The following is a 63,911-nucleotide window of genomic DNA, read 5'->3' on the forward strand; positions in this document are numbered from 1 at the left end:
GAGCACAACGTCCCCGGGGTTGACCCATGTTGTAGCAGGTGTCAGGATCTCAAGACTGAGTGTTGCGTCAGGCCCACGGGCTACCTTTGGCTTCTCCGTTCATTAGCAGATAGACACTCGGGTTGTTCCCCACGCTTGGGTGCTGCGACTACTGCTTATGAACGGGGGTGTGCAAATGTCTCACGAAGAGCCTGCTTTCAAACCTTTCGGGTAAAGACCCAGGACTGGAACCGCTGGGTCTTAGGGCGCTTTACTTTTACACGTCGAGGACCCTCCACACCGCTTTCCGGAGCGGCTGCACCGGTTGACATTCCCACCGGCGGTGCACGAGGGGTCGTTTCTCTACCTCCTGGTTTTTCTTTTTTTTTGACACCAGCCGTCCTGATGGGTGGGAGGTGGTGGTTCACTGTGGCTGTGATCTCCGTTTCCCTGACGATGAGGATACTGAGCACCTTACTGGCCATTCACCTTCTTTGGAGACACAGCTGTGAAGTCCTTTGCCCATTTTGAAACCAGGCTTTTTTTCTTGTGGTGGAGTTGGAGTCTTTATATGCTCTAGACCTGAGCTCCTTATGTGATACAGGATTGGCAAATGTTTTCTCTCATTCAGTAGCTTGTCTTTTCACTGCTGGTGGTGTCTGTTGATACGGAACAGGCTTGAATTTTGATGCCCGATTTACCTGTTTTCGCTCTGTTACTTGTGCAGACAAGTAAGCGCATGCCTCAGAGGCGTTTTTTACACAGGATTGGAGGGAAGCAGGAAAAGCTTTCCGGGGCAGTGAGCAGGAGGGGCTGCCGGACGGAGCGGCAGGAAGCGGTGCGTGTGGCTGACGGGACCGAGGGCCTGGGTGGGGACATCCCGAGGCATTGGGACTTCAGGCCGCACAGCCTGGGTACCTTCTTCTTAGCAGGACCGTGGGACAGTATGGAGGGCAGCTGGGAGGGGAAGAGACAGGAGGCAAGATGAGCCTGGCGGGAACGGGGACGGACAGACGCAACCATCTGTGCAGGTGAGCTGACGGAGCGAGGGGACGTGTGGACAGGCGGTGAGGCGGGGGACAGCCGGGGGACGTGCCAGCCGCGGCAGCTCGGAGGCGGCCATCGGGTGTGACGAGAACGGGGGCGGGGCGATGGGGCCTGCCGGGTGCGCGGCGGCTGATGGAACAGACGTGGGAGTGCAGTCACCGGTGGGTGTGCAGAGGCAGCTAGGTTCCCGCGGATGCAGAGCTTCCTTAACTGCACACTTGCTTTTTAATCGAGCAGACATCGGGGACTCGGGAGGGCTCCCCGAGAGCGCGGGTGCCTGGGTTGAGGGGCTTTGCCTCCTGCCTGCGGGCCATCTTCGGGGCCTTGCTCGCTCGCCACAGGGTTTGAAGAACGTGGCGTCGTGTGGCCGGTCCCACTCAACCGTTCCTTCTGCAGTCCCCAGAGGTGGATTACAACACGTCCAACCCTTCCCGGTGACCACGAGGACACGCAGGATTTCTCCCACTCTCCTCTCGACACGACGCACCTCCTGCTGCAAATGGACACCCCTTTTGCCACCCGTCTGTGGCAGGGAGCAGAATTCCGGGGACTACGGTCTTGGAGCTTCTCAGATGGACCGTCCACCTGCTCACCGGCACTCGCGGTGCCAAAGGGAGCCCGCACGGGTGGCCGCCGGCCCTCCAGACACGACACGGCCACACCGGGTCCCCGAGCATGGAAATGAGCCTCGTGCAGGTAAGGAGCTGGTTTTCATCTTATTTAGGATTAGCTTTAACTTAAAAACGGCCACGAACTTTGTTGCTGGGAAACAGTCCTGCTTAGAATAGCTTGGGCACATACACCTTTTTAAACTGTAAGTGGCATTAAATCTAAATACAGAGAAACCATTTCTAATGAAAATTTATTGTCAGAATCGAGATGCGCTCTAAGCGTAAAATACACAACAGATTATTTAAAGACGGCACCGAGAAAACCACCACCGTCGCGGTAATCTAATATTGATGACCTGTCACTGGGACGGTATTTTAGATACGCTGGCGTGGCGTTAAATAAAATTGCGAACACTTAAAAGTTGTTTAAATTTTCGTGTGGCTACTAGGAATTTTTAAATCGCGCACGTAGTGCCTACTTCTGCTGAACAACCCTGAGCCAGACAACACGGGATGAAGACTTCGTTTTCTTAAGAGAAAAGAACTCCTCTCATCAACTTCCGTGAGAAGCGTTTACCTGAAGTCTCTATTCTTACGTGTTCCTCTGGAGCTTCCCCGGAGCCGCCAAATCCGTGCTCGACAGCTGCGTGAGCCAGCTGGCTGCAGACAGCTCCTGGAGTGCTTAAGGATGATTTCTTGGCAGCTTTTGGAAAAAAACACTAATTGAAAGGTTAATCAAATCAGTCATCCTCGCGTGTTGGTTAAGCAGACGCCCCGTCTCCGCCGCAGACTGAACAGATGCGGGGCTCTGCGTCCGCGCCTTCGCTTTTGAGCGCGGAAGCAGTGGGGTGGCACTCTGAATCGAAATCGTGCTCTCGGTTGGGAAACTGCTTCCCTTTCAGGCTCTTGCGGGATCTACGTTGGTAGCAACACGAATTCCAATTCTACAGGGGATTTTTTTGTTTGTTTATTCTGAGAGGGGGAGAGAGAGAATCCCAAGCAGCCTCCACACTGTCGGCACAGAGTCCAAGGCGGGGCTTGAGTCCCTGAACCGACGTGAGACGAAGTCAAGTCAGACACTTGACCAACTGGGCCACCCAGGCGCCTCTGCAGGTGAGTGTTCCTAAGTCTGCGTAGGTGCAAAATTATTAGCTTCTAAGCAGGCATTTTGTTAAAAATACAAGTAAATGCCAGACTATGCACTGTTCGTAGCACATACTCAAAGAGCTCAAGATAAATACTCCCAGTAGCCGACAACAATAAATACGTGTCAGTCACGCTGACTGAGGATGTGCCCACACGGTAATCGGGCAGGTCACTGGGAAACACACAGAAGGTCAAGGGTTAGACAGGGGAGAATCACTTGAAGACGCTGACCCGTACCTTAAAATTACGAAGTGTGTGGTGATGTCCCTTCCGCCTGTAGAAAGAACTCCACGTGGTCCCACCCCAGCAGAGCTGAACACCCGAAGAAACAGTGTCCTGAGCGTGTGATCGTCACCGCAGCCCTACAGGAACACTAAGAATTCCCAACATGGAATTCAATTCCTTCTGTGTTCATGTTTTTAATGCAGGTGTTCCGCCTAAACCAAGTTCAAGAGTTAAACTGTAGAGGCTGTGCGGTTAAAGAATAAGCCATCAAGTGGGTCACAACTGTTTCAAGGAAGACGTCTGTTTCTAGGAAGGCATTTCGGGAATCGTTATGGATGCAAACTCTGAACACGCCAGATGAGCACGGTAAGAGCACCTCTGTGGCGGTATCGCTTAAACACGCTCCTGTACTGAACAGGACAGCGTAAGAAACGTGTCAGGACTGACCTACCTGCTGAGACAGTGGTCTCTCGTTATTTGATGGTACCCACGATCCAACAGGAAGTGTGTGAGAGCCACGTGTGGGGCGGGAGCAGGATGGGTATGCGGTGTCCGAGGTTCCGACTGGTCTGTGTCCGCATCGCAGGGGTTGCTGAACGTTCCGGGCACCCCTCTGCTTGGGAACTTATTACATTGGCAGAGAATGGCTGCCTTCCGGAAATGATTTCTTTGGGAAAAACTTAGAATGTATTTTGTCTTGGAATGACTTAAAATGTGATCCAGTTTGATGCACGTCATATAAATGATGCCAAAAAAAAAAAATACAGAATAAATTCTAAGTTCAAAAGTACATTTATTTAAAATGTGGGCAAGATATCAATATAAAAGAAAGGAGTATAAGAAATAAAAATAATCAAAGTACAAAACATTTCAAATCTTTAACATCATAATTTAGAGATAGCAAGGTCTTTATTTACACCATTTTATTTGTAGTTGAAGTTCTGTTAACAGTGTTGTCAAAACATTTAAAAACCTGGCAAATGAATCATAAAACCTAATGTGGGCTCATAAATTCATATAATACAAAACATAATTTATGTTTCCTCAGAATAAAATTACACATCTTAAAAAGATGCAGCATATGTATCCTATTGGTTTTCCTGCTCTAGAGCGCCTGCCTCCCAAAGCAGCTGGCAAACGCGAGCCTCTGCAGGAAGCGGGTCCGTCCACCCGACGGCGGCCGGGCCCGTGCCCAGGACTCCAGTCGCGGTGCGGATGCCATCAGTTAAATTTATACGTAGGTTTGTTGAGGAAAACACGCTTCGAACACGAGGCAAGCTTACATCCCTAAGGGACCCCAAGTCTAGTTAGCCAGCATCAGGGCCTAAGACCCTGGACCGCGTTCCTCGTACCCACTCAAACCAGGCAACCTGGATCAGGGGCAGCTTTCCACGTGCCCCGCACGGACTGCCACGGCCCCACCCTCTCTGCGGCAGGGCCTGGGACCAGCGCCCGTGAAGAAGCCGAGGCCGCATCTCGGCGGATGCCCCTTTCGGCCACAAGGCACAGCCCAGGCAGCCGTCCCTGGGGCCCCGCACAGGACCCCCCGCCCCCCGCCCCGGCAGCTCTCCACAAAGGCTCTGTTCCGTCTCTAGACAGGACACGAGGCCCCTGCGAGGACACCCCCACATCACCCAGATGACTTCTAAAGCAGTTCTTTCTGAAAGTCAAGGTGGCACAGACTAGACATTCACAAACGTCTAAAAATCCGGAAAAGACGTAAGAGTACGAATCGTATGAAGACAGATGCTTCTAGCTTACGGCAGGGCACCTGCAGTGATGCAGCCGGCCTCTTACCGCCCGCGCCACACGGATGCGTGCGGTTCTGATCCTAGTGGGGACGGGGGGCCCTGCACCGAGCCGCCTTCAGAAAAAGGATATGATTCATAGTCCAGTGTCTGCGTGAGCACCCCGGTGAGCACGAACTCTGCGTTATGGACGTCTGAAAGAGAGGGGCGGACCGTGAGGACAGACACGCTGCTGTGCGCTCGCGCCCACAAACACAGCAACACACCGTACCTATGCCCCGTGCGAAATACTCCCGACATAAGTGAAGGTCGTTCTCGCAGGATATTAAGATGATCTCTGATAAGCTCTAAGGAAAAGAAAGGGAGTTTATCGGTCACCGAACAGTGAATCTCGTCTGGGACGGCGAGGAGTCGGCTGTTTCCCTTCTATCCACCTTATTTTGCTTGTGCTCCACAAGTTTCCGGAAAGACGGCTGTTTAGACAATACTCGTCCCCCTGCACATTCCACGATCGCCTTCATGGTTGACAGGCTTGGGCAGATTCCAGGCGTGATGTAAAAATATTTTGCCTAAAAATGAAACGAAAATACGTGCACTTTGAATCGTTAGGGTACGTCAGTCTTCATAAACCCTACCCTGAGAGTTTCGACAAAATGTGTCGTCTCGGGAAGTTCCGGATGGAAGTACCACCCTGCCGCGAGTCCCCAGCCTGAGACGGGCCTGGAGGAAGCCGGGAGGTAACTGTGGAAAAAACAAGCCTGTCCTTATGTCAGGTGTGAGCTGTGAGGAGTACAAGTGACTGGAACTGACATTCCTAAAAGACACGAAGAATTCTGTGGGATCGGGAGGAACAGTGTGAACATTTTTCACAATTTCCATAGAATTCTAAATGGGCATCAGATCATACCCCTCCGTCTGTCAAGCGCGAGGCAGGCACAGCGCCTGTGTTCTCTTCGTTACCCAGGCCTGGTTGGCGCTCCGACTAGGAAATGATTCTGATGGTTAAGATTCAGTTTCCTAACACCTTTGTTTTCAAGTGTTCCATAAAGCACGGTGTTAAACTGCTTGCAGGAAAAGAACTAACGTTTGGAAAACTCTGCTGTTTCGAGGGAGATACACCCTAACGGCATTCTCGTGCCTCAGCTGGTTCCTTAGGTGTAAAAACAGAGCAGCCTGAACGTTTTTTTGTGTGTGTCCAAGGAGCTTCTCTAACAAATGTTTAAACATCTTCAGCCTTGAGTTACTCAGGCATACATTCAATTCACGTTTTGCCAAGAATCTTCTTTCTCCAGCTGCGTGTGCGTTTAATGAGAAGAGCGTTAAGTAGCAAAGATTTGTTAAAAGCAGAAAAACCAACTTAAATGCCTCGCACCGATTAAGTTATCCCTGGCCACGCGCTCTGAAGGCCCAGGTACACCGCGCGCTCCCGACAGCCAGCAGGGCGCGGGGCTCCGGAGGCGCACTGGGTCTCCCCGGCCAAGACCTCCAGTAACATGTCCCGGGAGGAGCACCAGGCTCCCCCCCCACCCGCCCCCCCCGGGCGCGTGTCACCTCCAACCGTGCCATCTGTAACTCCGTGGGGACCTTTCCCTTTAAAGTGTACCTTGAAGAGTGGAGAAGCGTGTGCCCTCTTCAAGGACTCTTCCAGACTGAAAGAGAAGAGCACTTCGGCCTCAGCGTCTCGGAGGAGGTAGTTCTGCTCATCTGGAAGACAAGAGCCGCCCGCTCAACGAAGTGCAGACTCAGGGGACACGGGCCGTGCACCCCGGAGGTCGTGCCGCCGGTCAAGTGCACGCCGCCGCTCGAGGCTCACGCTTCCCTGGGAAAGCTCTGAATCCTGAAATGTCAGCTGCATGTCTGACAGTGTCACTCACTCTGCCCCGGAAACAGAGCAGGTGAAGGACAGTGCGTCTTCACCTTCTGAGGCTATACGCTCGTGGGAGACAGTGGACTGAGAGGAAGGGCCCCTCCCGGCCGCCGCTTTGCACTGTTTCAGGGAGCTCATGGGGAGGTCAAGAACCCCAGGCCCCAAACGACCAGCTCGGAACGAGCATCACACCCAGCGTGTGTGTGAAATACCACAGGTCTCGGACTCCATGATCTGATGACCAACGAATCTTTACAGATCTGACAAAAACATATTCCGTTTAAATACCGGACGGCGTATAGCACCTTAGAAAGAATGGTTTCACCCGACTTAGAAGCCTTTGGGCACTTTTATTGGTTTTCAGAGTTACAAGAAAAGTTAAAGATCACAAAATGTCTTAAGCTTCTCATAAATGTCTCACGATCAGAGAAGCATTTCTTCCTTTCCTCATTTTCTAAGAGTAGCCCAGGAGCATCACAGCGCTCTAGCCCGACGGCACGCTGCTCCCCGACACGGTGGCTCAGGCTGGGGACACGTGCTCCTTCAGCCACACGTCCTTCTCTTACAGGGATGCTTTAAAAATGTAAAAACCAGTCCTAGCTCACGGGCCACAGTTTGCCGACCCGGAGCAAAGCAAGCCAATCAGTAAAGAGACCCTGAAATGACGAATGACGAATGACGAACTGCTAGAGATACGAGGTCAAGTGATCAGCCAATCCGAGAAAGCGGCTCCGCGGTTTTCGGTGGGAAAAGGTATGACTGTCCGAAAATGGGAGAAGTGAAAACAAGCAGTTCAGTCACACGGAAAATGTGCGACGTGTAAGTTCTAGGGCAAAACGCGAGGCTGATCTGCCTTCTCAGGAGCTGGTGAAGAGCCCCACGCAGTGGTCAGGGGCTTGGATGGAGAGAACGGTCCCCGGAGGAACAGCGGCTCTGACGACCCCATTACGGGGAGATTTCAGGCAGGAACAGAGCTGCGTCACCCTTGGGAGGAGTCAACCTGAAAGCTAAGCTTTTCACAGCCGCACAGCGGAAATGAGCACCCCAGAAAGAGACAGTCTGTAAAGCAGTGTCTCAATCTCTATAAATCAGAGACAAACACAAAATTACAAAACCACACCCCTAGCACACGATGAAAGCTATCGGGCCCACGTGGGGTGCCAGAACCCCAGCCGAGGGAGCCGGTGCAGGCAGAGAGGGGGCCCTGCACCCACAAGGCGGTGCTGGCGATGCTGGGACATGGGTCACGCGCGGGAACGAGGTAAGTAAACACGCGCAGCGTTCTGGAAGCCAGGCTGCTCGCCATGGGAGAACGGATTTACAAACGCAAGAGCAGAAAAGCCTAGAACTTTCTTGCGCGAAAGCCAGAAGTGTTCAAACACAGAGAGGACAGCCTGAGGGGCCCTGAAGCCAGAATGGCTCTCACTGTCCAAGTCGGGACAGTCTAGGCATCAAGGACAGCATGGTAACAACCCACGGAATGCAAGAGAAAAAGGGCTGCACACAAGGAGATAAACGAGTACGTCAAAGGAACGGTGGCAATGGCACACTTCCCAGTACTTCCCCACAGACTTACTACAGCGGAGGCGGCCAGCAGACATCGCCTGCACCCAGGGGTCCCCGTGACCCCCTCCAGTGACACGACAAGTCAGAACCGCACCACCCCGGCAGGAGCCGCGTGAGGGCACGGTGCCCACCGGAGTTCCCGCACTCCATCGGGGGAAGCGGCGGGCAAACCCACACGGAGACGTGACGACCACGTGTGCTTCTGAGCTACCCTGTGGCTTTCAAGGAAGGACATCACGGGGACAACCAGGCAGAGCCGAATGAGGTCTGCAAACGAGACAGTAGCAGCAGATCCTGATTTTGGCGGCTGTGCCGTGGCCGTCTGGCAAAGCATCCTCTTCTGTAGGTAACACACGACATCAGGGATGATGGCGTGTCATTTTGGGAACGTACTCGTTCACGGTTCAGGAGAATGCAGCGATCTGTACTGTTTGCTAACTGCAACTGTTTGGGGATTGTTTAAAAAAAGGTGAGAGAGATTTGATTTCAAAAGCCAAACGTGTTCTTTAAAAACCCATCAAATGCTAACAGATGAGTAAAAGACGTGAACCTGAAAGCAAGGATTCAGATATTAATGACTCCAGATAACCTAAGGTCCATATTCTTGAGAAACTTAAAGCTTTTGGCAAAACAAAAGGTCTTTAAATATGTATTAAAAACCAACCGTTTACACACACCAACAAACTGACCCTAAAGTTCACACGGAAAGCAAAGACGCAAAGCAGCCAGCTCGACACTGAAGGACAGGAACGAAGATGGGGGCCGCCACTGACGGATCTCAGTGCTCCAGCAGACAAGACCATGTGGCACTGGCCAAATAGAGCCAAGAAACAATCACCTTGGTTTTTAACAAAGGTGCAAAGGCAATCTGAGCAAAAATCATTTAACAACTGGACGTCCACACGCAAGAAACTGAATCCAGACACAGACTGTACATCCTTCTCAACTCAAAATGCATCACTGACCTAAGTGTAAAACACAAAACCATAAATCTTCTAGAACACAGAAGAAAAATCGAGATGACCCTGAATATGGCAATGACTTTAGCTATAACACCAAAGGCACGATCCACGGAAGAAATGTGATAATCTGGACTCCGTTAAAATTGAAAACTTCTGGGGCGCCTGGGTGGCTCAGTCGGTTGAGCATCCAACTTCGGCTCAGGTCATGATCTCACGGTTTGTGGGTTTGAGCCCTGCGTTGGGTTCTGTGCTGACAGCTCAGAGCCTGAAGGTTGCTTCGGATTCTGTGTGTGTCTCTCTCTCTCTGCCCCTCCCCTGCTCATGCTCTGTCTCTCTCTCTCAAAAATAAACGTTAGAAAAAATTTAAAAATAAAAACTTCTGCTCTGTGAAAGAAAATGTCAAAAAAATGAGAAGACAAGCCATGAACTCGGAGAAAATATTTGCAAAAAACACATTTGATAAAGGACTGCTATATAAAATACACCAAGACCTCTTAAGATTCAATAAGAAGACAACCCAGTTAAGAAATGGGCAAAACATCTGAACAGACATGGCATCACAGAAGAATCAGTGATAGCAAAGATACTCCACATCGTGTGTCATTACCGAAGCACAGATTAAACCAACCGTAAGATCGCCCTTCCACAGCTGTGAAAATGGTGGAAACTGCGAACACTGACAACAGCAAATGCAAGTAAGGATGTGGAGCAATGGCAACTCTCCCTGCTGGCAGGAGCGCAAGACGGGGCGGCCAGCTGGGAAGGCAGCTCGGTGGCTTCTTAACAGAACTAAACATACTTTTACCATACAATCCAGCAACCCCACCCCTTGGTATTGGCTCAAGGAGTTGAAAATTTATATCTGTGCACAAGCTATACACGAATGACGGCAGTGGCTCTATTCGTCATGGTCGGGACTTGAAAGTTCTGACGCCCTTCAGCAGGTGAACAGATTAACTGTGGTCCGTGCAGACAATGGACAACCGTTCGGCGCCAAACAGGAATGAGCTATGAAGTGAGGAGACAGGGAGGAGGCTTACGTGCATATCACAAAGTGAAAGAAGGCCACTCTGGAAAGGATACGTGCTGTAGGAGTCCAACTGCAGGACGTCTAGAGAAGGCAATGATTATAAAGTGGAAACACTCTCTTATGTCTGGAAATTTAGGGGATCAAATATGAAACGTCTGAACAGTTACTATTAAATAGTAAACATTTATACTACGACTAAACCACCTTCTAACCCGCAGACATCAACAGTTATACCAGAAACAAATGAGTCAATCAGAACTTCTGTGACACAGGAAATGCCGTAAACTTTATAAAAAGATAAAAGAATCACGTGTCACAAACTGGCAAACTTGGTAAACTAAGTCAAATTTCCATTAAGGAACAGCCCATCTCATTCTAAATTTTACAACTGTTACAAAAACTTGGGAGCTAATCTGTATGTTTATAGTAATTGTTTCTACAAATGTTTTCTTTTGCCTGCATTTATTTCATTAATAGCTTTTAAGAACAAAAACATTAATTTCAATCGAAAGAGTCTCTACAGTTATCCTCGTTACTTGCGGATTCTGCATTTGTGAGTCTGCCTACTTGCTACAATTTACTTGTAAACTTCTGCATCACTCGCGGAGACGCGCAGAGCAGTGACAAACCCGAGGACCAGACGCACACGTTCCCAGTGGGGGCTGAACAAGGCAATGCTGGGCCTTCATCCAGTTTATACCACAAACAGGTTTCCTTTCTGTGGTCTATTTAGTGCTAATTTTCCCACACGTTTATGCTTTCTGCTGGCGACTGGTCTCAAAAGTGCCAGCGCGGAGCGCGGCCGTGCTCCCAGGGAAGGGGCCACAGGAGACCCGGTGGCCTCCTTCGGTGTCGGTTACGTGCGGCTGGCCAGGCGTTCGGTGCGAGGGGGCCAAGAGCAGGTGTTAACACGGGCTCTTTGACACAGCGCGCACGTACGTGATGTTTTCCAGATACACACGAGGGTACGTATGGATTGGCTGATGAGGACAGGACCAGGGGCTCACAGGAGCCCAGCCCTGCTTCCTCTGGGAGCGATGGTTCAGCGCTCAGGAACCCGTGTCTGTGGCTACTCTGTAGGACGTAACACCAGGTATGACAGGGATCAACTATATTACTGTCGTTGAGAATTCAGGTTTTTTTGTTATTACTGATTTTCACGTAAATGATTCTTTCCTATGACTGACTTGGATAGAACATCACGGAATTTTAAGTTTGGTTTAGCTTTGCTATAAACAACAAACCTAAGTGTCTGCAAACAAGTTATTTTTCCGGACCATACTTTCTCATCTGTATGTTAGACTACATGAACTTCAAAATACGTGTGCTTTTTCTTAATTTTTTTACAGTAAAGACAATCAGATTTACACACGAGTGGCTGAGAGAACGACACGGATCTGCAATATGACATGTCCCCGTCAGGGAGAAGTCAGGTTAGAGCGTGAGGGCAGTGAGGACGGGAAGGTCTCTGCTGGCCTGGGGCATCCACGGCATCCCCCTGCCCCAGGGGTAGAACGAGCGGGCACAGCCGAGATAGTGGGAGGAGAGCCCTGGGCCCAGGGCAGGTGGCTGCGGAGAAATAGGAGAGTGGGGTGCGTCCTGACAGGGGGCCGGTCACTGCTGTCGATGCCACATGATGTGGGGGGGGGCGGGGGCGGGGCCCACAAGGGAGCTAAGACTCAGCACCACTGCGAGATCACAGTGACGCTTGTCCGGGCCACGCACCTGCTCTCCCGCTCCACCTGCACCAGTGGCCAGGTGAGGGCTCAGGATGTGTGGGTGGGGGGGGGGGGGGTCACACTGCTGCTGCTTCCACTGAAAGCACTTCGGTCCACTGATCCGTGTAACAAAACCTATGCTTTCTCTGCCGTCTCTAAGCACGACCACTTAGAAGGACTTCGCTCCTGGTGCCCTGAACGACGCGGGGCAGATGAGGAGGGGCGGACGACCAGGCCTCTGACGGAGCCTGCAATCAGAGCTGTGCCCGGACACCCCTGGACGCCATCCCCGTACCCTGTGCTGCACGCGAGATCGCACTGCACGGCCAGCATCCGAACCGAACACACGCATCAGGATCGGGGAGGATCAGGAGGCGGAGGCTGAGGCCTTATTCCCCCCAACATCCAAACGCCGAAGCCTCCTATTTCCCGGTACAAGGCAAAAGTATCAAGTGACTCACTGGGACGTGGGAGACATTTATGAATTTAATGGTGAGTTATCAAGAGTAAGAGAGCAAATGAGGCGTTTGCTGGGACGAAAGCAGAGATAAAGTCGAGAAAAACGCGTGTCGGTTTTCCACATCAGCAACGGAGCTGTGGACGCTACGTACCGATAAACGTCTGACACTTGAAACACTCTTCCAGCCAGTCCGGCGTCACGATGTGCTTCACCACGGAGATGGCCGTCAGGAACTTCACCGTGCGCGTCACTTTGCTGGCGATGAGGTGTGTGCATTTCTGCGCAGACTCGGCGACCTCGCCCCCAAGGATGTAGAGCTTCTGGAGGGAGGGGCACAGAGCGGAGGTGAGCGCGGGGCCGCACCTGAGCGCGGCACACTGCGCTGGCCTGGGAGACGGCGAGCACAGCAACGCACATGGACGTGTCCGGAGTCGACCCCGCGCCTTGAGCTAAAACCAGCGATTCCCCGAGGGCCCCAGTATCACACCCCACAGACACGATGCCCGGAGAACAAGGCGGCGCGTTTCATGAAAAGGAGCGAACATGCCCAGACTTTCTAAGCTGAAATGGGTGTTGATGAGGCACATTAACAGACCCTGTTCGTAAAAATTAGAGAAGTGACTGAGAAGACGTGAACATCCAGGAAAGATCTCCGTAACTAGGCTCAATTTTAAAAGTGAAAAAAATTGATACGGCACTTAGGACGGTTTCTTCTCCTTCAAAACCTGAGCGGTACGATGAACGAAGCCCACGTGATAACAGGCCGACTTACGCCCTCTGAACCGCCGCCCCCGAAACAACAGCCAAGCGAGATGCCCCCTCCCGTGTGCTGTTACTTCCGACAGCACGCTGAAGGCTGCGTTCCCACTTCCTGTCCAAGCACAAGCACGCGGCCGCCCTGGTCCCCACCCAGGAGAACCGGCCTCCGGTGGCCCGCGGCTTCCCCGACGCCTGGGGGTGGGGCGGCTTCTGGCACGAGCACGTTCGAGCAGGTTGCTCGCGTTCGCAGGACCATAAATGTGGGTCTCGTCGACTCACCCGAGTTATGTTTTCTACTATTAAGAGAGCAAGGGTCTAAGTATAAAACTATAAAAACCACAGAACAAGGTGAAACGTCACTTACGATTTAATGGCTACTTTTACTGTAAAAACGACTACAACTGATTTATAAGCCAAAGAGACTGTTGTAGCAGGACGTTCCCGATTAAATGTTACTTTAACACACTGCTAGCCTAAAGCCACGTGTACAAAAAGGAACGGTGCTAAAACTCCTCCCAGAAGGTAGAATGGAATTTCACCTTAATATACTGTTGAACTTGCACAGGCTCAAATCCAGTGAAAAGCACAAAAGGGGTCAATTCTGGTGTTAACTTTTTGGTGGGAGGGGGTAGATCTTCAATTCTGTGAAAGAAAATAAACATGTTTAGCAAACGACAGATTCTAACAGCTTGCACAAGCCTTCAGAGCTCCGAGTGTGCGGGGTTCCTCGGTAAGGGGCAAGCGTGAGGGCCTCCCCGCCTTGGACGCGGTCACCCCCAAGAGCGACGCGCTCCGGCTCAGGCGAACGCCGTCTCTTCCTCACCACCCTCCCCCCCCCCCCCCCCCCGCCCCCCCACACACACAAAGGTCTCCACGGGCTTTAAAAAGAAAGTGGGGGCTTTAGCCGGCTGTGCCGGTGGAAGCGTCCCTCACGGGCCAGGCAGTGGGGGGCGTCCACGCCGGCCAGGCAGTGACAGGGGCGTCCCCGGAGCCGCACCTCTGGCAGGCGCCAGGCCCCTGTCCGCTGCCCTTACACCAGAAGCACAAAGCAAGCGATCTGACTTAGGCACGCATTTTAAATGAAACCTCAGTCTCACGTAGCTGACAGTTGAGGCCATTTAGGTAAAATAATTTTGTAAGGTTTGTGGCATTTTGATGACAACTTAAAAAACGCGTCATCACACGACCGAGACGTTCCTGAACGCTTCTGGAACACGGACTGTGATGTGGGGGTGCAATGGGCCTGATGCAGAGCAGGGGAGAGGCGAGGGAAGCTGGTGACTGCGGAGGACAGCCTCATCGAGTCCGCCTTGGAAGTAACGGCTTTTCCACAGTCACGAAAGGAGAAAGGTCCCCGCTCACCCTGCACCTGCCCTGCCTTACGAATCACATGACCCGCACCGGCCAGCCAGGTCTTCGGCAGGCGAGACCACCGCCTCCGCACATGTCCTTCCACGGGGCTCTCGGCCCCTGCCCGCCTGGGCTGCGGGGCTCGCCTCGGGGACGCAATCCCACACTTGCCCCTGCAGCGCGGCCCGCCAGCCCTTCCCGCCTGCCGCTTTACCGACTGCGGTGGGACGCAGTTTTGCTTAAAAATAAAAAGATGCGGGGCGCCTGCGTGGCTCAGCCGGTTGGGTGTCCGACTTCGGCTCAGGGTCGAGCCCCGCGTCGGGCTCTGTGACGACAGCTCAGAGCCTGGAACCTGCTTCAGATTCTGTGTCTCCCTCTCGCTCTGTCCCTCCCCTGTTCACGCTCTGTCTCTCCCTCAAAAATGAATACACTTAAAAAATATAAAACTTATAAAACCGAAAAGATTCAACTTTTTTTTTTTAACAAAAGAGAAAGACAGATGTGTCTGTCCCCCTTCTGGGCCCGGCCACGAGACCCAGCACAATGAGGTTATAAACCAAGAGGAAGTCAGAAGATCCTGTTTTCTATGAAAACATCCCGGAATCTCCCCAACTGTGAGCGTTTCTAACACAGGCCTGCAGAGAACCCCAACCGTAGCGGCGGGAAGGGGCTGTCCGTACCTGGCTCTTTTGGAAGAAGGCTGGACGTTGGTCACTTCATTCTGCTTCAGTTTGGGAGGCAGCCTCACGCCCTGTAATCACACCGGTGTCCACGTCAGTCAGCTGCGCACAAAACACAGCAGCTGCCCACACACCCGCGTCAGAGAAGCGTCCCTCCGCCACACGGAAGCCAGCCGCGCCTGGATGGCAGCGAGGAGGACGCCGGCCAGGGGCCAGCGGGCTTTCTGGAGGGGCCCGCGTGCCTGGCACCTGCCCGCCGGCTGGCCCTTCCCGGCCCAGCTGCACGTGCGGTCCTCCGCCCCCGCTGCCACACGACAGCGTTCGTTCCCGCGTCGTCTGCTGTCCCGACATGGGATTTGGAAAACACACTCCCTGCAATCTCGCCCCTAAAACACGGCTGTTCCCGCAACAGAAATCTGGCGTGTGGCGGCTCACGAAAGCCGTCCCCGGACGGACCGCTGCGCTGCCAGGGGCTACGTGGGTCACTCGTTTTACTGCGTGAAGCCACTGCCTCTCCATCTCGGGCATTTACCTTCACGTTTTCTAAATACCCCGGCTGTATCCACACGACCGAAAGTCGGCGCATCTCCAGAAAACACGCGAGACCCGCTGGCCCGTCAGGCACGGGGCCAGGCTCTCCTTCTCTGACCTTTGCCCTGAGGACACAACCCTCGGCTCCTTAGTCTCCAAACTCCACACGTCGGGGGCAATGAGGAACAAGGTAAACTGGCCCCCGAGTCTCTGAGACCCGCGGCTCTGTGACCACCACACGAAGCCGCGGGACGAGCCGCCGTCCAGGCCCCTGGGGCTGAGCGGGGGAGAACATGACCGCGTTCCCACCTTCATCCCGAAGGCCACGGAACATCTCTGCCAGCCGGGCGAGTCAGGAGAATATTTGCTTTTGCTGGTGTGTCAGAGCCAGTCGTGTCTTATCAAATCATAACTACTAGTTTAAGCAAAGAAAGAACACAGGACCACATTATCATTAGCCTACGGGCTCCTTGACAGACTCTGGACGATTCTCAGCAGCTCCCAGGTTAGATTCGGAAAACAAGCAGGGCAGATCATCACAGAACACAGGCCGGGGTGTCACTGGGTGACCCTGACCGGAGGGTTCCCCTCAGTTCATTGTTTACGGGGACACAACCTCCCAATTAACTCTGTAGGATGTGCTGAAAATCAGCAGGCACGTGACTCAAGTCCTTTAATACGAACAGACAGGTGAATACACACGGTGACCCGGGCATAACCCTAACCCCTACATCACACGGCCACCCAGCATCCAGGGATCACACGGCGTGGTTACCGCAGTGTGACACAGAAAACAGGACCCGGCGTCCCAGCATCACACGAGGGAGATGTGGCTGCACGGCCCCTGCAGGAAGGCCGCCCGTCCCTGCTTCCGAGCCAACAGCCACCGGCATGTGACCGCCTCGCGTCCCGAGCCGGCAGCCTCACCCACCGGGGCCCGGCCCACAGTGAGGGGGTCCCCATCCTGTACCACGGGCAGCCCGACGCGAGTCAGAGCGGCCAGCGCTGTCCCAGGGCTCCTGCCCTGTGAGTGCTCGTGCCTCCCCTCTCGCTGCAGCTCCTCGAGCAGCGCTCCCCCGTGCACACATACGGGCAATGACAAAAGCACCGACTGAGGGGGAGCGAAGACCCCGGGTGTGCTGAACATTCTATGACGTCGTGCTGACAAATCACTTAAAGAGTTTTGAACGTACAAACACAGGTCTGTGCCTACCGCGTTCCTGTAAGACAGGGACAGCCCAAGTGACTGGGCCGCTGACTGGACGTACCATCAGCAGTTCTGCCGACACCTTCAGCGGGACCCTCCAGGCATCTAGAGAGAAACGAGTTACATTTATAACAACATACTGTTCAAGCAGAAAAGCCCGTCTGTAAAGCCCTTTTCTGGGGCCGGTAACGTTACGTCAGACGCGTCAGTGGCTCAGTGAACATTCATTAAGGATAAACGCAAGCACCACGCTTATGCTGAAAAACGTTTTCAGTACAACGTAAGGGGAGGGCAGCCGCGGGACGTGCTCGGGTGTCCCATACTGAGGGTTCTCCAGGTGAGGGACACGAAGAAACGCAGCACGGCACAGGTGTCCAGAGCGGAGCCACCCCCCAGCCCACCCTGGCGTCACTCCGGAAGCCGTTCCCGGGAACCACAACCACCCGTGACAACGGGAGGCCCACACGGAGGACCACGGCACGTCAGGGTGGCCGAGGGACCAGCACACCTCCCTACACGATGGCCATGCTGACTGCTTCAAGGACCGACCAAAGGTCTCGGTAAAGCTCCCAGAACTGAAGTCAAACGGGCAGATACATCCCAGGGAAGCAGACTGTGGCTTAAAACGAAGAGCCATCCAAACACCAAACTCAAGAGCCACGATTAAAGCCACCGGAAAACCAGACTTAATGAGCATTTTGAAAACGGAGCCTATCAAGGCAGAGCTTGAACGGGCATTTTCTGGAGCGCATTCAGCTGAGTGTCAGAGCATGTCCCGCAGGGCAGGGGTCCGTGTGGCCCAGGACAAGCAGCTGGCAAGGACAGAGGGGAGACCACAGGTGCTGGCCTACAGCCAACGGAGCGCAGGCAGGCACGGGAGACCAGCAGGGGCTGGCTGGGGAGACCAGACGGAAAAGCGGAGTGCTCCTTCTATCCCCGGCATCTACTAAAAAGGCAGACGAGAACACCAAACCGGCAAGAGCCCCTGGGCAGGGTGGGGGGAAGGGACTAAGAGGAAGCTGGCGCACAGCGGTGCCTCGGGCAAGCGAGAGGCGGTGGACGCACGTCTAGCACCCGCACTGATGAATCTGACCCGTGAAACTGCACTTACCCAGGAGACTGAAAACCAAGTGCGGGGTAGGGGCAAAGGGCTCCTGCAGACTGAACGTCGTGTAGCGGCCGCAGTGGGCCTGTCTCAGCGCTTCGAAGTTCCCCAGGAGAATGTCGCCAAGCCACTGGGCGTTCACGCACGGTATTCTCCACTCCTTGGCCTTTTCGTACTTCAAACCGGCAGGCCTTTTTGGTTTTGAGGAAAAACACACTTCGTTAAATGCTAGAAGCGTCTACTGTTCAAACCAGTGTTTCTTTTGCATCTGGTATCAGAGACCCAGCAGGGCTGCCTGAGCCAAGGCGACCAGAGCCCCTGGCTGGCGATCGCAATCCCAGGGTGCGTCCAGGCTCACGCCGTGGTCCCACATCGCCCGCGAGCCCCGCGTCTGCCTTACTCCCCGGACCCGACTCAGCTGACTCAAAGCCCGCGAATTTGAGATTCTAGTTCACCGCAGTGCTTTACGGACGCCTCTGCGAACGTCCAAACTTCACTGCTGTTACTCCCACAGACCGATTTTCGGGCTCCCACCACGGAACGCGACGCGGCGACCAACACCGAACTGCTGACACACCCGCCAAGTCGTAAGCGGACTTGGGAGCCCACGTGGCGTCAGAGGCGTGCTTACTCTTTACAGATGAGCACCGTGTTGCTGCGGCACAGGTAGCCCGTGTACTTGGCGCCTGCCAGGTAAGCCATGAGCTTCAGGTCGTCCCTGTCACTGTCGACAAATCCAGTCACAGAAATAATCTAAGCACAAAGAGAGCAAATAAGGCCAAGACGCAGTGACGATTTAACCCGTGGCCACTTCCTTCTCCGGGCCTGTTCTGTGCATGTGGCATTCCCGCAGGCAGCTGGGAACGCCGCTCCCGACAGTGTCGAAAGCAGCATCCTATTCACGGGACGCAGGCTACGTCTGTAGCCGACGGGGCAGACGACCGAGATACCAGACCCGGGGAAGTTCTTCTGTGTCGGGAGGACGCTGCTGACGTCACTTTAACAAAGCTGTCCTACTAAGCGTGTAAATACGAACGGGCGAGTTCTGCACCCTCCCCGCCCATCCCAGTTCTGAGGTCGTCGGAGTGAGAGAGCCCACAGGTACCGACAGGGGCCTGCCCGGCGGTGGCCACTCCGGCACAAGACCCCCGCTTTACTCTGGGGCCTTAAGTCGCGTCCGAGACGCTGGAGACCCGGTTAGACTCTCCCACGTGCAGGAGCCTGTGCCGCCAGGCACACGGGAGGGGAGGTGTCCGCCCCGCCCGGGCCCTCGGGCGCGGGGCCAGAGGGAGCCCGCGCGGGAGGCAGAAAGCAGCGCAGGACCTACTCTGCCGGAGGAGGACGAGCACAGAACAAAGCCGAGTCCCTTACGTGCTGAGAACACGGCTTCCCTCCGGGGGGGAAAGCCACCGGGAAGTGAAGTGCACGGTGGGGCGGCACCATCTTCCTCTTCTTCAGGACGGTGTTTAGCCAGTGCGCTGTGACACATCTCTTCCTCTCCCTGATCGCCTACCAAACACAGAATCACGGGTCTGTTGTGCTTGGGGCTTTGTGGCTGCAGGGTCACGCACAAAACCGCAAGGCTGGACAGCTATGACGACACCTTCCCGGGATCAGGAAGCCCTCGCGGGAATGTCACGACATCTAGCCCTCGATTTACCAAAGGGACAAACGTCACGATTGAGAACGTGACGACCCACACGCGAACGGGAGCCTGCAACCGGGGCAAAGGCAACACGCTTTGTAACCACCTTAAAAGTAATCACGGAATGAGAGCACATCGATGATCATCAAAATTCAATTAAAATGCCCCTGCAAGAACATGGAGGGCCCCCAAAAGAACAGGCTCCAAGAAGACGTCACCGCCTACCTAAAATCAGCCATGGAGGGAAAAAAAACCTCACAGGCATTTCTACAGTTTTAGTTGGAAAGTGGATCCAGAAAAAGGCTGCGGTGTTGAAGAGCGGTTTCGGGGGGGTTGTTTATCACACGCGTATTAACAGGGTTCTGTCCACAAGTAAGAACACTGTTAGAAGAGAAGACAAGGAACTTGAGGCCACAGACGAGGGGACACCACGCGAGCCCACGCCCTGCAGGAGTTTACGGAGGCTCCGTCCAGCCCCGCGCACGAAGGCCCCCAAGGGTGCAAGTCCCGCTTCCGCCCCCCACTTGGTCACGGGGCTGCCCTGGACTGAGAGAAGGGGCGCGTCCTTGGCACACCGCGCTCAAAGACGTAAAGGCCAGGCGTCCACAAGGTTATCTGTCCCAGCAAAGGCTGGTGAAAAGAAGGGACTCTGCTGTCTTCAGAGGCAGAAAAAGGTCCTTTCCAAACACAGCAATCACTAGAATCCTAAGATGGTCCACAAAACGGGCCAGACTTCATTCCAGTCACAGGGGACGCTGCCCTACTCACCTGTGCGTACATCCCGCTGACCTGACTCTCGCAGAGGAGATGTGTGCACCGGCTCGAGAACGTCGGGTCCACGGTGCCGCCGTGCGCCTGGATTATCTAGACACACAGGAGAGCCAAAGTCATAATCAACCTCATGTGCTCAGGAGGACAGGGTACGGTTTCCAATTAGACTATTAAGGAGCCCATCCTCTACTTATACAGTATATTTCACCAGAACATATACGATATACGTATGGGTTATATTTACAGGTTCTCCACTCAGCACCGTTAAGCGAAAATGAGCTCCAACGTTCACTTAACTTGAATTTCCAGAGGGAAAAACAAGAGAAACGAATGTTCTCTTTTTGTAACACGGTTCCCTCCACCTCTTACTGCTCACGTTCTAGACCAGCCAGCACTGCGTGGTGGAGGCTGTCCTACGCTCCCCTGACCTGCACCCACTACCCGCCCTGGTGTCATGACATTTCAGACATTGCCAAACGTCCCTGGGGGGCAGAGCCACCCTGGCTAAGAGCCATTATAATAAGTAAATAAATACCAGGAAGTTAGCAAACCCCGAAATTGATCTTTAACAACAGATCTGTCTTAGGGCTGAGGGAACTATTCTGTGTCATTGCATGGTGCTGGCAGCATTTGTGAAAGTCCAAAGAACCGCACACCAGAAGGGAGGGACTTTCGCGGTCTGTTAAAAAAAACATCTGCCCCACAAAACGGTTCTGCTTCATTTACTTTTTTTTAATGTTTATTTTTGAGAGACAGAGAGTGAGCAGGGGAGGGGCAGAGAGAGAGAGGGAGACACAGAGTCTGAAGCAGGCTCCAGGCTCCGAGCTGTCAGCACAGAGCTCAACGTGGGACTCGAGCTCACAAACTGCGAGATCGTGACCTGAGCTGAATTCGGACACTTAACCGACTGAACCACTCAGGCACTCCTTGCTTCATTAACATTAAAAAAAAATTTTTTTTTTAAATGTTTATTTATCCCTGAGTGAGACAGAGCATGAGCAGGGGAGGGGCAGAGAGAGAGAGAGGGAGACACAGAGTCTGAAGCAGGCTCCAGGCTCCGAGCTGTCAGCACAGAGCCCGACGCGGGGGGCACGAACCCACGGACCGCAGGATCGTGACCTGAGCCAAAGTTGGATGCTCAACTGACTGAGCCACCCAGGTGCCATTTACTTTTTAAATTTGATTTTGATCGGGGCGCCTGGGTGGCTCATTCGGTCGAGCATCCGACTCTTGATTTTGGATCAGGTCAGGAACTCAAGAGTCGTGAGATCGAGCCCTGGGTCAGGCTCCGTACTGATGGTGTGGAGCCTCCTGGGGATTCTCTCTCCCCTGCTGTCCTTCCCCCACTCACGCTCTTTCTCTGGAAAAAAACAAAAACAGAATTTACCGATTTTTGTTTCAGCACTTCACAAACATGGCTTACTAAGGCACGTGAGCAAACCAGTGGTTTCTACACCACTGGTTCTCATCCCCCTGCAGCAAACAGTCAGCTCTTCGCGTGTCTTCCTATAATTCCAGGTATGTTCTCACGAATCCACGCCTCCTGACCTCCTCCTGCGGGGCTCACCTTGGCTCGCATCTCCTGCAGTTGTTAAGAGCCGTATTCCCTCCCTCCCGCCTGCCTTTGTTAGTTTTCTATGCACCTTTCACTACGTCATTCCCAAACTCTTCAACACACAACTACCGTCCGTGGTGGTATCTGTGCCCACAAATCCCTGGATGCGCCTCCCTTCAGAGCAGAGCTCGGCCTCCTCGCTTGGTACGGGCTGGACAAACAGGATACGGTGCAGCGACCGCATGCGGCTTCCTAGACAGGAGACGCTGTGGCTTCCTCCCTGCTCCGCCTCAGGTCACCTGACCCGGCGGAGGCCAGCGCTGCCCCAGCCCCACGGAATGCCCCGTGGCTCCTGTCGCCCGGCTCCCCCCAACCACACGTGAGCAGAGCGCCTCGGCCACAGCCACCCTACTGAGCCACGGCAGGGTCTCCACTCACGAAGCACCCTCCAGGTGACACGTGTTCCCTGCTGGGAGTCACCATGTTGCGGAGGACTCGTTACACAGCAGAGGGCACGGTGTAGCTCTTCCCGCCCTGACAGATAAGGCACATCAGGTCACATCAGAGCGCGTGTCAGCTGCCCCTCGGGGACCGCTCCTCCCGCTCCAACTGAGGCCGGCGCCTCCCTCCACTCATCTCCACGACTGCCCTCCACGCTCACCCAGAGAATTCCTCTCCCATCTCCGTGGGAGGGGGCGCCCAACCGTGGCCACCTGAGGACGCTGTCACCACAGCGGTGCGTCACTGGCAGACAGGCCGCGACATTTGAAGCCAGGAGCCACTCTTCCTCGGGGCTCCAGAGATGCCGCCGGCTGCTCCGTGACGCCTCCCGACTGCTGCTTCTTAGAGCCGTCCCTGGGGCGCAGCTGCGGGCAGCCCTCCCTCTGTACCCCGAACTTGCGGCGACGGTGCCCATCCGTCCCTCTCCACGTGCTCCTGCCCGTGCTTCCTCTGCACTGGCACGCCTGTCCCTTGCTACGCGCCCTCCTGGACCAATCCCGGAGCTTCAAACAGAAGCAGACTTGTCTCTATCTTTTGTGTCTTTGAGTTACAAAGATATCTTTGTTTTGAGGCCAGTTTCTACACATCACCTTCCAACACTTCTGTGATTTTTAGAGAATTTCCTGCTGCCGTGATTCTCAGACGGGCCTCTCCCCTCCTCTCTCTGCCTCCTGCCCCAGGTCAGGTTACCAGCATCTCCCAACTGGCCTAGTCACCTGCCTGCACTCCCGTAACTCAACGTTTCATGGTTTGGAATGTACGTCTCTCCTTTTTCTACGTGCTTTAATAACTACAGGGAGAAAATCCGACTTCTGTAACGTGGCACAGGAAGAAGGTCTTCGAAGGGGTGGCCTGGCCGGGAGCCCGTGCCTTCCTGCCACCCCCTCCCCATCTACACCGAGGGTTTCTCACTGGGACACCCTCCATGCTCCCTCCTGTTTGTCCTAGGACTGAGTGCAGGAACCACCTGTCCCCACAGGCCTCTCTCAAGGCCCTCGCCCCCACCCAGCGGGCTGTGTTTTCTCACGGCTCTCGCTGCACCTGCCGTCCCGCCTCCTGCTCATCACAGGTGGCTGTTTCTCCGACTCACGGGCGGTTTTCTACCCCTCGTGCATTCCCAGTATTCTGTCTCACACGGAGAGTGTTTCAACAACGGGAATGCTTTCGGGGAAGCGCATTTAAGATCTGCCCGAAACATACTTACAGTCTTTTTTTTTTTTTTTTTTTTAAATTAGAGTCAGTTTTGATTTGCGGCACTAACGGGAAAAGCGTTTCCTTCTCCTTTTCCTTAAAGGCCAACATACAAAATAATAAATACGAGCACTACGGTTCCACTACAGACTAGAGACTCTGAGGTCCCTTCCCAGCTGGAGAGTCTAAGATTGTCCGGCACTCGCCTCTGGAGACAGAAAGGATTAAGGCACACAGAGGTTGATGGTCCCTATCCCAGGGCACCAAACACCTGATCTCATTCTCACATCCCCAGTTATACACAAATAACCTGTGGCCCTGAGAGTTTGAGAGCTGGAAGAATCTCAAGAATCACGAAGTCCAACATGCTTCCCTTACAGCGGGAAACACCGAAGCCCAGAAAAGTGATCTATCTGCCCAAGGTCACAGAGCGTCAAAATAAAATGCCCATAATACATTCCCAACACAACAACGTGTAGGTCACTGAGGGCAGCCAAACGGACGGAAGGCCAGTCTGCATTCCGCAAGTCCTCAAGACCGAGCTGTGTTTCTTCAGGCACAACTCACCCTTTTCCAGGTGGCCAGGAGCTGTTTATCAGACATCTGCTCAGGATAATCCGCAATCGCGAACACACAGCCCAGGAGGAACCCTTCTTCGGGAACTGGAACGGAATCACACGAGGAAAATAAAACCCCCTGAGTACGTGTGTGCAAAAAACGGAAGCGTTCACTTCGCTGCATTCATTCTGCATTTCTGAAGCCAGTCGCTCTCCACTGGGACGCTCGCGGCCTGAGCCGTACGTTCAAAACACAGGTCCGCAGGCTCGATGGTGCGCACGGACGAGTGTGTGGAGCCCCGTGAGGGGCCCCGGTGCTGCCTTCAGGGGCCAGGATGCCCCACCGTGACAAGTGGGGCCCGTTCCCCTCCGTGAGGACCCTCCCGATGGGAACCCTCAGCCCCTCACCCCACCCTCGCGCCTCCCGACAAGACTTTAGAGAAGAGAGAGACCGCGCGTTACTAACTCTCCACTGCCGGGTCGTGTCCAAACAGCTGGTGCGGGTGCTGGTGCGGGTGCTGGTGTGGGTGCGGGGGCGGCGGCGGCTGCGGCTGTGGCGGGGGCGGGGCCTGGGGCGGCGGGGCCTGGGGTGGCGGGGGCGGTGGGGGCGCGTGCATGTGCTGCTGCAGGTGCAGGCGCTGCAGCTGGGCCAGCTGCTGCTGCTGCTGCAGGTGCTGCTGTAGCTGCTGCTGCAGGTGCTGCGGCGGCTGCGGGTGCTGCGGCTGCGGGGGCGGCTGCGGGCGGGGCGGCGGCGGCTGCGGGAAGGGGTGTGGCTGCGGCTGGGCGTAGGGCTGCTGCGGGATCTGCGGCTGCGGCTGGAGCTGCAGGATCTGCTGGGGCGGAAGGTGCAGGACCGGGTGCGGCGGCGGGGGCGGGGGCGGCGGCTGCGGCAGGTGTGGCTCCGGGGCCACCTTCACTTGGCCGAACAGCACGGCACCGGCGTTCGCGTGGCCCTGCTGGCTGTGGTTCACCTGATGCTCTAAGGTTTTCGTGGGCGCTGAAAGGGACTGTAGGATCTAGAAAACAAAAATAAGGCGAAGTCATTAGCGACAGGGAAACGTACTAACGTCCTCGAAGTGGGAGAACGCGAGCGGACCCTGCCATCTCTTCAGCACCGCGCGACACGGAGGCACCAAACGGCCAGTGTCACCAACTTCGATAAAGCGAACGAATTCACCGGAATTCAGAATTTGGAAGTAAGTAACACGGAACGAGCTAATGCCTTAAAATTGACACACGTGTAAACTCACACGGCTGATGCGTTTGACAGAGCACAGTCACGGGGCTATAAAAAAAAAGGGGCGGGGGGGGGAGAAAAGAGAGGCGCCCTGCTTGCTCGCAGGGGTCTGTGTGCCCCCCCCCCGCAATGTGCTGCGGGCACAGCGCCTCACCGGCACCCCCCTGTCCCCCTGCCAAGCTCCAGACTTCTCCTAACCCAGGGGTGCTCCAGGGAAAAAGTGGACCCTGCAGCCAGTCGGCCTGGCCCGAGCTCCTCTCTGCACCTGCCCTTTTCCAACAAGGAAAGGGGCCCCGGAGGAGGCGGACGTGAAGACCACCCCCCAGTGAAAGCACCCCCACCCCCCCGTCTGTGGTTACCCTGCCCTGCGCCCTGGCAGCTCTGTAAACGGGGGCCGGAAAAGACACCAACGGTAGGTCTGTTTAATGGCAAACGGCCGCTCAACTGAGAAATCCTCAGCACAGCTGGTGAGTCAACCTTCCCCAAAAGGACGGGGGGCTCTTCAGAAGGAGCGAAGTGTTTCGAGCCAGAGAAAATCCAACTGCCCAGACCGTTCCCTTCTAGTTCCTCCTTCACGACGACAGGCATAAGCGGAGAGCCGCCCACAAGCTGAGGGGAGGGAGGGGACAGGGCCAGGAGTCGGGAGAGGCCGGAGCACCAGATGGCACGTTATTGTATCATCCTGCACAGCACTGAATGTTGTGTCCTACAATGAATTTTTTCCCGATTGAAAACACACTTGCCATTTAAACAAAACTCTAAAATCCAGTTGCAGCGTAAGCCATGACTAAATCGAAAACCTCAAGTACGTTCTTAAAATGTATCTTCCACTTAAACAGACTCCAGAACGTAAAGGCAACATAATTTGCAAGGGTGGCAGACTCTGGATTTCGTGGCCAAACAGCTGCCTCTGAAGCTGATGGAGGCCTGGCGCCCGGGGGGCTCAGTCAGGTGAGCATCCAACTTCGGCTCGGGTCATGATCTCAGGGATCATCAGATCAACTTCCACGTCGGGATCTGCTCTCAGCGTAGAGTTTGCTTGGGACTCTGTCTCCCTCTCTCTCTGCCCCTCCCCGGCTCGTGCTCGCCCTCTCAAAAATAGGCAAACATTAAAAAAAAAAAAACAAGCCAAAAAAAACGAAGGCCAAACTCGAGGCTTGCACGATCTGTCTTTGAAATCACTTACAGGTAAGACCGCTCTCTCCATAAGGAGTTCTCTCCACACTTCAGAAACTCCTCAGTAGAGCTCTAACCAGGAAATTTTAACAAACTCATAACCGGCAGGGTAACGATTTATTCTCTATGCTTAAAAGTACTGAAAAGTACCGTGTAAAGTGGAGGGAAATGGACCTCAGCGCGTACCACACCCAGACAGCAGGACAGCAACTGGGATGCTCACACGTCCACAAAAGCCGCGAGGGGCGGGTGGCGGACAGCTGCTAGGACTTCTGCGGATCAGTCCTGAGCCTGTCAGCGCAGCGGGCCAGTAACAGTGGCTGCTTCTGGAGAGGACACAGGAGTTAAGGGCAGGAGGGAGCTTACCACTTTGTACCCTTTGGTGCCACTTGAATTTTTTAAAGTTTTGTACACATGTATTTTTTTACTCTCAGAAGTCACAACCCACGTGAGCTTGACTGGGAATAAGGAATAAAGGCCTGTCCGCCACGATGGGCCGGGTCAAACCAGTGGTGTGCCTCAGGCTGCCTCCCCCGCCCCTGCACCCCAACCCCAGATCACAGGGCAGCTCCGGAAGGTCTGAAGGACCCTCCGTACAAAGGGTGAAAAGACCAGGAGTGGCTGAAGGTCTGGAGCCCGAGGCTGTTCCCCTTCCATCCGGTGGGGGGGGGGGGGGGGGTTGGTGCTCCAGGCCTGGAGCAAGGAGAAGCTGGGAGAGGGTGGGGTGGGTGCAGGCTGTGAGCACAGGGTGGCTTGGAGCAGACAGGGGTCAGGACGAGAGCCCTGGCCTGGGGTAAGACGGACACCGGGCTGGAAAGCCGGGCTTTTCAACCCTCTGACGTGCCTCTTGTGGAAAACACGCGCTACTCTCGAGCAATCAAACAAGCGGGATTCTTGGCTGCTTGGTCGCATAATCTGCCATTCCACAAACAACAATTCTTAACGAACGTCAAGTCTGGATTCTTCCTTCATGCGACGCTATTGCTTTCTTTATTTAAATTGCTTCCTACCAAGTGCCCCAATATATAAAGAATTTCAACACAAACAACATGGCTCTAGCCACTACCAATTCGCAACCTATACAAATTTTGATGATTGGCTGTGTTCTCCTCATCCCCAATCTATTTTTAAACTAAATCTGTCCTCTAGCTGTAACATTTCAAAACTTCATTTTCTTCACTTCTAGCAGCAAAATGTCCCTGCAAACCAAAACCACGCGCAACGCCTCTGGGCAGCCGCTCTCCCTGGGGCCCGGGCGGGGCTTCGCGGGGCCTCGCAGTGCACCAGAGCCTGGGGCCGGCTTCTCCTACGGCCCTCCTGTGGGGCGCACCCCACTCCCTGATGCAGGCACCCATTTCCACCCCACAGGAGCAGATTCCATCCAAATGTGAATTCAGGGAGCGTGGGATCGAAGTGGACATGGGAGAAGCACAGGGTGGCAGCAGGGGCAGGGGCAGCGGCGAGCTGATGGACGGACAGCAGGGGGGACAGCAGGGGGACCCCGGGCCCCAGACCATAGGAGGGGTCCGTGCACGCTCCAGCCGCACGCCCAGGGGCCGCCGGGCCTCCCTGCGCACGCCCCGGTCACACCACCGCTGCCTCCGGGCTGTCCTCCGGCTGCCTCCTCCACCGGCCTCAAGCTCCTGGCTTTCCGGTTGGTTCCTTCTGACCGTCGGCTCTGCTCCCCTCACGGCCCTCTGGTGCCGGGCCCAGGACCTCGTGGCTTTAGCACCCACTCCCCATCAGAGCCGTTCTCTGCGTTCCGTCCTCCCCCCACCCGCAGGGACCCCATGTGAGCGTGGGCCCCAACGGACAGAGCATTCCGTCCTCTCCCCCCACCTCTGCTCAGGGCCCCCCCCCTCCCCTCAGGTCCTCCTCACTCGCCACCACCCTCCAGAACGGTGTCCCGCCGACTCAAAGTCCTCCCGGCCCAGCAGGTACAGGACCGCGATGGGAAGTCCAAGTATGGTGGTGGGGGGGAGCCCACGGAAGGCGCCTCGCCGCAAAAGGGGAGTCTGCCGCTCGGCCACCATGCACTGTCACCATTCAGGCTGCAAAATACTGGCTCACCCACTTTGCGGGAAATGCCACAAATCCCGCTTTTGTGGACAATCCCACGATTTTGGCAAAAAACCCCACAATCTTCTTTGCCCCAAAATGAACACGCCAGGCAGAAGGTCGCACTGGTTGCTGGCGTGTAACCTGGGCCCCCTCCGTCTCTCATCTTCCCAAGCCACCGCCCCTCCGACATCGCTAACTCGGCTGCCATGCTCTACTGCCTGCACCTGTCCTTCCGTCTGTCCGTCATCTGCTCGGCCACCAACACCCCCCCGTGTCTGCCTGTCCTTCGGTCCGTCCGTCATCTGCTCGGCCACCAACACCCCCCCGTGTCTGCCTGTCCTTCGGTCCGTCCGTCATCTGCTCGGCCTCTACCACACCCCACGTCCTCCTGTCCTTTGGTCCGTCCGTCATCTCCTCGGCCTCCATCACCCCCTGCATCCACCTGTCCTTCCATCCTTCCATCATCTGCTCGGCCACCACCACCCACCCACGTCCTCCTGTCCTTCGGTCCGCCCGTCATCTGCTCGGCCTCTACCACATCCCCCCCACCCCCGCATCCACCTATCCTTCCATCCTTCCATCATCTGCTCAGCCACCACCACCCCCCCCGTCCGCCTGTCCTTTGGTCCGCCTGTCATCTCCTCGGCCACCACCACCCACCCATGTCCTTTTGTCCGTCGGTCCGTCCGTCATCTGCTTGGCCACCAACACCCCCCTGCATCTGCCTGTCCTTCCGTCCGTCCATCATCTGCTCGGCCACCACCACCCCCCGCGTCCGCCTGTCCTTCGGTCCGTCCGTCATCTCCTCGGCCTCCACCACCCCCCGTGTCCGCCTGTCCTTCTGTCCGTCCGTCATCTGCTCAGCCACCACCACCCCCGTGTCCGCCTGTCCTTCCGTCCGTCCGTCATCTCCTCGGCCTCCACCACCCCCCGTGTCCGCCTGTCCTTCCGTCCGTCCGTCATCTCCTCGGCCTCCACCACCCCCCGTGTCCGCCTGTCCTTCCGTCCGTCCGTCCGTCATCTCCTCGGCCTCCACCACCCCCCACGTCCGCCTGTCCTTCCGTCCGTCCGTCATCTCCTCGGCCTCCACCACCCCCCACGTCCGCCTGTCCTTCCGTCCGTCCGTCATCTCCTCGGCCTCCACCACCCCCCCGTGTCCGCCTGTCCTTCCGTCCGTCCGTCATCTCCTCGGCCTCCACCACCCCCCGTGTCTGCCTGTCCTTCCGTCCGTCCGTCATCTCCTCGGCCTCCACCACCCCCCACGTCCGCCTGTCCTTCCGTCCATCCGTCATCTCCTCGGCCTCCACCACCCCCCGTGTCCGCCTGTCCTTCCGTCCGTCCGTCATCTCCTCGGCCTCCACCACCCCCCGTGTCCGCCTGTCCTTCCGTCCGTCCGTCATCTCCTCGGCCTCCACCACCCCCCGTGTCCGCCTGTCCTTCCGTCTGTCCATCATCTCCTCAGCCTCCACAGCCCACCTCTTGGTGAACTGCATCTCACTCACTCTTCCTCAGCTCCTAACGTGTGGTCACCAACCTGACCAGGGTCCTGACCACATCCAACAATACTGTCTTCCCGGGATCCCTGTGTCACCTATTCCAGAATCTTCCATTCTCCTCAAACCCAATTATGTCTCTCTTCCCTTCCACCCTACACACTTCGCCTCGTGCCACCTTAATTTTCTCCCTTCAGGTGTCTACAGAACGTTTTCTTTTCCTCCACCTTATTCTGGTGTCTCAACCACGGACTGTCTAACTCTCTGCTAAGTCAGGAAGGGAGGACAGGAAAAGAAAAACGAGAACATTTTTAACACGCACCTCAAATCAGAAGACTTGAAGCACCACCAGTAGACTCATCAGTGACACCGCGATCTACAAGAAACAGACCTTCCCAGAGCCCCAGTGGCTTGCTCAGAGGTGGCCTCGTTCCTCAGGGAGAATGGTCCAGGCCCTGGGGGACAGAGCCCTCCAGAGGCCTCTAGCTCTCCCCACAGCCTCAGTCTCACACACTTTCTTCCCTTCTGGCACAGCGAATTCACGCCTGCCTCTGGGGCTTCAGTCGCTGTTCCTTCCTCTGGGAACCCTCCACCCCCACCCTGTTCTTCCCCAGCCTCTGTCATTCACGCCTCTTTCTTGAGGCCCTCCCCAAATGGCCTCCTTCCTCTGTCGGCTATTATGGGACCCCTTATTGAACTGTCCTCAAAACACCCAGACCCTGAGCCCACAGGAGCCCTTCTGTTTGTACGTGTCTGTCTTCCACACCTGAAATGAAGGCGGGAAACTGGTCTTTCTCCTTCGCCTTGTCTCCACGACCCAGAGAAATGTACACAGTGGCCAATATACCACCGTGACTACTTTCTTCTGGTCCTAAATTGAAGGACATCTGCTGAAACTTTCCAAGTCCATTCCACATCAACAAACTCCAACTGGGATCCTATCAACTGAGATTACGACTTCCGTAAACTAATGAAGAGTTCACATTACGTCATTTATCCACCGTGAAGTTCGTTAGAAGCAAATACGAACACGCAGTCAACTTCAAGCCACTGCTGATTTTAGGCTAATTAAGAGCAGAAACGTCCTTGAGGGGCAAGCACTCCCGTCACCGGTACCTGCTGGAGTTGAAGAGACGCTCGACAACACACACACACACACACACACACACACACACACACACCCCGTGCAACAATTCTCACACAAATAAATACCGCTTGTAAGTTAACTGTCCTGAAGAAGCGGGAAATACTAACCTGTATCGAAACCATCTGTAAAATCCAGCCCTAAAATCCGTTACTTAAGTTCCCGCTCATTACAGAGTGACTTACGTGTGCCACATTTGGCGGCCGGCCGATCTGCTGAATGTCAGCATTATTCGTAATGTTTCTCAGCGTCCGCACCGCCGGACTCCAAGAAGCGATCATTTCTGATCTTTCAGAACTCTGCAGGTTCTGTCCCGAAGCCATTACGCTGCCCCGGACGTCGGGGGGTAAGACGCTGCCCGGAACGGGTGGCACGCTGGCACATAAGTTAATCAGGCCCGGCTCCTTTCCCGGGGGCAGTCTGCGTTTGGCCGCGGCTAACTGTGGCACTTCCGCTGGGGTCCAGTTTAAGTTTCGCTCCTGTTTCTCAGGCGATGAATCCGAAGAGTCGTCAAACATCAACTCCCCTTTGGGTTTTTCGGTGTTTGACTTGGGTGAGAACTGCTGGGCACCTGAAGGGGATCCTTCTCGAGAACTGGCAGGGCTCGATTTCTCGTCGGTACTACCCTCATTGGGGGAATCCTGCTCCTCATTTTCTACCTCCTCCTCCTCCTCCTCCTCTTCCTCTTCTTCCTCTTCATAAATAATGAGGCGAGGATGGTAAAATGCTTCATCCTTTTTGGTTTTTTCAGATATGCAATCCAGGACCCAGTCGGGGGTAACAATTTTAATACTTGCTCTCTTTAAAGCACATTCGTATTTCTCCTGCAAGTAAAGAACAAACACATAACCACAGCTGTAAGTTTTGCCGAATCTCCTAGAACCGTGTACTGAAAACGTCAGGACAGGGATGCAGCTGAAACGGTCGGCACTTGTGACTGCCGTTTTAGACACGGAAAAGCTTGAACTCCTTCCAGACGCACGACTAGAGCCAAAATGAACCATCGGTCTATGAACTCGGGACGGCCTCACCTGCAACAGTGGTCTTACAAGATTTTATTTTATTTAAAAAAATTTTTTTTCAAAGATCACTTATTTTTGAGAGACAGAGAAAGACAGAGTGTAAGTGGGGGAGGGGCAGAGAGAGACGGAGACACAGAATCCGAAGCAGCTCCGGGCTCTGAACTGTCAGCACAGAGCCCAATGTGGGTCTTGAACTCACAAACTGCGAGATCACGACCTGAGCCGAAGTCGGATGCTTAACTGAGCCACCCAGGCGCCCCTTAAAAGATTTTGTTTAATAAGTTAACCTCTACAGATGGTATTTTAGAAAAAAGTACAGCTAGCAATCCCACGGAAAATTCTCTTACGAACGAAATAAATAATTGCCACCTCGCTTAGTTTTTACCCACTGACAATCTGTACAAAGCTGTAATGGGGGCAGAGCTCCTTCAGGACATCGGGCACAGTCAGGGAGGGTGGCCGACTTTCCGTGGGGAGGCTTCCTCAACGAGGCGCCTAGTGTTAATCGAGCTCGCTCCACGGGAGACACAGAGGGTGCAGCATGTCTCTGACCTCATGAGATTTACAACTTCGCTCTGGAGAGAACGTGACCACAAACAGGAATACAATGTGCAGCCGCCACTGAGCGAGGCAGGCACATGTACAGAAGGGTCCCACCAGTGTGAGCCGCACGACTCAGGGAAGGCCTCTGCTGCAAGGTGAGGCCGGGCAGGGGCGTGACAGCAGGCACGGGCACTGAGCAAAAAACGTAGGGCACGTGGAAAAGGTGTGCTCACAGGCAGGGGCCCCCTTGCAAGTCAGGGTATAGAACGGAACAGACAGCAAAGGATAAAAGACATCAATGAAAGAGTCACGTGATACAGGAGCTTTAAAATAAACAAGTCTGAGGGGCGCCTGGGTGACTCAGTCAGTTAAGCGTCCGACTCCTGATCTCAGCTCTGGTCATGATCTCATTCACGGTTCCTGAGTTCGAGCCCCTCATCGGGCTCGGTGCCGACAGTGTGGAGTTGGCTTGGGATATTCTCTCTCTCTCTCCCTCCTTCCCCACTCCCGCTCTCAAAGTAAGTAAATAAACTAAAAAGAATAAATAAGCGAGTTTGTAACTATGGTTCGCTTAACTAACAGAATCTCCCCCCCCCACCCTTCCAAAGCCTAGGGTAACAGCAGGTCTCTGGCAAACATGCCGGAGCCCCCACATTAAAATGCGTTTCCTGGCAAGGAGACTGAAGGTGGCACTCGCTGTTCACAGTCAGGGCAAGGGTGACCACGCAGACGACCGCCCTCAGGCCGGCGCCGGCCACAACGGCAGAGGAAGCCGGGACCCACCTCCTGGGAAAGAGTGAGACCCCCCCACGAGCCTCAGGGAGTTCACGCTGTTGCTTCTGAGGACGCTCTACTTCGAACCTTCTTAAAAAGCAGTCACGGGAGGACACGTGTGAATGATACGTCAGGCCAGAAGAGAAGCGGATGTAATCACCGCCATACTGCTGAGACCCTTCCACCGTCCCCATCTGAGGGCACGGCTCCAACCATCTTTGTTATAAATACAGATGTACGTGTGTTTAAAAGGTGGAGGGGGCACCACGGTGTCCCGGGGCGCAAACACTCTAGGATGTGCTTCTCGCTTCATACGTCGCGAACAACCTCCCACGTCAACGTGTGCTTCTAGGCCGGCCCTTTTGCTCCTAACTTTCTGGGGTGCACTTTCCAACCAACTCCAAAAGCGGAGACGCCCGTGCAATAAACCCCTGCACCCGTCACCCAGCTCCGGTAGCTGGCAACCGTCCGCCATCCCGCTTCACCTGTCTCCTCTGTGACGCTGCATCTCTGACGACCCCCGCCACTGTGACCCCCACTCAGCTGGGGGGCCCCCTCACACCCAGGCTTAACTCGTTTTAACCCCAGCACGCCATTCTGTTGCACAGTGATTTCAGGCAATCCCGTGTCCCCCGGATCACTGCTTAGTTATTTCTCGCATCATTCATTCTAGTAGTCTCTAACGTCTGGGGTTTTGTTACCATGAAAACCTGAAGTTAATTCTCGACACACATATCCTGAATTGCTGGGTCTGAGATGAACTCCTGGGTTCTGGTATCAGAGTATGGAAAGCACTTTTAGGCTCCTGACCTCTAACTACACCCCCTCCTAAAAGGCTGTGCCACCAACTACGAATGACTCTATCAACTGACCCACACGCCTGATAATACCCTGTTTTATTCCTGGCCGTGTGCTTGAACTCCTTGAAACCACGCTGTGTGTAAAGCATGATTTAAGTCATGCGTTTTATTAAGATGGAAACGTTTTGAAACCTATGTGTCGAGCAGCACGTGGGAATACGGAATGCTGAACTCAGTCACACCACAGCGTGCACTAACCACGGAAACTAAGCTGAGCCCGGGTGCTGTGCAGAAGTGCTCGATCACGACAGTGCACGCCTGAGACTAACACACCACCGTCTGCTCACTAAATCACGGAATTGAAATAAAAGCTTCAAAGAATTAAAAAATCCCCTTCTTTATCCCCAAAATCATCCCGAAATATTTAACCATGAAATGCGAAACCAACCCTCCCACGTCGCTACAGATGAGAACCCGCTGTAGCAGACTAGAGACTTGCAACTTCCTGACCGCCTGTCCCAGACGAGCCACAGGGCTGTCCTAGGAAAACAAGTCTGGACACACACCGAAGTATTTATAAGCTACACAAATACGACCAGGTAACAAATCTGAGATTTCTACGTTATTTTCCAAGGTAGGAAGATGGTTTGCTGAAAACAATAAAACATGACATTTTTTTTTTAAACTGTTAACAAATAGCAGAAGTAAAACTGGTGCCACGCGGTGCAGTCGCTGAGCATCTCGGACACCACGGAGAAACTCCACGCTTCGCGCTGGGAGCCGCCGTGGTCAGCCGGAGTCGTCGTCTGCACGCCGGGCCGGCACTCATTGCAGGAGGGACCTGTGTCCTAGGCAATTGACGCACAACACTGTCACTCACGTGTCCTCTCCCTTCTCCCCAACAGGGAGTTTTTGTCACTGAAAGACACTCAGTTACTGCTTGAACAAAGGTGACCTAAGAACAAAGCAATGTCAGATGCCTTTGCCTGAGCTGACTTCCCAGCTAAGTCATTGCAATTCTCGAACCCTCGCATGTACAAGTTACTAAATGCACGGACTCAGGGGTGCCTGGGTGGCTCACTCGGTTGAGCGTCCGACTTCGGCTCAGGTCGTGATCTCACGGTTCGTGGGTTCGAGCCCCGTGTCAGGGTCTGTGCTGACAACTCAGAGCCTGGAGCCTGTTTCGGATTGTCTCCCTCTCTCTCTGTCTCTCCCCCACTCACACTCTCTCTCTTTCTCAAAAATAAACGAACATTAAAAAAAAAAAAATCTAAATGCACAGACTCGGGAGCCAACAGTGCGGCCCACGGGGTTCGGGTCGTGGCCAGTGGCGAGGGGCCAGCGGGTCCTCCGGCCACAGCAGGCACGGTCGCCCTCGAGGTCTGCGGCTGCCAGAGACCAGCCCTTCCCAGCAACAAGCACACTCCCGTTGTTCCGCCGATTCTGTTCTTAAATCCCTTTCTTCTCCACTTGACTGAACATCTTAAAAATCCAGGAATATGAAAGGTGGTTTCGCTCTGCCGTTTAAACATGTTCTTTGTTCATAAAAATGCAAAAAAAAAAAAAAAAAAAGGATTTGAAGAGATGCCGTTTATTTTTGAGTCTGACGTTCACGCATTGCCTCTTCAATGACAATGACTCTTCAGAAGTATTTGCCCATCTTTACAAAAGCTATACTGTTTCCCTTCAAGCTAGCCACCTACAATCAAATGATTTGCTCTTAGCCATAAATTATAAGATATTAATATGAAAAGAACCGTTATACTGTTTCACCAAAACATACTATATTTCTTAGAGTGTTATACAAAACGTGATTTTTTACTTCGAGAGACTTAAGAGTCACATCTTACATTTTCAGAAACGCTTCTTCTCGGACCGCGTGGCTAAGTTACAACCACACCCACTGGCTCAACATGGCTCTTGTCAGGAGACCAGCTTGGCCACGGCACACATTTCCAGATCGCCTCTGCTCAATGTCAAAGCCTCTGTGAAAGAGGAACCTCACACGCCACCCCTGCCCCCCCCCCACTCCCAGCCAGGGTACCCGTGGGAAGAACAGGATGGCAGCACGGATTCAGAAGCAGTTAAGAAAAAAACAGGATACCGGCACGTGGAAAGTCAACTTGCCATAAACAGACTCCTCTTGACTCTCAGAGTCATAAACCATCGTTCCTGGGGGGAGCAAAGTCTGGTTTCCAGAAAGCGATGGTCCTCAAACTCTCGTGCGCATCGGCACCACCAGGAGGGCCTCACCCAGGTTACCGGGCTCTGCACCTGCCCTCACCGGGTCCTGGTTCACGAGGTGTGGGGCGGGCTGCAGTCTGTGCTTCTCACAAATCCACAGGGGAGGCGGGTGCTGCTGACCGGGGGGCCCCACTTGGGAAACCAAAACTCTGTGGCCCCACCAGTGCTTAGAGACAAGAACCCCACGATTATCGAGATAAACGTACTTGTATCTGTTCTAGATCATTAAAAAGGAAATGGCATTGGAAACTTCGCCAAACACATGTTTACAAAGTTTTACTCAGCAGAACGCCTTTTTAAAAATTGTGAAGAAGACTAAAAATACATACTTTCACAAATAAAAATGAACTAAACTTTTACTGAATTTGAAAGGCAACTCTAGAGACTCAAAAAACTTTCCCATTTTCTCCACAAAATAAACCCAAATTTCTTCGCATTTAGAGGTCACATCTGGCTCAGAGTAGAAACAATGATCATCTCGCATCGTCTGCGGAATGAAGCCAGGTCTAAGTCAGGTAAATGAACTGGATCGGCTTTTGTAAATGGAATCTAGCAATTAATCCAAGAGAAGCTCACAACCATCACCCGGCACCGGAAGTACTGAAGGGATGCGCGAAGAGGAAAATGTACGTGAAATGCTTACCCCCTTTGGTTCGGGGACCACCAGATGCGTGCATTTCTTGTTGAGGTGCAGCTGGCAGTTCCCCCCATAGAAAGTGAGCAAAGCCCACAGGGCGCTCCTGTCTTCAGACGACACCTGGGAAAGGAAGGGACACCGGGCTTCCGTCACACATTTCAGTCCGTGCAAGCGTGCTCATCGTCAAAGTACAAGGGGCATCTTAGCAGTTCTGCTGCACCTACTGGCCTCCCTCGTCAAAGGAACTCAAGTGGGGGGACTCATGGGGGAACACGTGAGCGCTCAGGTGTCTGCTGGTCATGACAAACTTTCAATTCCTATCGTGACTGCTTCGTAGACGTGATTTTTTCCACCCTGTCGCCAAATGAATGGAAAACACATATCCACGCTCCAAAAAACGAAGGGAGGATTCTTGCAACTCAAGTGACGGGGAAGCAAGCAGAAGGAGGGAGTGCGTCACCGCGTCTGACAACCAGAGGCTCGAAAATGTCTGCGGGCAACAGCAGCACCCAAGTCACTAAGGAGCGCCTTCACCATTGAGGGCTAAATACTAATTAAGAAATGGAGGAATTCAAGAGACAACAAGTTACTTGGAGCTCAGGGAAAATCCTAAGCATTATCTACCACATCAAAGGAAATAAGGCAAGCGTGAAAGGGATCATTCTTATGCTTGCGCCACTGATGAAGTCAACTCCAGGCAGAGTGGCTCGTGTTGGAAAAGAGGCTTTCCCTGAACAGCAGAAACGGCTCCCCATTGACTGCCTGCCTCCCACGTGCCAGGAGCTGTGCCAGATGCTTCGCACGCACTCCTAACCCCTGTGACCGCCACGCAAAGTGGCAACCGTGAAGCCCCCGCCAGACCAGGAAACCAACCTGCCAGAATGACAGCTAATCATCGGAAAAGCTGGCTTTTAGAGCACAGGTGTGTCTAACCCCAGGCCTGCCTACACCTTCCTGCTGTTCTGTAACTTCTCTGAGGGCAATTGCTCCCCAAGATAATTTCTAAAAAAGAAAATTTTAGAGTCTGAAAGACAAAAGAAGTAAGAAAAATAAAGGTGCGTGAATCAATTCTGACGTAATCATTTAACCGGGTCAATTTTTTTCCTTAATAATTTATTATAAATTGAGAGTTATGGTTAAGAATTCCGTTAGTCCTCAAGTTAGTTCTGTGTTACAAATAGCATGTTTTTAAAAACCGCCATTATCCAGCTTGCCAGCACTCCACTGTCTTACATCTACTTCCGTCCATTTTACAAATGTTTCCAGAACTTATTCTGCACTGCACACTCACTACTCTGTGGATACTAACAAGAACACACTAATCTCCTAAAATCACCTTGGAAAGTCACTACTTTGTATCTCCTTAACGTGGTTAGCCACTGTCACATTTCCGAAGACTGGACCAGAAAACCGTTATTTTTTTCCTAGAGGCTCTCGCAAAAACGTGGCTCTCCTGCAGCATTTGGAGAGGGGAGACTGACTCACGTGATAATCCAGACCGCTCCAAGAGAGCACTACATCCCCTGTTAGGACTGAAGTTCAAAGAGCAGCCCCTCTCTGTGCCTGCCTTGGGAAGCTGTGCCTACAGGGGAGCACGTGCAGCCTGGGCTGTGCCGACCGCGGCGAGCCAGGCCCCGGGCCGGCGCCACAGGCCCGGGTCTCAACAGGGACAAGCCTATTGCTGGGGAACGAACATCGGGTGGGGGGGAGGGAGACCTGGAGCTGACACAGGGTCTCCAAAACCGAGCTCCGGGCCACCTGGAGACCTTCCACAAACCAGATCCTGCATCAGTGCACGTCTGGGCCAAGCGACTTCAAACAGCCACACCAGCTCACGTGTGTAATGAATCTCTTTGCACACCAACTAAGAATGCTCTTTCCACACCAAAATGTTAGCAGTAGCGCCCTAGCGGGGATGGAATTATGGGGACATTTTTGTTGTCATTTTTCTACTTTTCTGTATTTTCCAGATTTTCAAAAGCATTAATTTTGTAACTGGAGAAAAGGGTTTTTTGTTTTTTGTTTTTAAGCAACCTATGTAAACTACAGATCTTGTCTTCTCGGCCAACGAAGCTCGGACATGATCTCAATACCCTAAGACCAAAAACCCAAACGCCTGAGTGGTGAGTCAGGTGCGGCCCCCACACGCGCGTCCCATAGCACCGCCGCGTCTCAGGGACACTCCTCCGACACGCGAGGCTCTGGCTCCGTGTCCTGCCCAGCCTCAACGCCCACTCAGCTACCACTGGCCCTGGACCCCACGGCAGGCTGCACACACACCCTCGTGCTGGCCACGCTCCGAAACCACATGCTCGCCCTCCCCACTATCCTGTCCTCTAAGGACGTGGAGCAGAGGGCGGTCACCTCGTCCACGGCCCCCCCCCCCCCCGAATAAATGCCTCCTTCACCCCAGTCGGGAGCGCCTTCCCTTCCCGGTACAAGTAGGACACTCCTCGGTTCTAGCCCCCAAATCTGTCCTTGTCCCCTCCTGAAAAAAACTACAATCTGAAGGCACGGTTAAAGATGGAGGTCTCGCTAGGATTCGCCCCCTCGGCCTCTCTGCCCTCTCTCACAGGACCCAGTACAGCGCAAGGCACATGGGCAGGCAGTCAAGAAATACCTGTTGATTGAGATACAGAACGAAAGGGCTTTTATCTTCAGCCTTCAAGGCTGAAACCACAACCCTGGCCAGGCTCTCCGTCGCACTCTTGGCCTGTCCCCCGAAACCTACCCAGCACATCACAACGGAGGCCCAGCCTGCATCAATACCGGCTCAGGAGAAGGCAGATGGTGTGTGTGCTTCTCAACGTCTGCGGGCACAAGCTGCCTTCCCTACCTCTCCCTGGGAGAGTTCTGGAAGACTCCAACAAAGAGCTCCAGCCTGTATCAACACCCTGACGGGGAAAAGACAGAAGGTCACTGAGAGCCACCGAGCAAACGGTCCTTTCACAAAGGCGGGGTCCTGCCTGGTGGGCGCGTGTGCGGGCAGGTGCGCCAAAGTTCAGCAAACGGCGTGGACGCCCGAAGAGTCTCTGCGTGGTGCGGATCCACCGTCGAGACGGCTCCCTCCGGGTACGGTTTCCACACCTCGCACCCACTTTTACACGCTTGTGTGTGCTACGACACGCGGCTGGTTCACAAGCGCGTCCTCCCTTGCGGACGGTGCGTTCACTGAGGGGAGACATCCTATCTTAGTTTATTTTACACCCCCCATCGGCATTGCTCCCGTCACAAAAGGACTCATGTGGTATTTGTTAAACCAAAGTCCCTTAGCTACACGCTGTGCACGTGGTCTGTTAACACACCTTAAGCTGAATTAACATTTTTTAGCAACCGGAAAACATCAGTGTCTGCAGTGCACTCTTCTCAACTGGGGTGTCAGCAGGTGAGCTGCTCTCACCCTTATCTGATCGAGCTTTCTGCACTCAAAAGCAGAGCTTTTTACGACGTGATCCCATCACACACTGGGGATTCCAATCCATCATCCTAAGTGATGGACTGTGTAGCAAGTGATCCATAAAGATCAAACTAACTCCAGATTCTGAGTTTTACTACCTAATGAGTTTGCTAAAAGGATAGAAAAAGACTGTCAAAGGTCCTTCTAAATTCAGTTGCCTGCCCACCACAGACCCAGCCACCCCCCGGCAACATATTTCACACCTAGATAAAACTCTACGGGCTGGACCGCTTCCCAGACCACATGACCAAGGGACCCTTGTTCACCTCTGCCCGTGCTCCCTACCACCTAGTTGTGGCTTCTTCCATGGGCTATCCATTCTCCCCCTCCCTGCCCCTCTGCTGTCTTCTCAGCCCAGACCCTGAGGTCCGCATGGAACACTAGGCCTACACGATGGCCACCAGACCAATCAGCAGTCCTGTGTCCCTGCCCAGCATTCTTAGTCTCCTCCTCTCCTGAGTCACGGGCAGGACTGAGGGGACACCCGGAGCCATGCACAACTATCTGCTACAAATCAGTGCTCCCCTCCTTTACTTGGGGTGCTGCTGCTTCCCAGCAATAAAAACTGAGTCTGATTTCATGCCTGGTTTCTAAAAACAATTCCCTCTCCTCCAATAGCATCTCTACGCTCAGATTTCTTCTCTGCAGAGCCCTTTTACTGCATGCTACCCAAGGCTCTGCTCCTGGCTACCTACCTTCTACGTTCCTCTGGAAGAAGCAAATTCTCTGCCCGTCACACACCCGAACATCCCCACATCTGGATAGCTAATCGACACCCCGAACTCAACGTGCTTCAAACCAGCTTCCCCGGCTTCCCTGAGGAACCAGGTTCCCGTTTCCCCCCTCCAAGAGTGATGCTGGCACTTCCCCAGGCTCCCGGCCTGCTCGGACCCACAATTCACTGCCGAGGCAGCTCCAGGACCTGCCACACGGGCGCCCCGGGGCGCTGCCTTCTCCTCCTTCGTCCCAAGTGTGGCCACATCACCAGGCCCTGCCGATTCCCGTCCGGGCCTTGTATCCACAGCGCCATCCCGAATCCAAACCTCTGCCTCAAGTCCAAGATCACGCCCTCCCTCTGGCCCAAATTCCCATCCCCACCCCGGCCCCGTGTCCTGCTACAGCCCCCAGACCAGCTGCACCTGCCAAACTGCAAGGATTCTCGTCTGCTTGTCTGCGCTTTTCAAATGTCCTCATGTAAATATTTGTAATCCTAAACTAAATACTTAAGAAAAAAGGAAGGGGCATCCTACTGGCCACTCCAGGAAGCTCAAACTCCAACATCTGGGTCCGTTCCCGTGCTCTCCGCCCCCACCCTCCCGAACGCTCTCTTTCCTAGGCGCTCCGAGCGCACACCTTCCGTCAGCAGCCAGCCTTGGCGCCCTCGTCCGGCCTTCCGTGTTGCTCTGCCAGGAACGCACTCCCCTATCCCACTTTTGCTCTAATTCTGCCCATTCTTTGGGGCCCCTCGGGTCTGACATCTCCCCTCCCCCAGGCTTCCTGACCAGGTCGTCCACACGGGTGACTGCTCTTGTGATCTCACGCACCGACACCAGGCCACCTGATCTAGCCCATCATACAGCAGGTGTTGTGTGTGCCTTAACCTTAATGTTGTAGGTCTGATAGTCTGTTACATACGTTTCAACCTTTGTTAAATGTAACCACTTTTCAACCTTTGTGAAATGTAACCACTGGTGTTTTCTAAGACTAAAAGTCTTCTCTGATGCTAGACCCGTAGTTAATAAGGATCCCTATTAAATGAAGGTAGCAAAGACAAAAAGAGAGAATTTCATAACTTTAAAGGACTTCAGGAATTAACTAGATGCAAACACAAAAAAGTGACCCTAACTGAGTTCGCCTACTGTGCGGACAGGGAAGGGGTCAAACTGTGGCGGGGAGACTGCCAGAACGAAGGGGGAGCCTGGCCAGCCTGGCTGGGTGACTCCCGGCCACAGAGGCGCATCAAAGGCCCCTCCTTGAGGCTTCCACAGGGATGGGTGCCACCCTGCTCCTCACCCAAGTCATTGCGATGGGTCCGCGAGGGCATGGGGCGAGGTCACGGTCAACCACACCTCTTCCTGTGCTCGTGCTGAACAGATTATTCTACGCAATTTCAAAATGAGTTCAAACAACAGCTGGACTTGTTACAATGGTTTGTTTTTTTTTTTATAGTTTGAGGGTTTTTAGCTGGGGGTGGAGGGCACAGAACACAATTTAAAAATACTGAATATCCACTTTCCTCACTACCTAGAATTTACCATGGGTAACGTTGGGTCCCTCCCTTCAGACATTTCTCGTATATTTTCCTTGGCTAATAGAACATGCACATACCTACGTCATGGCCTCCTCCCCACCCCCCCCTTAAAGCACTGACCTCCTCTTTCCGTGTTTTCATAAAGCACCACCGACACTGGCTATGTACTTACACTGCCGTGCAACTGCACACAACAGGTTTCTGAACCATTTCCAACAAGAGGGTGACCTGATTTTTTTCCCCATTTTACCCTAGATACTCTACACGATGCTCTGCGGAGCGCCTTTATCTATCAACCTGCCCTTATTTCTGCCAACTTGGGATACATTTCTAAACCTAAGAGAACCATAGGGGAAAACAAAATGAGTTATTTTAGGGCTCCCATCACTACCCAACTTGCGTAGAAAGCAGCCACGCTGAACTGCATCCCCGCCAGCAGCGAGGGGAGGAGGGGAGCGCGTCCGCAGGTGCACCGGCACGGCACACACGCGGAGTCAGGCCTGTGCACGCGGCCAGGCGCGCAGGGTCAAGCGCGAGAACTGAAGTTCTTACGCCCGTGCTAATAAATGTTTGTGTCCTGATGGCAAAGTGTGTCAAATGTCATGTCCCGCTATTTGCGATTCCTCTTTACAAAAAGTTGTAAACTCATTTTTTTGCCTTATCTACTGAGGTTTTATTTTTCTTTGCCTTTAGGAGTGAATTTTTGCCATCTTAAGTAATTTCATTTTTACTATTTTTTCACATTCAAATCTTACACCTTTGTAATTCTTTACGTTAGAAAGACCATTTCGCCCATTAAAACTTTAAATCCTAAGTCTAAGCAGGAACGTTTAAATAATTATAAACGTATCATAAGGTCACACTGAACGTGCAGCTTAGTAGAGAGCTTCTTTAAAACTGGTTTACAAACAGGTCATAAATCCGAAAGTGTAAAAACTCAGAACTGCTAGGTGTAAACAACACAAGACGGACCGTAACCATGCTTACCTGGGAGAGGCAGGCAGTGATTCCAAAAAAGATCTGACACGACTCTGGAGAAAAACCATTCACTCTGTTTTATAGTTATTAAGATTCCACTGAAATGAGATTAGTGCAACCTGCATTTCACAAAGACGTGCTATTTGCCCACTGGGACGTGATCCACCCCACCCCCGCCCTCCCACTCAGTCCACGGAGCAAAGAGACTCAGATTGGCCAAACAGTAGAGGAGCCTCGAGAAGGAGCAGCGGACAGCACAGAGACAACGGGAGGTTCCGTGAAGCGCTTTCTAACTCAGCGCCTCCACCAACATCAAGAAAACGGGCCCAGTACACTCTCAGGGGAAAACATCTGACCTCCGAGGGCTGGCTCACTCCACACACACGTAAACACACACACACACATACCTATATACACACACGGCACAGCAATTACTTTAACAGCACATTCCAAAGTCTAGAGTTTATTTTAGAAGGAAACGTTAACGGAACTTCTGGGCTACGAAAGAGAGAATCTTCCATAAAAGAACTTGGGTTCTAGTCTTGCTACCGCTGCTAACTTTACGAAGCTGGGCAAGACCAACTCTAAGCTTCGGTTTTCCTTCACTAAAACAAGAGTTAGAATATACGTAATTCCCAACTCTCCTGGCTCTAACGCTCAGATTTTTAAAATTCATGCAAAAGAGCTGTGTGCCAGACATTGGGCATATGGCTCTACCCAAGGAGATGTCTCAGGTGACCTCAGGGCGCCAGTAACATACAGCCTATTCAAAGCCAACACGAGGACTTTTTTTGAAGAATCTGGAGCGTCCACAATTCAACATGGGTTACTAAAGTATTGCCCTGTTTTCCCAACAGGAATGAAGTATAGCTACTGAGGCAAGTGAGTGAAGAAAAACAGATCAAACTGAAAATTCTATTGTAATCTGGAAGTCTTCCACCAGCCCTGCTGAGAGATCTCATAATTGACAGGAGCCTGCCTGTCTGACTAACCTCTGCAGACCCCAACGTCATGCCTTCAGCCCCATTATCCAAGATCGGTTTCCATGCTCCTACCTGTAGCTCAAGCATTTTCTCCTTCCAAAGCCTTGGGGAAACATGAACAAAGGCAAATCTAGATTGTGCCGTCCAAGAGTCTTGGGGATCCTTTTATGTCCCTTCGAGCTGCGCTTGGACAGGCAGATAAGAACTCAAGGGGAGGACAGCTTCTTAAGGAATCTCATGCAGAGAATTAATGATCCACAACAGGAAGAATTAACCTCTCATCTTCAAAATTATCCCTCTGTCTCCCAGTCTTTTTTTTTTTCACCTGTACTTAGAAAACAAAGACTCCCAAAACAGCAAAATGGGATGAAAACTAAAACAAAACACGAACTGATTTCCTTTAACTCTTCAGATTATAGATGAAAAGCCTTAGCAGTTTTGAGTTGGAGTTGCTAGAGTTCTGCACGTCCTCCAAGAACTGCTTATAGAGGGATGTTGTGTTGATTTGAGGCCACCTATATTTAATACACAAAGATTTCCTCCGTCTGCATCAGTTCAATAAAGTAAAAATGCATTCCCAGGACCCACCTGGCCGAGCTGCAAAACAAAACTGGATGAAAGACATCATCATCTGCAATTTTAGCATCAGGGTACCAGGTACCCTGAAAAGGAGCACCTCCACGATTAGGTTACGCATGGAGTGACCCTCCAGGGAAGCTGCACACGGCCAGGGTGAAACAGAAGCCACGAGGCTCAGAACACGAGAGGGCAGCCCGACATCTCACCCAAGGCAGGGAGGACCGTGCTCTAAAGCCACACTCAGGAAATGCAGAAGCAGGGGACCATGCGTGGGAGGGAGCTCCCTGAGGGCAGCAAGGACACCTTGTCGACCCCTTTAGTTTTGGTGCCCAGCCCATAGCAGATGCCAGCACGTGTGTTAAAGAAACCTTCTACCCGACGTAATCAAAAAGAATGACAGCGCATATCAACGAAACTAGAAACGTTCTGACGTTCTCTTCCCCTATCCGTTCTTCAAGTAACTCATGATTTGGCCCACGCAGACTTACGAGTTTGGAAATAGTCCACCTAACTAGACATCACAAAAACTGTTCCAGAGACGAGAAGCTGAGGTCTAGAGAGGAGGCCTGCCCGAGATCAGAAAGCCCTGTCCTGGAACTGGAGCCCGGTCCCCGCAGCAGGCGGCCCTCCCTCCGGGGGTGGGGGTAGAGGTGGAGGTGGGGGTGAGACAAGGATCAGGTACAGAAAATCCGAATCAGAATGGAAAACACAAGGAACAGAGGACACGGACACACACACACACACACACACACACACAGGCCCAAACTAACGAATCCACTCAGTTACCATTTCAATTTTAAACCCAGAGTTGTCCTTTCCCTCGCCCCTTCCCCAAAAAGGATACGGCAGAAGAGCTCCACACTGAACGGACAATATCACCCAAGACGGCTGAAAAAGAAAATATGAACTCAAATCAAAAAATGCTTTCAATTTACAATCAAAATGACATTTCACCAGCCCTGCTCCTAGAAATTAAAGGCTTTGTTATAACTGATCACAAAGCACCCAGATTATGAGTATTCAAGTGGTAAAAATATCAAAGATTAGTTATTATTGCCCAAGCGAAAAAGCTCAATTACAGAACAAAGCACTACCACATATTTTAAAAACTATTATGCCTATAAATGTAAATTCTAGGCACACACACTATTAATGCTTAAGCGTCGAGGTCAGCTGGGAACTGTCCTCAGACCCGAAGGGCTGGGGTCTGACAGCCAGGCCTACCCCCTCCCCATCCCAGGCACACTGGGCCCTCCCTGGCTTCCCTCTTCAATCCCGAACCCAACCAAGTCTAAGTTCATGAGTATTTTTAGTAATCTCCAGTAGATATAAATGCTGGTAAATCGTGAGAAGTATTTCTGTCTGGTAATTTTTTATGAATTCCATAATTCAGATTAATTATAAAACCTTAGTTTAATTACTACCTTTTTGGGTAACTTGTATTTTTGAAAATTTGTATTTCAACATTTTTAACATTACATTCACCTACATAATACCCCCATTTAGCCAGCTGAAACTTTCAGAAATTTCAACCAGCTGAAACATACACACAGACTTATTATTCGTGCATTAATTTATTCGTCAAGTACTTATTGAGAATCTGTTTTGTCCCAGAGATGGTACAAGGCACTGGGGATATAATAACAAAGAACAGGTATGCGGTCTTTGCTCTCATGCAACCTATATTCCAACCTACTGATCTCCGAACTAGTTTTGGCACGTACTAAGAACTTTAGAGGGACACCTGGGAGTCTCGGTCAGGTAAGCATCCTACTTCGGCTCAGGTCATGATCTCACTGCTCGTGGGTTCGAGCCCCATGTCAGGCTCTGTGCCGACAGGTCAGAGCCTGGAGCCCTCTTCAAGTTCTGTGTCTCCCTCTCTCTCTGCCCCTCCCCTGCTCGTGTGCTGTCTCTCTCTCTCTCTCTCTCTCTCTAAGTTAATAAACATTTAAAAAAAAAAAAAACTTCAGAAAACAAAATACCCCTGTCGTTTTTCGGGTAACATCAACAATTTTCAGCCTAAGTTTATAAAAGTGTGTCTTCTGTGAACAGGATGTAGGAATAGTGACCGTTTTATAAAATAAAGATTGGGTCCGCTTGGAATAATTATTTCATGATGATGTGATAATTTCACCACGCATTTTAAGTAACTTATTGGAAAAAGTGCACCAGGCTGAAAGCGAGCACTTATGCTTCTGCCCAGCACTTCACCCAGTGGGCCTTCACATTCTCTGATAATCCCGGGGAAACTCCAGTTCAGTTTAAGGGAGCTGGCCGGCGCCGGTAGCCAACACTGGCTTGGACTCTTCTATAGTGAGCGTCGTCACGTGAGCCAAGCTTCACGGTCCATGGTAGCACCCAGAGCCCCGCGGAGCCCTGCTTGCACGGCTGCGCACCAGGGCGGCTTTCGAGAAAGCAGCATTTCTAGTCATCCCATGGCGTGGCGTGGAGGGTTCCCAGAGCCCGGGGCGATGCGCTGTGACAGGACCTGGGCCGGTGAAGGTGTGACTCTTCCCAAGGACACTGGGACAGGTACCCCTTCCGACTATCGTGCGGCATACACCCTGGGCGGTGTCCCTTGGGGAACTGGGGGGGCGGGGGAAGCACGGGTATTCCCACTTGAGGGTTGAGGGCCAGCCACCATCAAGTCCACGCAGAGCAGAATCACCCCCAGGCCCTCATTCACATGAGTCTAGGACACACTAGTAACAATAAAGCAGAAACGGAGAACCGGAAAAGCATCGTAATAAGGAGCTCTTTATCCCAAAGGCAAGTAACACCGTATAAAAATAAGCCCACTGCTGGTCAGCGTTAACATTTCCAATGATGCCCTAAGGCCACTGAGAAAAATAAAAGTATGTCCGTTAAAAAAGTTATTCCAAAAGTTTTGGTGCCTAAAGATGCAAGTTTTAAAGATCTACGCAATTCAAATATGTAAATGATAATCTGTCGCCGTGTATAAGGACGCCTCATTTTTAAAATGCACTTGTCAAATTCAGTATGTTAAAGGCCAAGGGATCTGGGCTTATGGAGCCAGGCCTCTGCCTCAGTCGGCTGAGCTCAGACTAAGAACTTGAGGGTCTCCTGGTGTCATCGTGGCGGGGGGACACAGACTGCTGGGCCAGCTCTGACAAGCTCCATCACCCTGTCATGTGGCACCACAGTCCCTGGACAGGACAGGCGCGGCCACCAACGGCAAGTAGACTGGGGCGCTGGAAACAGGAGCGCCAGGAGTGCTAACGGTGTGCCTGGGGGCTCGTGCCAAACTACAGCCAAAAGGGGACGGGTGGGCCAGGGGCGTACTAAGCCGGACTGGCAAAATGGTGAGAGTCACAGAAGCTGGCTAATAGGCACTTTATGCGGCCTGATTACGGCCTGACTCTCCCAGAAATACAATGTGTAAAATAAAGAAGACTGCTTTTTTATCTCAGAACTGTACAGGGACTGATCGCCACTCAGAAACGTGACCTCGCAGCTGGCGACTCTGCCTGCAGAGACGGGGACAGGTCTACATTTCAGGAGTCACTTCACAGCGCCTCCACATACGGCAGCAGGTGACCTCCGCCTCCAGGGGGTTGTGCCTAGTATTTCCGTAGCGAATACGTGATCTTCACTTTCCCTTTTTTCCCCTTTACATTTCACTTCAGAGTACTTATATGTCAACACAAGTACACATTTGTGTATACGTGTTTTAAATCGTGGGACGCTCCTCTACGTGTAAGTAAGGGGATAATAAAGGGGGTATTACAAAGCGCAAGAAGGGATTTGACCGTCACCAGATTTAAGACCCACTGCTCTAAATGACCTCAGCCCCCAGCACTGGTTAATACGGGGGCCCTTTTAAGGTTCACTCTGAAACCTACACAATCCATGTGAAGTCACTGTCACAAGACAACAGGCTCCACGCTACCGAGAAAAACAAAGTGTGCAGGGAAAGGGGCCAGAGGCACGGTCCCCACAGCTAAGGAAGAATGGAAACAAACCAGAGACAAAAGCAGGATCCAAGGGAGGGAGGTGCCCGAGCCCACGGCCCAGGGCCTGTTGCAAGTCTGTGCGTCTTGCGAGGTGGGGTCAGGTGGACGGAGCAGGAAAAGTGCGGATACTCCGTCTTCACGAAGGACCTGGCCAGGCTGAAACGCACCATCTAGTGCAGGGACGTGACCACTGTATTTCACTGCTGCAAATGAACAGTCGCTCGGACTTATACAGCCGTCTCTTGAGAGTCTGGTCTCTGAAAGGCTTCTCCTGAGACACAGATCTGTTCTCAGGTTTATTTTCAAAAATCATATTTCTAAGCCTGAAAGGCAGTTTCAGAGCCTGGACACTGATGAGGTGCAGACCTCCCAGGGCCAGGCCGGCTTCTCTGTATCCCAGCCTCACTTAATGGCAATCCTTCCTGATTCTAGCCTCTCTTGTTACTATACCACAACAACTTTTATACTGATTTTAAAGCAAAGTGTTTGATGGCAGAAAGAAGAAAAAAAATATGATAGTGGAGTTAAACTATTTTAGGACAAATATACAATACCTCTGATTAGAAAACAACTGAAGGACTAAAACTATACAATTACATTTAACATCAGTCAACTCAACTACGGGCAGCAAGAGAAGAGCAGCACAGTGTGTAATCAGCAAACTCTGAACAACTCACCCACCCAGCTGAGGCCCCCACTTTCTAAAATAAACTAGCCAACGTCAGCTACGTAGCGGTACCAGTGACGGCCACCAGGTGGACAGCGTGACACATGGTCATCGCGACCACTGTCGGGAGCAGTTGAACAGCACGGCAAAGGGGGGACGGGACTCCCTCCAACATGGCTGGCTGGAAGTTAAGGCCACCTGACACGGCGGGGATGGATCGTGACCCTGCTCCAGGAGTTACCTCCTGTCAGGACTCTGTCTGCTGCCCCTGAGACTGAGCACTTTCTCCCGAGTCCCCAGTGCCCGCTGATGACACACCCCCTTCCAAGGCACAGGTCCTTGGCGTAGAGAGCTCCAGGCAGAGTCGAGATGGGGTCACCCCACGGCAGGTGCATCCGCTGACCAATCTAGACCTAAGGGAAAGGGCCTTCTGCCGTGGTGGGTTACAAGCTGTCCAAAGAGCTTTGTTCATCCGGCAGCTTCCTCTACAAAGCAAACACTCTGAGAAGAGTTCCACGAAGTCTTGAACGTATTACTTTCAAGATACACAATGAGATACATAAAATCAATTCGATTTACTACCGACCTTAACGACAGGTAAGTCAAAGACTTCCCGAGCTTCTCCAACCTCAGGATTGTCCCCATCTTCTGAAATTATGTGTGAGGCTAGCGCGTTGTAGGACACTTCCTTCGCTTTCCCAGCTTTCAGAAGCTGGATAACCTTTTAAAAAAACACACAAATTAAAATGGAAAAACACATTTCATTCTTCTTTTTTTTTCTAGCGTTTATTTTTGAGACAGACAGAGTGCAAGCAGGGGAGGGGCAGAGAGACAGGGAGACACAGAATCCGAAGCGGGCTCCAGGCTCTGAGCTGTCAGCATACAGCCCGACATGGGGCTCGAACCCACAAACCACGAGATCATGACCTGAGCCGAAGTCGGACGCTTAACTGACTGAGCCACCCAGGCGCCCCCGTTTCATACTTGATTTACACAAATTATTGTGAACAATGAAAAGTCTAATAAACACACGCCGTGTCCACCACATCAAATTAATAACTGACTCTGAGTCATACGCAATCCAACATTTGAGGACAGTGAAAAGCAGCAAATCTTGGCCCACGGACCAGGTAAGCACAGAGGCTGCGAGCCAGGTACTAGGCAGTATCTTGGTCTGACAGACAGTGGCAACAGTACCCAGGCCCAAACTCAAAGCGCTTAGGGACAGGCGGTTTCACCAAAACCAGGAAAGCTTCTGGAAGAAGAGCCACTTGAGCAGAATCCCGATGAACTTAAGGAGTTGGCCACACAAAAATGCAGGCCGACGGAGCACAGCATTCGACACACGGGACGGGACACCGGGCCAGACCACAACCGGCCTGACCTCCTACGCAAAAACATTTGTACTTTATTCTGAAATAAAACGCAAGCGTCTTCTGGAGCGACACAAGGGTTTTAGGCAGGGAAACGGCATGACCAGATTTCACCGAAAGAGTGCGGTCAGGGCAAGAATGGAGGGAGTGTGAGGCACCTGCCAGCGCCCGGGGGAAAGCGGCAGGTACTGACCTGAGGGACTGTCCCAGGGATAGGAAGAAGGAAGGTGCGGGAGAACAAGCAACACGTAGTGCCTGGGAGGGGGGACAGCGCAAGAGAGAAAGTGCTGGGGACGCAGCAGTAGCAGTCACTGAGGAATGTGTTCTGATCTCGCAGAGGTGGGGAAGCAGGAAGAAAAGTGCTTTAGTCTGGGCACATCCTCTGGGTGCCACATGGAAGGTCTAGGAAAAGACATCAGTGGTCCTTGGGGAGACCTGGGCCCCCAGCGGGTGGGGAGTCATCAGCACGTCAGCGACACGGTGGTGGCCAAAGTTCTGAGGGTGACCGAGATCCCCAGCTGCCGAGGGGTGAGTGAACCGGACCCTACTCACCCACCAGGGACAGGGGAAGGGGGCGCAGAGCCCGAGCGGCCCGGGTGGGCACCGCCTATGAAGGTGATCTGGCGCCCACACGGCTCGATTGACCCACAAGTTGGACTTTTTCAGAACATTTCACTCACCATCCAGAGACAGCAACTGGGGCCGATGCTAAGTATTTGGTTCACACGTGACCCAACAACGGTGGTAGCGACCAATCACCCCCACTTCCCTCCCTGTTGTCCCACAGAAAACGACACCCCCTTATGCAGCCTTCACGTGCACTCCCGACCCCACTACCTGTTTTAGGGGTGTTGAGATTTCCACCCCCCACCCCCCCCACTGGTCCTAACACGCGCACGCACGCACATCTGGGGCCCTTCTCTGCTTCCTCTTTGTGACAAACCGCTTGGAACAACGGTCCAACCTGTGTTCACTGCCTCACTCCCTGTTCACTCTTCACCCACTGCCGCCTGCCTTTTCTAGAACTCTACGGAAACACTGAATCTTCACGGACCTTGGGGATACCCAGACCACTGGCTTCTTTCCAGCCTCCACAAAACTGAAGCTGCCTTACTAGCTTGATCTCCTGTCACCCTGCACCAAGTGTCCTGATCGTCCTGACGTATCCCAAGTATATGAAGGCCTCCGTTCCTCAGCACACGTGTTCCACGTGAAAGGCCTCACTTCACCCTCTTCTTAACTTCTGCGTATCTCAACGGCCAACTGCAAAGACGCCGACTTTGGAAAAGTTCAGGGGTGCCCAACACAGAAGTCTGCTGTTGCCACACCAACCACCCTACACCACAAGGTCTTCGGGTGGGCCCCCCACTCCTTACCAAGAGGAGGTCCTCAAGGATACGAATCAGGTTCCGCTCCTCTCTATCTTACATCCGCTATCTAGGCCAATGCCTTAACAGGTACTACGTGCTCAATATGCATGGACTTTCTGAATCCGTGTTTGTAAGATTCAGGGAATCAATGGTTTGGCTGTAAATCATTTACAAAATATCCCGTTCCAGATCAAAGTGGTTTGCCAAGGGCATTTTGAAGCACTTAGATTTGAGTCATGGTTGAGCAGATATGGTTCCAACTCAGCTTGTTCCGGGTTTTCAGTAATATTTGGTTCAAGTCCCTTGCAAGATAAAGTCAAAACCCTAAAACAAAATAAAGAGAGTAGCAAGGAAGTGGGAGAGAAGACTGATGGATACTAAAAGGAAAATTATCAACACGGGGAAAAAGGTCCCACTGTTACAGGCACTCACTGTGATCACTCTGGGTTCAACACCTGTTTACCTTCAAACTCAAGGCTAAGTCTCTTCACCCTATAAGGTAGAAAAAGGATCCACCTTGGGGACCGTGCCGCGCGACAGAATTTAGTTACTAAGACACCCACAGACCAGCCTCCGGAAGGCCAAGACCAACGAGCCTTCCATAATTCCTTTCACGCCAACCAAATTTACTTCTTCGACACCAGTCTCCGCTCTCGAGGCCTTAAGCTCCGATCATCTGGCTCTGCATCCACTCCCAGCTTGGCAGTCACAGCCAAGGACGCCCAAGACAACTTTAACCACATCAGCTTCGATAAAGGGGATATTGCGAGGATGCACCTGAAAGGACAGCCAACCAAGACTCATTTCCACCGTGGAAGGGGAACACTCTGGCATTTCACCACACGTATCACTTGGAAAACCCACGATATCCTTAGGGGTGAGCCCAAACTACAAAAAATTAAGTGCCTAGAGTGATGGTACTCCCTGGCTATTTCCCACATTTCCTGTTTAATTCCCCCAATCAGGAAAATCAAACAACAGGACTTCGCTGGTGGCAAAGTGAGCGCTTCTCACGTGACTGGGGCTGCACAGCCCAGACGTGTGCACTCCCGTGGCCGGCCACACCAGGGGCCACGTTCACTAAGCCCCAGCAGCCTGGACGTGGGGTTCCTGGCTGAGCTCCATCACCTTCCTCCTGTCCACAATTTGGGACCTACTGTTCTGGGAGCCCAGACACACGCGGTGGGCAGCAGGAAGGATGCTCCCAGTCCAAATTTGCCCCAGAAAGGAGCAAAGTGGCAGTTGGCTGAGGTGGCGGGCTTCGGGGGGAACTTACCACACGCGACGGAGGCCGGTCCCCCACCAGGCGTAGGGCAGTGACATTCCGTCCTAGGCCCGAGGCATGGACCCTCCTCCCCTCCTCCCTGGTTAGTAAGTACCCTCCTCTCCAGGTCTCTCTCCTCCCTGAGCTCACCCTCCAGATGCCCTCCTGGCCAAAGGTCCTAGTAGAGCACGACACAGATCTGTGACCCTCCCCCCATCTCCCCCAATCGTGGGTCCTTAAGGCCCCCCCTCCCCTCCAGCCTCCTGGCCGCGGGTCTCGCAAACCACCCCCACATCCCCTCTCTCTCCTCTGCTCCCCGCCGGGCGCAGGTCCCGCAGAACCCCCACTCCCAGGTCCCCTGCCTCCCCTCCCCGGGTCTCCTCCAGAAAGTCCCGCAGACCAACCCCAGGTCTCCTCTCCAGATCCCCTCCCGAGAGCACCGCAGACCCCCCCCCCCCCAGGTCCCCTATCCCCCGCCAAGCTCGCCGGCCCCGGGCCTGCTCGGCACAGGTGGCCCAGCCTCCGCGCAGCCAGGCCGGCGGGCTCGGCGGGGCCCGGGCGGCGGGGCCCAGACGTTTTGCGCCCGGGCGCGCGCCCGCGGCGGGAGCGGGGACGGGCCGGGGACGCGGAGAGCGGCGGGCGGGGGCGGCGCGGTACCTGCGGGTCGATGTCGCCCACCGCGTAGTACTTGACCTCTCGGAACATCTCATCGGGAACTTTGGGCGCCGGGTCCGACATGGTCGCGGCTGCCGGAAGGCTCCGCGGCGGCTCCCGCCCCGCCCCGCGGGGCCCGCTCCCCAACGGCGCGGCCGGGGCCCGGTCCTGCGAGTCGGGCCCGCTCCCCCGCCCTCTGCGCCCCCGCCCGCGCCGAGCGGCCCAAGCGCGGGAGCCGCGCGCGCCCTGCGGGACGCACCATCCCGCCGGCCGCCGAGGGGGAGCGCCGAGCAGCCGGCTGACAGCCGGCGCCGCCCTGCGGCTCCGCGGCGGCCCGCGGCTCCGAGGGCACAGGCACCGCACAGCCCGGTCCGCAGACCCGGAGCCCGTGGCCGCCGCCTCCTCACAAGGGGGCCCTGGGGACGCGCAGAAACGCGCCTCCCCCCCCTTTGGCGCGGCCCGAGTGGGCCGGTCCCGGGAAAGAAGGGAACGCGGAGGCCCCTCCCGTCAACACGCGCGGACGCCCGGGCGGCGCACGCGCGCGGTGGAGGGGGCGGGGCTTGCCGCCGGCCGGCGGAGGCGATGGCGGCGCGAGCCGGCCTGGGGCCACAGGGGAGCTCACGTCGCCGGCTGCTGCCAGACGGGACCCGAGGTAACGCCTCAGCGCCTGGGGCCGAGAGAGGCCGGGTCTCGGGTGCCGGGTCCCAGCTGAGGGGCGGACGCCGGACCACGTTCGGGACCGAGCGCCACGGGCGAGCCGAGGGCCCCAGGCCCCGCCGGGGGGCTTCTCCCCTTCGCACCCGAACCCCACTTCCGCCGACAGAGGCCCGGCTCCCCTCCCCCTATAGCCTCTGACGGCGGCCCTCCGTGACGTGCGCTCTCTGACGTCATCCTGGCGGCGCCGCCGTGACGTGCGCTCTGACGTCACCTGGCGGCGCCGCGGAGCCGGCGGGAGCGTGCGGGCGCGGCTGATCGATGAGTGTGACCGGCGGCCCGGGGCGGGCGCTGTGGCGGCAGCCGCGCTGGGGCCTCGTCCGGAGGCGGTCGGGAATGGGACCCGGAGGAGGCCGAGGCCGCCACCCACTGCTGCGTCAGCCGCTGAGTACTAGGCGTTTTCGAGTCCGTGTTGGTGAAATTGGGGTTCTGAAAGCCCGGGGAGTTGTGAGAGTTCCCGCGGCCGAGGAGGCAGGCGTGACCGGCCTGTGTTCCGTCGGGCTCCGTCGGGGGGTGGGGGGCTGGGCTCCGCGGTGCGCGGCTCGCGGGCGCGTTCCCGCCTTCCCGCGCTGCGGTCCAGCGCTGTTACAGAAATAATCCACTTCCTCCTCCTCTTCCTCTTCCTCCGCCGGTGCACGCCCGACGGTGTGTGCGTTGTCGGTCGTGATAGCGTTGTAGGTTCGCTGTCAACTGTGGGCGCAATAAATGAGTCCAAACACAGAACCAGAATTCGCACGCCCTCTTGTTGTGTGAGAAGACTTTCCTTCTTTCCTTAGCTCTCTCCTTCTTTCGTTAAAACACCCAACCAAGCACAGTAATTTTGTAAAAGACTTCAAGCAAACAGGTATTTTATTTTCGAAGTTAGAAACGAACTTGCAACATTTAGCAGGAGGAATTGACCCTACTGTGGCCTCAGTGATTCAGTAAGGCAGATTATGGAAGTAAGCTATTTAGTCTAAATCTGCATTGTTTAAAATCTCATCAGCCTGTCAAAACTGCAAGGCATCCGGGGTGAACTGTGCCAAGTCCTGGTCCGTGCACGCGTGTGGGCCTCACAGCACGGCCCGGGGTCAGCAGCACACAAAAGGGTGTATTTCCAGAGTGTATTGCCAGTAAGGAAAAATAAAAACCTTTGGAGGAAATCTGATTTGGTGTGGGTGGTGGATGTTCCGAGGAAGTCTACAAGACCGGCATCTGAAGTCATCAAGACGAACCCGTCTGCCGAAAGACAAAGTGGCAATTCAATTTGAAAATTAGCACTAAAGGGGCGCCTGGGTGGCTCAGTCCGTTGAGCGTCCAACCGCGGCTCAGGTCATGATCTCGCGGTCGGTGAGTTCAAGCCCTGTGTCGGGCTCCGTGCTGACAGCTCGGAGCCTGGAGCTGCTTCGGATTCTGTGTCTCCCTCTCCCTCCGCCCCTCCCCCGCTATTGTTCTGTCTCTCCCAAAACTAAATACAACATTTAAAAAAAATTAAAAGAAAATTAGCACTAAAACATAAAAATGATTTTCACAAAAGTTTCCTGTCTATAAGATGTTCGTGTACAAAGTTATAGAAGAAAAATACCATGTTGAGACCGCTGTATTTTCTTCACAAATAGATACTTCTCATTAATTTCTGTGGCACTTAAGAGAAGACTGTTCAGGTTACTAACAGTATCTGTTCATTAAAGAGACACATTTCTTTAACTTGGATGCAGGTACTAGCCTCGAATATGACAGCATTATTTTTACACTTAGGCGCCTGGGTGGCTCAGTCGGTTGAGTGTCCAGCTCATGATTTCATCCCACAGTTCATGAGTTCAAACCCCAGAATTGGGCTCTGTGCTGACAGCACGGAGCCTGCTTGACATTCTCCCTCTCCCTCTCCGCCCCTCCTCTGCTAGTGTGCTCTCGCATGCGTGCTCTCTCTCTCTCAAAATAAACTTTAAAAAAATATGTTTTTACGCTTCTCCCAACTAACTTCAAAGCACGGTCATTTTGCTGATGAAGTCTTAGGAGGATAAACAGACTGATGCTAATTTGGAAATAGGGTAACATTTCTCATTTTCTATTTTGCAAGTTAAATAACCTGAGGCTACAAAAAAATGAAATGTGAAATTGAAAAAGCAAAAGTAGAGTTGGGAATACTTAAACTGTACCTACTGGTGGGAATTTGAGGCATTATTTAGAAAAGTATCTCCAAGTGGCTTTTTAAAATGCATCTCTATGTTGGGTACAACAATCTCAGTCCCGTTGTCGTATTTTTTAAACTGGTCACACACCCCTTAAAGTTAGACATTAGCAATGTTTAGCAAACCTTTCATTTGGGCTTATAGACTACAGCATTTAGCCTTTTTCATGAAAGGAAACGCTTAAGTCAGAGGCACAAAGAAGCCATTTTGTCACAGGGAAACCTGGGACCCAGATGTTACTTCTTTATGGGAAAGGTGCAGTCAACCCAGCACAGTTGCCACCAGCAGTCATCCAGCTGTTTAGTAGATAAAAACTAGAAAACACAGGGGCACCTGGGTGGCTCAGTTAAATGTCCAACTCTTGATACCAGCTCAGGTCGTGATCTCAGGGTTGGTGAGTTCAAGCCCCAAATTGGGTTCTGTGCTGACAGTGTGGAGCCTGCCTGGGATTCTCTCTCTCTCTCTGCCCCTCCTCCACTTGTGCTCTCTCTTTCTCTCTCTCTCTCTCTCTCTCTCTCTCAAAATAAACTTAAAAAATTGGAAAACAAGTAAAAACACAAAGTAAATTATCCCAAATCCCATCCCCAGAAGCAACACTTGAAATCCTTGCACTGTCCCATCCTTAAAAAAAAGTATACCATAGTACTCTTCTGTTGCCACTTAAAAAAGGAATTGTACCTCCTTGTCAATAAATAATAGATCTGCATTATTTGATGGATACACCATACTGTTTTTTTAAATAAAATTTTTAATGTTTACTTATTTTTGAGAGAGAGAGTACAAGCAGGGGAGGGGCAGACGAGACACAGAGTCCAAAGCAGGCTCCAGGCTCTGAGCTCTCAGCACAGACCCTGATGTGGGACTCAAACTCACAAATCACAATATCATGACCTGAGCCAAAGGCAGACGCTTAGCCAACTCAGCCACCCAGGCGCCCTAACCATACTCTGTTTTTTAGTGTACTTGAATTTAATCAATTCTGTATTGTGCTTTGTTTCCAATTTAACAATTACAGTGCTCCAATGAAGCAGTCGTCTTAAAACATGCATGCGTGTGTAATGTACTATATACAGTTCCATGCTCTTAAGTCAAACTGTGGTCCAGACCTGTTCCCCATCTCTCTGAGCACAGTGCATCGCACACAGTGGGTGTATTAGTCAAGAGGACTTAGGTCAGTTGTTCTCGACTATGGGCAGTTTTGCCCCCCAGGGGGCACTTAGCAACATCTGGAGACATTTTTGATTGTCATGACTAGAGGTCGGGTACTAGTGGCATCCTGTGGGTAGAGGCCAGGAAGCTGCTAAACATCTCAGAATGCAGAGGACAGCCCCGCAACAGAGGATAAACCGTGCAAAATGTCAGCAGCACTGCTGTAGAGAAATACAGTTTAAGATGATGTAGCAAATCACATTCCACCGGACTAAGACCTTGAAATTTTCTTGCACACAACTTGGTGGCTTGCTCAAACAGCTTTCTTCCAGATGGGCACCCAGGGCCTCTGTCATCATGTGGCTTTGCTGTCTGAGAGCCATTTCCTTTTAGCTATACACACCGGGAGAAAGCATGGAGAACATCACGCAGGAGGTTCTATGGCCAGGCCTGGAAAGAGCAGCATACTTCTGCATCCAACTACTTTGGCCATTGGCCAAAACCTAGTCTTGTGACCCCAATCTAAACTGCAAGGGAGGCTGGGAAATGTTGTCTTCTATGCATCCAGGAAAAGGAAATGGGATTGTTGGCATCTTGCCAACTTCTACCATTTTTAGTTTTCAAAAAAGAAAAAACCTACAAATTAAGATTAAGGAAGGTGATACAACATCAAACAGGGGCGGCTGGATGGCTCGGTTGGTTAAGTTTACGACTCTTGATTTTGGCTCAGGTCACGATCTCACAGGTTCATGAGTTCAAGCCCTGCGTTGGACTCTGTGCTGATGGTGTGAAGCCTGCGTGGGATTCTCTCTCTCTCTCTCCACCCCTCCCAACATGAGTGAGCACGCTCTCTCTCTCTCTCTCTCTCTCTCTCAAACTTTAAAAAAAAGCAGAAATTGTTAGATATTTTTAAAAAAACATGTTTGCACATAGCTACTCAATAGGTATTTGTTAAATAGGGTTCTTGACTATGGAAAGGATGAATAGTGTTCTTTTAAAAAAGCAATCAGTTATTTGTTGAAGGCCTGCGTGGACACGCCGGTTATCTTGTGTCCTCTTACGCCCACCCTCAGATCTACGTTCCACCCTTCACCTTGTTCTCGGTCCCAGGACACTGACCTGACTGGACTGTATAGTCTCCCTCGTCCTCTGCCCCTCCAGGTGATCTTGGTGAACAGGGAAACCCAATAGAGTTGAGGGGAGGGAAGGCAGAAGACTAGGCCGTTTAATTTCCAAGTTCCGCGTCAGGTTGACTTGAGCTCGCAAAGGAACCTGTTCTGTACAATTCTCTCCTTCCGGGTTCTGGCCACCTGGCCTTCTCCTCATCCCTTTGGGCCTAGGCTCTTTCATTATCCATCTATCCTGCCTGCACCTTTGTGAGTAGTGCCTTTACAAACTAACTTTCCCAGATAGTCCTAATTTGGGTGTGCGCCTTGAGTTGCAACCCTGGCTGATACAACAGACAGGAAAACCTGATGGGGACGTTGCAAATTGTTTTCCTTCAAATAAGAGATTACATCTACCCTAAAAAACCTGAAGATAGTTGGGATACACGAGCCTGGCACTAGTGGAATTAAGGGTAAATGCAGCAGAGATTTAGGGAAGAGGGGCTCATGTGCCAGGATACCTGGGGAAACCTCCTTGGATGGAGTGGATAAGAAAGAAGTGATTCTCGGAGGGGGAAATCACTGACAAGGCATGTGAGGTCAGAATGCTGGCATTTCTGGGTACAAAGTTGCACATATTAGATAAGTTCTCGATTATTTGATACAAGGGAAAATGGGGAACAATACAAAACAAGTAGGCTATGTTCAGTATATGAAGAGCCTGGATCCCCACCCCCACCCCCCCCCAACCAGAGCAGATTGTTGAATTCGAGGTATAGAATAATCCTGTAGCTGTGGTAATAGGACAAAACAGCTTACTAATTATTCAGAGTTAAGTACTCTGGGACAGGCTGGCTGTAGGATTAACTGTTGCTTCATTCATGGCCTTTGAAGTGTGTGGAAATAAAACTGTCCTGAATAGCGTTGACCATTGATGTGAAGCAGTGAACAGCATTAACCCACCAAGAAATTAGAACACCCCCATTCATAGTAGTTAAAATGAACGAGTTAAACATTCACATTTGGAGGGAAGAAGTTGTGGCCTCTCAGCAGCCACTAGTACTTTGTGACAATCACCTTGATCGTATTGGCTTGACTTCATTCCTGTCAGTGTTCACAGGTACCAGCAGCAGGAAGGACACACGGAAGCAAAAGCGCCCTGAAATTTGGAAGATCCCCCGCAAATTGGGGCCACGCGCCTGCCTGTAGGTGAGAGCAAGTGTCTATCGAAGCCCTCCTCTTCGTCAGGACGATTTTGGGTGCTGGCTTTGGGAATCTATATTGGCTTACCTCCCCAGAGCGGGTCCCACAAGAGGGCCTCGACCGCAGTGCCCCATGCTCTTGGCAACTGCATGCAGTATGAGAGTAATGGGCGGAGAGTCCAAAGCCTTCCAACGGGATACCTGCTTAGATATTTTTACAGCACTTCCAATGACACCTGAGCACCACGACCTTACTCTCCACGCTGTTGTTACCCAGAGACTTTCCCGAGGTTACAAATGTATAACCAAAGCTCGTGTTGACTGGCATGACAGTCTAATGTTGTAGACAGAGTTGTGTCCATCTCACGGTTCACCAACTGCGTAATAAAGACTCTGAGGACCTGGTCCTGTGCTCTGTCACACTGACAAAGATTGCCACAAGCTGGCTGTAACTTCCTGACTTGTTCCTTCTACTTAGACCTATTTTCATCTCCAAGATACTGTGACTCTGTCTCACCTCTTGAATAGAATACTCTGAGCATGAGAAACCTGAGGCCCAGAGAACTGAAGCAACTGTCCCATGATCCCAGTTACTAGCAGAATTTGGGCTAAATCCGTCTTCTTGGACTTTAATTCATTCTTTTAAAAATTAAAAGGAACAAGGTTTAACTTCATATAATCGAAGTAGAAGAAAGGTAACCTCTAAAACTACCATTTATGGGATGGAAAATTGAGCTTTGCATTGATTTAAAATAGTCCACCGATACATTTTTTGCAGCTAATATCTATTCCTCCTCTGGAGTCAGCTGAAGATGAAGAGATGGTTGTTACATCTAAGTCCAAAACTTCCTGATTTTAATGTCTTGTGTCAGTTTTAATTTTCTGATTTAATTAGTTTCCTAATTAGAAGGGGTTAAATTAATTAACCTCATTATTTACTATATATTTAATGATTTCTCCCCTATTGGGAGTTACTCAATTTTCAATAATTGGAAAGCTTATGACAAGAGGGAATATTGCCAAGTTTTACACTTACTGCTTGCTGATCAGCAGCAGGAACAGGACAGGCTGAAGGGGACTTCAGGTGACCTATCAGGTACATGCAAAGGCCGGTTCCCACTTGTTTTGAAACATGGTGCACGGAAAAACTTGGGTTGGGATTCCATAATTGCTATCAACTCTGAGTGGATATATCCTTTATTTCAAAGATATCCTAGAACATAGGATTTTATAAGAAATAGCCCTAGTTCATGACAATAAAATAATCGTGAAGTTTTGGATAATGCTAGATAATTACAATGAAAAGGAGACTTTCGGAAATTGTCACCCATATAAATGAAACACTAAAATATTCAGATTTTCCTCAGACTTTGTTAATGGACAACCTCAATGGCATTTGGGAAGACATAGTAAAATCATAGTCTAATATCCACATGGCTTGTGGAAATCACACAGTCCTGTTCCTATGTATAGATATAAGCAATTTGTGGATAACAACGTTTTAAAGAAGTAATATACAACGAAGAACACAAACGAGGCCCTATCCATACAATGGCTGAATTTTTCTTTGCCCACTTTGGAAATACAGTCTAAGGCAGATTTGGGTAATCTGTCCTCTGCTGTGCAGAGACTAATGGAGACAGGAGGCAGCTGCTCATTTCTCCATGCCTCTTCATTGCCACTTGCACATAGCACCACCACTACCCGGGAGAAGCCCAGACCCACAAGAGGTGACGTGAGGAAAGCTTGGGTGGTGGTGCAGGTTTAAACGCACACCTGACATGTTTAGTAGAACGAAGTGGTCTGATCATAGGAAATTCGCTTCAGTTGAGCCCTCAGGTGCGTTGCAGCGAGGACTTGCTCAGCAGTCCAGACACACCCATAGAACGACGGGGTTCTGTTCTAGAAGCAATGCCAACATGAGTTGTGTAGAGTGACCGAACTCACAGCGGGGAGATGCTATAGAGACTGGGATGATTAGGGAGAGCCTAGTAGAGGGCCCGAAGGGTAATAGGAAGAGGACGAAGACGTCCCATCCTGCTGGGAGGAGCAGGCCTCAGCAGACGCCTGGCCCGGAAGCAACATGGCGGGCGGCACGGCAACTCCGGAAGTGAGGACGATGGTGTGGGCGGACCTCTGAAAGGCAGCAGCAAGCAGCAGATGGAAGACCTTCAGGGCACACTGTGTAGGAAGTAACAATAATTGCCCATATTTATCATTGATCAGAATCTGTCTATTATGAGGGCTAAATTTGAGACAGTAGAAGCTGGTCTTTAATTTGATCCTGTTTGGAAAATACTGGCCGTGCTCAGTGTAGACTCTGGGTCTACAGTACTCCGGAAGTGCCAGCTGCACAGCGCCACCTGCTGTGGCCCCACACTCACCGTAGCTTCTTGTTGCCTGTGGAGCGAAGTTCAGTCCCGTTAGCCTGCTTTCCATGAGCTCCACGATCACCTGTTATTCTTTGACATACACCCCATCCTTATTCCCCAGAACTGAGCACCCCAGACTTACATCTGCTACTCCCCTTCACTCACGCTCTCTTCCCACCAAACTGGACTACTTTCTTCAATCACAGCCACAACTCTCACCTCCATGGCTTTCTACAGACTGTCCATCTCTCCCATCTGGAATGACCCCCTCCAATTACACACCTATGCAGATCTTACCTCCTCCC

At 52.7% G+C, this 63,911-nt stretch overlaps 1 protein-coding gene across 1 annotated transcript; it reads right to left on the reverse strand.

The window, feature by feature from the left end:
• Nucleotides 1–3,781: 3,781 nt before the first annotated feature.
• PAXIP1 (PAX interacting protein 1) lies at nucleotides 3,782–55,063 on the reverse strand. Its single transcript, XM_047095275.1, has 21 exons — nucleotides 54,896–55,063; nucleotides 50,818–50,952; nucleotides 46,435–46,478; nucleotides 44,038–44,101; nucleotides 37,349–37,462; nucleotides 31,508–32,146; nucleotides 24,678–25,227; nucleotides 24,222–24,316; nucleotides 20,405–20,500; nucleotides 19,363–19,500; nucleotides 18,623–18,744; nucleotides 17,998–18,182; nucleotides 16,948–16,991; nucleotides 15,149–15,219; nucleotides 13,658–13,760; nucleotides 12,511–12,679; nucleotides 6,360–6,460; nucleotides 5,191–5,325; nucleotides 5,028–5,103; nucleotides 4,890–4,950; nucleotides 3,782–4,245 (listed from the first exon to the last, which is right to left on the reverse strand). Exons 1-21 carry the CDS (start codon nucleotides 54,974–54,976, stop codon nucleotides 4,230–4,232), a joined length of 3,039 nt encoding a protein of 1,012 aa, XP_046951231.1. The 5' UTR covers nucleotides 54,977–55,063; the 3' UTR covers nucleotides 3,782–4,229.
• Between the last annotated feature and the right edge of the window lie 8,848 nt (nucleotides 55,064–63,911).

Source organism: Lynx rufus, unplaced genomic scaffold (genome assembly GCF_022079265.1).
Source record: "Lynx rufus isolate CCGP_SWC_20201006 ecotype Redwood Valley unplaced genomic scaffold, mLynRuf1.p SCAF_4, whole genome shotgun sequence".
Taxonomy (NCBI): domain Eukaryota; kingdom Metazoa; phylum Chordata; class Mammalia; order Carnivora; family Felidae; genus Lynx; species Lynx rufus.

Bases quoted from the DNA above. Each gene is read 5' to 3' on its own strand.
- PAXIP1 (XM_047095275.1), bottom strand. From the start codon at position 54,976: ATGTCGGACCCGGCGCCCAAAGTTCCCGATGAGATGTTCCGAGAGGTC. The intron at 37,463-44,037 runs GTAAGCATGGTT...TTCCTTTCCCAG, and splicing joins TCACTGCCTGCCTCTCCCAG to GTGTCGTCTGAAGACAGGAG. The intron at 5,326-6,359 runs GTACACTTTAAA...TTTCATTTTTAG, and splicing joins ACGCTTCTCCACTCTTCAAG to GCAAAATATTTTTACATCAC.